Here is a 72,089-nt window from a genome sequence, read left to right on the forward strand (position 1 = left end):
TTGATCTTTTAAATAATATTACTTTGTTCCCAGCCTCTGTGTCATTTTTTCCTTGTCACGCAGTAGAAAATATGCATTAACATGAAAAATATCCAAATTATATCATAAAAGAGATTTAGATATTTAAGTTTCTTCATCTAACAAGTATGGCATTTGCTGATTTGATATTTGCCATATAAAAAAAGAAAAAGCTACAGTTTTGTTCTCTCAGAACAAACGCGAAATTGCTTTCTAGATAATGTACGTAAAATGTTATATAATTACTTTCTTATATATGCTGCAGGCTTACCATGTCCCATAACTGTATAATAGAAAATTGACTTGGCAAAAGGCATACATGTGATGGTTTCTGCATTAAGATTGAGGATATGAAGTGGTCCAAATAAGGTGGATTAATTACTCTCTTGTAAATCTGCTGCAGCTTGGTAGACACTTGTGCACTGTATGAGTCCATTTTCATGCTCCTGATAAAGACATACCCCAGACAGAGAGAAAAAGAGGTTTAATTGGACTTACAGTTCCACATGGCTGGAGAGGCCTCAGAAACATGGTGGGAGGCAAAAAGCACTTCTTACATAGCAGCAGCAAGAGAAAATGAGGAAGAAACAAAAGAAGAAACCCTGATTAACCCATCAGATCTGGTGAGACTTATTCACTATCATAAGAATAGCACGGGAAAGAAGTGCCCACATGATTCAATTTCCTCCCGCTTGGTCCATCCCACAACAAGTGAGAATTCTGGGAGATACAATTCAAGTTGAGATTTGGGTGGGGACATAGCCAATCCATATCATGCACTGTGTACATAATTAGATGTTTGACCAAATTTTTTTAAAAATGGCTATACAGAGAAAGACTTGTAGTAATTAATCTACCAATTATGAGCCCAGGTTTTAGGGTCAAGTTTCAATGTTTAAATCCTTGATCCACCATTTAACATTTGGGCAAATTGGGCAAGTTATATAACCTCTCTAACATCTACATTATCAAAGTACAATTAATTTACATAATATTTTATAGTCATTATTATTTCATAATGACCTTCCACATTTTCAGTAAAATTGTATAAATAAAATTAAACTCTATATTTACATAAAATAAATATTTTTAATATTATCTATTAGTTAAAAGTACTTAGATAAATATCCATTCGGTATCCATCTATTTTTACATAATTCTATTCATCCTTCTTTTCATCTCACACAGTTAAGTTTCTTTCTATTCTCAGTTACTTTTCTGGGTGAAGACTCTAAATGTTTTTAAACAGTCTCTCACTCTTGATTAGTCTCTATTCTAAAAGATAAAGTTTCGAGTCTTTCCCTGTCTGGCTTTTGGTTGAATAATTCAACTCTTATTATAAATGCAATGTTTCATATTCTGACTGATGTTTTTATCATATAGACATAGCTTATGGTTTGGTTCTATATAGTAGATTTTTGTTCTTTTTGATTTCTTTTCTTTTTGATAAAATAATTTTTAAAGACGAATTCTTATGTTTCATATCTGAAATTTGTAAAATGTGTCTTAAAAATGGCTGTACAGTTTTTCCTCCCATTCCAAAGAGTTAGACTCTGTTAAGATGTATAGAGTCTGCCAACTCAAATCAGACAACACATTCTACATCTATTATCAAGTGATGTTGGACTCTTGAGCGACCTGACTGTCCTATTCTGATTAATAGCATTATTCGTTTCTTTAGCCTTTGAACATAAAGCATAAGAAAGTCATTCATTTATATGAATAGCAGATGGAAGGAAGTAACATTTATGAAATATCTATTCAAACCAGGCAATATTCAGCACAGGAATATAAGATTGTGTGAAATGTCAGTCTTCCTTAAAAGACACAGTAAGCTATAGAGTAATATATAAATAACTATAATCTAATAAGAAACAGCAGTACATTGGTTAAGTGCAAGAGATTTCAAGCAGAAAAATCTAAGCACAAGTCCCAATTGTACAATTTATTAATTATGAGACTTGTGGAAGTTCTATAACTTCTGAAATTCTGACTTTTCTCATCTAATATATGAAAATAAGTAAGAAATGTCCCATTTTTCATAATTTTGGCTATTAATTTAACAGGCCACAAATGGGAAAATGTCATGGATGTTCTGTAAACATATTCATGAAATACAAGTGTAGAAATAAAATAAATAGAAATAAAGCTTGAGGAAAAATTGAAATAGTATGTTTCATATATTTTCCTCAAACTTCGGCAAGGTCTAAAAAATGCCAATAAATAAAGAAAAGTTTGATAACTACTGTAGACATTAAAGGTATTAATATTCACTAAATTTATATAGTAAATGTACATAGAGTTCTACAATAATTGTAAATTCCAAAATATCTTAATTGTGTTGTCTCTCTAGAGAGAGGAGGAATATTATTATGCATTATTTTTCAAAGGTGAATTGTAAATCAATGGATGTTTTTTCTATTATTCCGATTTCTTTGTTCATTATAAGAAATATTTTATATTTAATAACACTAAGTCATAATTTTAAAAATATTATTGTTATTGAAGGACTACTAACATCACAATGGCAACCAAAACTATTAGCCAAGCACATACATATAGCATAGAGCGATACATCCTGATAAGTTGAATGAGTTATGTACTAAAGTGTCTTAACCACTTTAATATTTATTAAAGTGTGCATTTGTGGGTATGTCAGAATATATAACATATATTCTGAGCAACGTCTAGGTGTAGAGGCAAATACCTTTCCACGGGGTAAATAAGACCAGAGTAACTCTCCTAAACTGGTACTGATTGCTTCACATTCTTTTCTTGCTGTCTTGGCATGTTCTGAATGAATGATTCTACACACCTTTTGCTAAGCTAAATAAACATTAATTAACACATGCATGGATCTGATCATCGAAATACAATCTATGAAAACTCCTACTATGCCTGAGTATGTATGTGTATTAGTCTATTCTCACATTGCTATAAGGAAATACCGAGACTGGGTAATTTATAAAGGAAACCGTTTTAATTAACTCCAGTTCCACATGGCTGGGAAGTCCTCAGAAAACTTACAATCATGGAGGAAGGCAAAGGGGAAGAAAGGTAACTTCTTCACAGGGTGACAGGAAGGAGAAGTAAAAGCAGGGAAATGCCAACCTTTATAGAATCATCAGATTTTGTGAGACTCACTCACTATCAGGAGAATAGCATAGGGGAAATGCCCCCATGATCCAATTACCTCCACCTGGTTCTGCCCTTGACACATGGGGATATGGGGATTACAATCCAAGATGAGATTTTGGGTGCAGAGACAGCCAAACCATGTCATTATAGTTCTCAATTAAAAAAAAAAAGTTTTGGAAACTGTCTAAAAATATAACAAAAATGATGAGATTTTCCATGCAATGGAATCAAATATCTTTAGTAATTGCTATGTTATGTAAAACTTAAAAAAAAAACCTAGAGAAATAAATGCTCATGTTCAGAGTGATAATTGATAAAAGCATATTAATAACCAATATAGGTTTAACACACTAAAAATACTAATAAACAAGACAAAAATTAACTTTACCAAAATGCTAATTGTAGCTATTTCTAGTTAGTGAGATTATATCCTTATTATTATTTTGTACAATTTCCAAAATAAGTTAATAAAAATAGTTAAGCATTATAATCTGAAAATTCATAAAATAAAACAGCTATTATATGTCTTTTAAAAAAATGTGATTTCTCGGGTCTAAAAAATGCAGATTGACTTATAGAGAAATTACACTTAAATTTAAAAGCGAGATGCCAACAGATTATTGACTGGAAAAAAGCCAGAAACACATTGAGTGGCTAGATTTTTAAAAATATTTCTCTTGAGAAACCAGAGAAATAGAAATTTGGAAATATATATAAGCTCCAAGGAGTATAGCTATCTCATTTTATGGAAAAGTAAGATAAATAGAGTAAATGAAGCAAACAAACGTTACTAGCATTTATATAACTCACATAACTTACTGGGCTTTCTGGAAGTTACATATGAGGAATAAAACCTCAAATATTAACCATTATTCTTCAAGAGGAACCAATGAAATGTTATCTATATTTACTAATTTGATCTGATGTAAAGGCTTTATGTCTGTAATTATAATATGCCATCTTAATCAAATAAAAAAATTGAAAATTTTCAGGAAAAAAATATGTACAAAATTCAATAAATTTATCAAATATTAAAAGGATACAGTATTGATATAATAGAAAACATAATAATGATATTTAATTAATACAGAATTTTAATAAAACTTACAATGCTAATAAAGCACATTACATGTACTAACATATTAAATCATTAGACCAATCATCCAATGTAAGTTTATTATTATCCTGATTTTGCAGATGAGGAAACTGAAGCATGAGGAAATTAACGAACTTTCTCAGTAGGCTTTTCAGAGACAATTTTGAACCAGAGCAACAAGAAAAGGACGCTGATTGCTTTCATGGAGAATCGCACCTGAACCAGAAAGCGCTGATGAACAAACAGGTGTCTGCTTTCCAGGGGAAGATCTTTATCCTTTACTACCTTTAGCATGAGAGCAACTTTTAAGAGTGAAAGAACACACTAACTTCTCACTACATTTTGGTGGTAAATGTTTATTACAGTAATTGTCTCAGAAAGCCAACTGCTCAGTATATGAAAACACAGGCCCTGTGACAAGTTATAGTGCCACTTTGAGGATTGAGAAGGATATCATCTTTCCTATAGGAATCTGTATTTATCATAACCCTCCCACTGAAGGAATGGAGAACTGTTAATTACAGCTAACTCACTGTATTGCAGTGCAAGATGAATGTAACGGTTATTATTATAATTATTTTTTACAATACTGTCTCAAATCACAAACCATTATGTCCTAAAAATTATCAAATCATTGTTACCCTTTGCTTACAAATATTTGTTCAACTTCTACTTTATTCAGTTTGTGCTGAATTAAATGGTGCATTATATAGACTGATGTCACAGAGTGTGGTGTAAAGTTTAACCTGAGGATTGACTCTCTTGTTGTACTGATGCATAAAATGGTCTTGTTCAAACACCACCTCATTCTGCGTGAAAATTGTTTGTCCCACAGAAACAAATATGTTCAGCCATACTAGAATACATTTTCTGTATGGATCAGATAATCTATTTGTATCTACTGTCGGAATTACTTTATGTTATAAACACTATTATCTTGCTTTTAATTTATAAAATTAACCTACAAGTAACACAAAAGAATAGGCACTACAAAAGACTTAAAAAAAACTTAAACATTGTGAAAATAAAAGAATATAGCTGAAAGAATTGGGAGAATGGAGGGAAAAAAGTTGGAAAAACCAAAGAAGTACTATTTTCCTCATCTAGAATGATCAAAATACTCTACAAATTGATTCATCAAAAAAATGCAGATTTGACTATAGTAAAATCTTGCTGGCAACCAGTTAAAGGATTTGTATGAGTTGCTTGGTAATGGGTAAAAGTTGAGATGCTGTGAGAAAAATGTTATCTTTCATAAGGAGATTAGGAGACTCTAAAAACTACAAATAAAAAAGAGGGATAAGCTTCAAATTTCTTATCATGGTGGTATCAGGAGTACCAAAACCAAAAATGGGTAAAAAAAATTCACTCTTGAGTTGAATTACAGACGGGATGAGGCCTTAGAGTTTTTCACTTAATTATAATGTTGTAACCCTTTTATACAGGTTGGTTCTTTAACATGCATGTTAAAAATCTAGTCATTTTATAATATAATGTTGTGCCAAGAAAATAAATATGCACTTTTTTAAGTAAAAGCCCCTGTAATAATTGTGCTAGAAAACAGAATCTTGTCCAGATTTGTTTCAGTTGTTTGCTGTGTTGATTCCATTCTTGAGAAAGTTTCTGTTATCACTAAATAAACATATTTAGGAAAGAAGGGAATATTTATGTATATTTATTTTTGAATTCAAAAGTCAACATTGTACATTCCATTAAATATAATGTAAATCTGTCAGTTGGATTTAATTTTGAACAAAGATTATGCATCCATAAAATGCAGGATGCTGGAAAAAATCATATTTTATTTGAAAATTTGTGATATCAGCATAAAAATATAGAGGTTGCTATAACCGCAAACAAAATATGCTTTCGTTGTGGAAAAGTAAGTTAAGTGCATCTTGGTTTAGAAAAGAAAACAATCATGCAAAATTAAGCTGATGTGCTTTTGAATAAGAGATGCTTCCTTTCATATTAGCAATAGATGCTTATATTCTGGAAACCAGATTATCTTATTTTGACTTTCTTTCATTTAATTTATTTGCTGTTGTCCTTTGACATCAGTTCACTAAACTACAAAATAACTATCATTTATGAAGCCCCCACAGTCAAGATAAAATGTAGCCATTTTGGTTTTCATTAGGAATTTCCATAAAACTGTTCTTCAATACCACGAGTTAACATGCTTTCTCAATGTGCTACTATCCAATTGGGATGAGAATTTGTTATTTGTAATATATTTTAATATTGTTTTTTAACAGCAGTGTCTATTTTCTAAATACACTATTTTTATGAGTTTTCACTAAAATTGTAATGATGACCCTACATAAAATACAGGTTTAAAATGTATGAAAGCCATCGTATAAAGAAAAGGCAGGATTTAATGATTTTGTAAGCTTGCTAATTTATTCACACTCTCTGGCTCCTCCCTTTCTCAAAGCCCTCCCAGATTGACCATTCGAAGAAGAAACTGATACTATGAACCAGCACTTCATCTCTACAAAATGGCATTTTAAAAAAATTCTTAATTATTCATTTGGCAAAGAAACACTATTATCCTTGCATTTTTTAAAACTGTTTCTTCATATTCAAGGTAATATAAGCATAGATAATTTACACATTATCTCAGTTCCTTGGGAACATTTTAATGAATATTTAGTAATTCTTCAGATTTTATAGTCATATTAGGAAAGAAACTAGATTGCTATTTAGTTAAAAATAAAAACATGGTATGGATCGAATATAGCATAAACAAATAAAACTCTTTACATAAAATTTCTTAACAAAAACTACTACAAAAGTAGGTAACAAACCTGCACATTGTGCACATGTACCCTAAAACTTAAAGTACTATAATAAAAAAAAAGTAAGTAATGTTCTCATCTTTGATAAATTCAAGGTTGTCTCTTCACACCTGACTTTTGCCCAATTTTTCTAACTTTGTATTTTCTATCTGTGACCAGTCCTAGTCTTGACTCTTTTTTTTTTTCCTTGCTTTACATTGTTCACACAATAAAGAGTAAACAGATAGGGATTTCTGTTCTCTATAACCCTACTCTCTAAAATCCTACACGTGCTAGCAAAGCATAAACACTTTCTCAAAACTACAGTTAGACTCCATTCTTTAATATATATAACTTGATCAACTGTTGCTTTGGAACATTACGTAAGTGTGTAAACTGATGCCAATAAAAACTTTGATCCCTAATCCCAGCTGTACGTTGGTCCCATCTACCACTTCTTTAATTTAGCTTTTATCATCTCATGATTTCAATGCATTTTATTAACCTCCTGATTAGGTTAATAAGGTTTCTTACTCATTGCCTGGAATTCTTGCTCCCAATTAATGGTGTTGCATCTTTGAATTTGTTTCATTTAGCAAACTAAAAGTACTAGAGTATTTTCTCCTTCAATACCCTGTCCACTCACTTTAAAGATGTATTTCTTTGTATTTTTACAGCCATCATTTTGCCCTTTCTGCAAGAATCCAGGATGAGTTTTATTTACACTGTCATCCTTCATTGTATCTTTCCTTTTTTCTTGTAGATTCCTACTGTATTAATTATGCCCTTTCTCTCGTGGATTTTCAAACCTATTAATTATTTACTGGCTCCTTTCCCAATGGCTATAAATAATTGCAAGTCTTTCTTAGACTAAAAAGGAAAAAGCAGCAAAGTTGAATACAAAACCGTACAAAATATTTTGATCTTGTTTTCCATTATCTCCTACCACATCCTCATTCAAATAGTCAATGTACAGATTTGTCCCTGCTTCCTCTTTTTAAAATATATCTTGCCTCCATCACACGATTGTACTTACCACTCAGTTAACTCACTGACAAAGCTAATGGTTCTTCTAAAAATCCAAACTTTTTCCTTCATTTGACTGTGTTATAAAGATTCTCTACTTTAAAACATTTTGTTCCTTTGGTTTCTTTGACAAGACAGAGAACCATTCTCTACCTGTCTTCCAATTCTCTGACTATCCTTTATTTACTTCACTACCTTCATCCATCCCTTAAATATCTGCTGATGTTGTGGATTAATGTTTCTTTCTCTTTACTCTTCAAATGTGAGGTAATCTCTCTTACTGATTTTTAAGGACTTTAGTGCCTTTAAAAAACATTGAAGGGACATTTCCCATTATGAATCTGCTAAATAAGATCTGAATCTAGATTCAGCTATTTCATATCATAAAGAAAGCATCAATGCTTTAGGGCCAAGGTACTCCTTCAAGCATGAAAAAGCTAATTATGGATTCTGAACTGGCCTTAAGATTATTTTCTCTTGGTATAAATACACCGTGTAATCCCACTGGGTTTGGATGGAACCTGTAGACATAAGACATCATGTCCATGGTTAAACATATGGCAAAATGAAGATTAACCTGACTGGACCTGATCTAGTCAAATGAACTCCTTGTAAGCAGAATTTTTTCTCTAGCTGCTACAGGAGAAGTCAGAGACATGCTTCTGGTGCCCTGGAATAATGCAATTTTGTGAACTGCCTATGGAACCATGGGGTGAGGAAATACAGATGGATTCTAGGAGCTGAGAATAGACCCTGGCTGATAGTTGGAAATAGAATGATGACTGCAAGGAACTTAACTGTACCAATCATCTGGATGAGCTTGAAAAATGATCCTAAATCCCAGGTGAGAATGCATATTGATCACCACTTTGACTGCATCCTGTGGGACCCTGAGGAGTGGACTCAGTTAAACCATACTCAGACATCTGACCCATATAAAGTGGGAGATAACAAATGTGTGTCGTTTTAAGCTCTTAAATTTATGATAATTTGTTATGCAGCAAATATGTGTGGTTTAAGCTCCTATATTTATTATAATCTGTTACACAGCAATTGTTAAATGACTACACTATTTTACTTTCTCTGCTATTCTATTCTATCAATCCAGTACATCATTTTCTCTAAGGAAGTTTATCCAATAAAATTTTCTGTGATAATGGAAAAATTTTATACATGAGGTATTCAGTGCAGTAGCCACTAGCCACAAATGGCTATTGAACATTTGAAATATAACTAGTGAGACTGAGAAACTGAATTTTTTTTTAATTTTATGTTATTTTAAGTTCCGGGATACTTGTACAGGATTTGCAGGTTTGTTACGTATGTAAACGTGTGCCATGGTGGTTTGCTGCACCCGTCAACCCATCACCTAAGTATTAAGCCCCGCATGCATTAGCTATTTATCATGATGCTCTCCCTCCCCCTCCTCCCACCCTCAACAGGCCATAGTGTGTGTTGTTCTCCTCACTGTGTCCATGTTTTGAGAAACTGAATTTTTAAGTTTATTTAATTTTGATAAATATGGCTAAAGGGCTACTGAGCATCTGTGGTGTGATTGTATTTATCCCTTCCTTTTCCCAAGTAGTGAAAATACAAATTTTTCTTCCATCACTATTAATATCAACAAAGGGACTCCATTCTTTGAAATGTGGTGTATGAAGGCACACACAGAGATATTTTAATAAGGAGGGAACAGTGGCATCTTCTACTCCATTTATTATGTAGCAGGTCAGCTGATCTGCCTCCTCTGCCATCAGAGCAGAGTGATTCAACAATGGAAGGGATATGATGATAGAATGGACAGGAGGAGCACCAGTAAAAGCACTTTCTCACATTATGGCCCATGAAGAAATTTGCTTTGGGCCAACTGGAAGATCACTGTAACTGAAGCATATTATTGGAACCTAAACAATAGCAGCACTTGCCAGTAACAATACACCAAGAGCACGAGGCTGTAGGATGCACCACCTGCAAATGCTTCACATGTCAGGAACAGCATAGTTTTGGTCTGTATTAGATGTCACATAGTGCAAACTGTTCTGTGATAGGGAATCTTAACAATTTTTTAAGGAGGCAGATGCTGGGGTGTGGTGGCTTCTTCCTGCAATCCCAGCATTTTGGGAGGCTGAGGCAGGAGAATCACTTGAGCCCAGGAGTTTGAGACCAGCGTGGGTAACATAGCAAGACCCTATCTCAAAAAATAGAAAGAAAGAAAAAACAAAAAGAAGGAAAAAACAGAAAGAAGAAAGAAAGAAAGAGAGGGAGAGAAAGAGAAAAAGAGAGAAATAGGGAGAAGAAAGAAAGATTAGCTGATATCAGCGGCACACATCTACAGTCCTAGCTACTTGGGAGGCTGAGGCAGGAAGATTGCTTAGGCTGCAGGCTGTAGTGAACTATGATCATGCCACTATTGTGCACTCCAGCCTGGATGACAGAGCAAGTCTGTGTCTCTTTAAAAAAAAAAAGGAAGAAGAAGAAGAAGAAAAGAAAATAAAAAGGAGGCAGAGAACACAAAGCAGGGCAAAAGTTGTAATCTATCACAGAGAAGCAGGAACTCATGCTAGTCTGGAGAGGGGGATGTTTGGCCATTTTTGTGGTATGGACGGTGTTATATCTGTCTGTGCTCAGTCATGATTATGGAGGGGGCTTGTTTTTAGCTCACTCCATCATTGTCACAGAATGACCTTGTCTGATATTGGTGTTCTGTGAAATGGTTTAGTTCGTCAGGAGAATGCCATGGCCTAGCTGTTAGTGCAAGGTCAGCTCTCAGCTGACAGCTGAGGGGTTGCTTTTCTTTCTCAAAGGAAATAATTGGATAAAAATAAAACCATTTTGGATTTGTACATCACTTATTTCAGATGGGTCAATAAACTGGTAATGTGCTGATTGTACACATTTTTCATTTCTGCCCAGGCCTCTCACCCAAACTTCTGACTCATGCACCCAGCTGTGTCCTTCAGATCTTGAGTTAGACGTCCCAATGCACTTCAAAATCAGCATGTCCAAAAGTATTCTCAGGACCCATGCCTCCAACCTGTTTCTTTTCCTGAATTATCTATTTCTGCTGTAGGTACCAATTTATGTTCAGCAAGAATCCCCTCTCACATCCTTCATGCACACATAAAAAAAATCCCTCAACCTGTACAAAAATAATTCACCAAGTTCAATCAATTTCAACTGTTCAAGTCTTTTCAACTTACCCCACCTTCAAAAAACTGTTCTTAAAATAGGTGCAGGAAAATGATATTTCAGTGTGCAAATACTTGCATTTGTAAAATGACAACAGTTTCTTAGCTTTTCAATGTTGAGAGTTTAACATTTGTTTTTCATCTAGGCTGCGGTAGCTATGAGAAGTGCTGACTTCACGGGTATGCCACCCTGTGCAGCCACACACAGCCACGTGCTTAGGAGGGCCCACACTCAGTTTAACACTCTGTTGTTGTCATATTGAAATATTTAAAAATTTTTAACAAAGGGTTTCACATTGTCGTTCTGCATTAGGCTCCACATATTATGTAGCTGGTTCTTGCTAAGAGAATGATTCTCACAGGCCTCCAAGTAGGGAATGTATAACTGAAGAAGGGCTCTAGTCACCATGCTCTAAAACCCATTGCCACATTCTCTTTGAGGCCATGCTTGCTGGGGGCTGCTCCCAGCAGGTATCAAAGCAGGGCAGAAATATTGAGCGAGTCTTGTTCTTGGGATAGAAGGGACACTTACAACTGCTGACTTTGGGCAAACTCCCTGCTGTCCTTGACAAAGCTTCATTAGACTCCACTGCCATTTAAGTCACTGCCACCCATCCTTCCTTCTCCTTTACTTCCCTCTGGATTAATCTTACATCATGATCTTTCTCATCCTCCTCTGGAACCCTCCCTATTTTCTCTTACACAAGCATTTTGCTTGTGGTAGGAGTGAAAAATCTTTGCAGATATGGCCCTTTCTTGGTGTCTGCTTTGCTAAGGGTCTGGACTAACATGGTGAATATTAATATAATCTTCATAGGTTTGCTCTTGGCATTATTATGATATAATATATTAACCTATTAACACAGTGCCTAACATATACTGAACATACATAAATGTAGCTATTAATAATAATTGCAGTAATATTAAGAGTCACTGTAACACTTTCATGGCTAAGATCTATATTTCTAGGGAATGCCAACAGACTCTACTGCTTCTGTCTTTTGTCTTACTTTCCTCAAGCCATCCTTCATGATAACTTCCAGAGTGATCTGTCTGAATAGCCGATTGACCTATGTCACTCATTGTTTTAAAATCCTTCAGCGATTTTCATAGTCTCTATGTTGCATGAAGTTGTGTCAGAAGTTTTGAATTTTACCTGACATTTTGCTTGAGGCATAAAAAAACAGGCTCTATCAGTTTATAGTCTACAGTTCCTGATCCTTAGTGTGTCATAAAAGACACCTCTCCCTGACCACATATCAGCCTGCTCTCATTTCCCACCATTCCCAGATCCCACTTGAGCAACCTCATATTGGCTGCTGTTCTCACTACGTTTTTCCAGACTCCATAACTTTCACAAGGTGTGCCCTCTTGTGGAATAAGTTCTACTAGTCCTCTCAAGCCATATCTCTATTAGTAAGCTTTTCTTGGCGGTCATAGATCAATTAAATGGCCCTCCTCTCAGATTAAACTGTATGAATAACATTTCCAGGTTGTATTTAGTAATGTATATTATGTTTTTATTTCTCTATATGTCCAATTCTTTGAAAAAGATGGAAGACCCTTGGGGTTACATATTTATTATATTCATCCATGAGCCTGCATCTTCCTTGCCTGCCACAGAGTCCAGCACAGATAGTTGGAGATAAATACCTCCTCTACAAATAAAAGAAAGATTTAATGAATAAATCAAAATTCAATGCTTTCTGGTATAATGAGTAGAAGTTTCAGAATGTCATCTCTTTTGCTTAAATGGCAATCCTATTATTATTATTATTATTATTATTATTATTGAGACGGAGTCTTGCTCTGTCACCCAGGCTGGAGTGCAGTGGCGTGATCTCAGCTCACTGCAAGCTCTACCTCCCGGGTTCATGCCATTCTCCTGCCTCAGCCTCCCGAGTAGCTGGGACTACAGGTGCCCGCCACCACACCCGGCTAATTTTTTTTATTTTTATTTTTAGTAGAGATGGGGTTTCACCATGTTAGCCAGGATGGTCTCCATCTCCTGACCTCGTGATCCCCCCACCTTGGCCTCCCAAAGTGCTGGGATTACAGGCGTGAGCCACCATGCTAGGCCAAATCGCAATCTTTTTTACATATAGGCTCATGTATTCTGCAAATGAGAAAATGTTATCTCATCCTTTCTGGTTTTTATGCCTTTCATTTATTTTTCTTGCCTAATTGCTCTTCCTAGGGCTTCTGTAGCACTATGCTGAATAGAAGAGGTGAAGGTAAGCATCCTCATCTTATTCCTTATCTTATAGGAAAAGCTTTCACATTTTCTCCATTGAGGATGATGTTTGTTGTGGGCTTGTCATACATGAACTTTATTATGTTGATGTACTTGCCTTCTAAACCTAGCTGTTGTGTGTTTTTATCATGAAAAGGTATTGAATGTTGTCAAATACTTTTTTTGTATTTATTTACATTATCTTGTTATTTTTATCCTTCATTCTGTTAATGTGGTATACTGCATTTGCTAATTTGTATATGACGTTGAACCACCCTAAAGGTTCCTCAAATAAAAACTTAGAACAAATAAACAAATTCCGTAAGGTTTCAGGATACCAAATCAACATACACAAATCCATTGCATTTCTATTCACTAAAAGTAAAGCATCTGAAAAGGAAATTAAGAAAACAATCCCATGTACAATGGCATCAGAAAGAATAAAATGCTTGATAATAAACTTGACCAAGAAAGTGAAATACTTGCTTCTTGATAACTATAAAACACTGATAAAAAAATTAAAGACACAAATAAATAAAAAAATTCCTCCATGTTCATGGATTGAATGACAATATTGATCAGGTATCCATACTAAACAAAGTAATCTACAGATTTAAATTTATTGCCATCATATTCCCAATGGCATTTTTTCAAAATATAAAAGCAATTTGAAATTCATATGGAACTACAAAAGATCCAAATCAGCCACAGAAATCTTGAGACAGAGGAACAAAGCTGAAGGTATCACACTTTCTGATTTCAAAATATATTATAGAGCTATAGTAATAAAACAGTATGGTACAGGCATAAAGACAAACATATAAACAAACAGAACAAAATGGAGAGCCCAAAAATAAACCCATATACATGGACAACTGACCTGTGACACAGATGCCAAGAATACACAGTGGGAATGGATATTCTCTTCAACAAATGGCATGAAGAAAATCAGGTATCATGGAGTTTTCAGCCTTTTTGCACTGGTTTTCCCTCATGTTCATGGATTTACCTGCCTTTGGTCTTTGATGCTGGTGACCTTCAGATGGGGTTTTTGTGTGGATGTCCTTTTTGTTGATGTTGATGCTATTCCTATCTGTTTGTTAGTTTTCAGGTTAAAGACTTAAACCTAAGACCAAAATCATAAAAGCCCTAGAAGAAAACCTAGGCAATACCATTCAGGACATAGGCATGGGCAAAGACTTCATGACTAAAACACCAAAAGCAATGGCAACAAAAGCCAAAATTGACAAATGGGATCTAATTAAACTAAAGAGCTTCTGCACAGCAAAAGAAACTATCATCAGAGTGAACAGGCAACCTACAGAATGGGGGAAAATTTTTGCAATCTATCCATCTGACAAAGGGCTAATATCCAGAATCTAAAAGGAACTTAAACAAATTTACAAGAAAAAAAATCAAAAAGTGGGTGAAGACTTTTTGATCTTCTATATAATGGAATATTTTTCAGCCTTAAAAATGATAACCTGCCAAATGTGACAACGTGAATGACTTGAGGGACATTATACTAAGTGAAATACACCAGTCACAGAAGGACAAATACTGCATTCCAGGTATATGTAAGTCTTATATAATAGTCAAACTCACAGAAGCTTGAATACAGAAGCAGAGAATACAACAGCGGTTGACAGTTGCTGTGCAGTGGGAGAAGTGGGAAGTTATTCAATGGTTATACATTGACAGTTATACGTGAAGAAAAGACACTTTTCAAAAGAAGACATTTACGCGGCCAAAAAACATGAAAAAAAAGCTCATTATCACTGGTTATTAGAGCAATGCAAATCAAAACCAAAATGAGATACCGTCTCATGCCAGTTTGAATGGCAATAATTAAAAGTCAGGAAATGACAGATGCTGGAGAGGCTGTGGAGAAATAGGAACACTTTTACACTGTTGGTGGGAGTGTAAATTAGTTCAACCATTGTGGAAGACAGTGCGGTGATTCCTTAACGATCTTGAACCAGAAATACCATTACACCCAGCAAAATCCCATTACTGAGCATATACCCAAAGGATTATAAATCCTCCTACTATAAATACAAATGGACACGTATGTTTATTGCAGCACTATTCACAATAGCAAAGACTTGGAACAAACCCAAATGCCCATCAATGATAGACTGGATAAAGAAAATGTGGCACATATACACCATGGAATACTATGCAGCCATAAAAAAATGATGAGTTCATGTCCTTTGCAGGGACTGGGATGAAGTTGGAAACCATCATTCTCAGCAAACTAACACAGAAACAGAAAACCAAACACTGCATGTTCTCACTCATAAGTGGGAGTTGAACAATAAGAACTCATGGACACAGGGAGGGGAACATCAGGCACCGGGGCCTGTCAGCAGGTGGGGGGCTGAAAAGGGATAGCATTACTAAAAATACCTAATGTACATGATGGGTTGATTTGTGCAGCAAACCACCATGGCACGTGTATATCTATGTAACAAACCTGCAGGTTCTGTACGTGTATCCCAGAACTTAAAGTATAATTAAAAAACGAGGTCTCCACATGCAAACAAATGAAATTGGACCCTTATTTTACACCATACACAAAACCAATTCAAAATAGATTAAAGCCTGGCCAACATGGTGAAACCCCATCTCTACTAAAAATACAAAAATTAGCCAGGTATGGTGGTGGGCACCTGTAATACCAGCTACTCAGGAGGCTGAGGTAGGAGAATCACTTAAACCTGGGAAGTGGAGGTTGCAGTGAGCAGAGATCACACCACTGGAATGCAGCCTGAGTGACAGAAGGAGACTCCGTCTCAAACAAACAAACAAATGCAACGAAAAAAACAAACACAAGGAACTTGAATAGATATTTCTGCAAAGTGCAAAGAAGGCATATAAATGGCCAGCAGGTACATAAAAAGAGACTCAACATCACTAATGATTCAGGAAGTGCAAATCAAACTACAAAAAAAAGTCACCTCACACTTGTCAGGTGAGCCATTAATTTATTTAAAAAAAGATAAGCGTTAGTGAGAATGTGGAGAAATTGGAACCCTGTACACTGTTAGTGACGATGTAAAATTGTGCAGCAACTATGGAAAACAGTGTGAAGACTCCTCAAATAACTAAAAATGTAACTTCTATATGATTCAGCAATCCCATTTTTAAATATATATCCAAAATAATTGGAATCAGTATCTTGAAGCCATATTTGCACTACCATGTTTACTGAAGTATTATTCACAATTGCCAAGATATGAAATCAACCTAAATGCCCATCAACAGATGAATGGATAAAGAAACGATGGTATACATATATAATGGAATATTTTTCAGCCTTAAAAATGATAACCTGCCAAATGTGACAACGTGAATGACTTGAGGGACATTATACTAAGTGAAATACACCAGTCACAGAAGGACAAATACTGCATTCCAGGTATATGTAAGTCTTATATAATAGTCAAACTCACAGAAGCTTGAATACAGAAGCAGAGAATACAACAGTGGTTGACAGTTGCTGTGCAGTGGGAGAAGTGGGAAGTTGTTCAATGGTTATACATTGACATTTATACATGAAGAAAAAGCTCTAGAGATCTATACTAAACATAGTGCCTATAGTTAGAAATGTGGTGTTTTGCACTTTAAAATTTGTCAAGAGAGTAGATCTCACGGTAAGTTTTCTTACTACAAAAAAAAAAAAAAAAACCCAACAGGGGACACAAAGAAACTTTGTGAGGTGTTGATAGGTCTATTATCTTTATTGTGATGATGGTATCATGGATGTTTACATATGTCCAAATGCATCAATTGTATATATTAAATGTGTGCTGTTCTTTGTATATCAATTAATCCAAATAAAATTGTTAAAAATTAATGTCACTCTAAGTAGAAAAGCAGCTAGTTTTGTATGTACCTAATTTCACATAAGTGCAAATTTTATATTAGTTTTAGTATATAAGTACATAGAATATAATAATACTTTGAAATAAAATCAATCAGAACATACCCACTTCTTTCAACAAAAATCCTACTTTTCTAATGAATAAGATTTCTAAGCAATCTAATGGCATAAAATATTTGGGAAATTTCAAATTTATCTTTTTATGGTTGATTGAACTGATTTTTTTCTATATGTACTTCTGTTTTCCAGTTTTTCTTTCCATTAACACAAATATGTAACATAATACCACCAGAATCATCCTCACTTTTGTTAGTATTTTTCTAATGGCATTTTCTATTTAAACTAAGGGTAATGTTTACAATGCTGCTGAGCGAAGTTCACAGGATAACATGAATCCATTTAAGAAACAGCTTCTCAAAGGGAAGATAAGATGGTTCACAGTAGGTTTTCTGATCTGAAAGGAAGTTACTGATCGTCAAATATAAACATTTTTAATTCACATAAATATTTATTTCATAGCTATCATTTTCATTAAAACATTCCTAAAAAGGGTTTCCAAATAACAAATACAACTAATCTTGAGTTCTTAGAAAATAAGATTATATATCTACAACCTGTGACCTTTAATTTTTTTCCAGACAATTTGAAGATGTTTTGGTCCCTAATTAATATTCTTTAGTAAAATAGGAACGAAGTAGAGGGAATATTATTCTATAAACTATAAATTTCAGGTCATAGATAACACCAGTAACAATGAATATGCTTTATTTTCTAAGTATATAGCATTACAAGGTTCTATCTTTGCTCTACCACGACTTGCTTTCCCATGAGTTGATGTATTTGCATCAATACATTGCTATACATACTGTCACCAGTTCATTTTCTGATTAAAAGCACTTAGTTTGGAAGATGATTGAAGGAAGACATTGTAAGTCTAGACCACATACTAGAGAAATATAATTCATCCCTAAGGATCAACATGTTATCCTGTGTATATTAACTCAATAGTAACTGAGTAAATTACCTATAACTATACTAAAATTGTTTTTTGAAACTAGCCTATTTTCAGGAGAAAAAGGTGTGTTTATTTGAATAAAATACAAATGATCTGAACTTATAATCATGTTTCAGTTCTTATCTTTGCCTGAATCAGAGAAGCAAAAATATTTTTGCTGAATGAATCTGTCTAATGCCCGCATTCCCTTAGCCCAAAATGACCTTGAATATTAAGACAGAATTTGCTCGCTCTGATGCTGACAACACTCCTATCACTTATAAAGATAGTTATTGTGTCAGTGTTTTGTTTTTTTGGAATATACATAATATTCTGTAAACAAAATGTTGCTGTTGCAAGATGATGACTTTTCTGAGTGATAAAGGAGGGTCCATTTTAGGGAATTTTTTTTCTTTTTCTTTTTCCTTTTTTTAAGATGGAGTCTCACTGTCACCCAGGCTGGAGTGCAGTGGCGTGACCTCGGTTCACTGCAACCTCCGCCTCCTGGGATCAAGCGATTCTTGTGTCTCAGCCTCCTGAGTAGGGGATTATAGGTGTGGGCCACCACACCCGGCTAAGTTTTGTATGTTTAGTAGAGACAAGGTTTCACCATGTTGGCCAGGCTGGTTTCCAACTCCTGACCTCAGGTGATCTGCCGGCCTCGGCCTCCCAAAGTGTTGGGATTACAGGCATGAGCCACTGCGCCCAGCCAAAAATCATTTTTATACACTATATTATCAAATGAATCTACACTGCAAACTTACAATAATAAGATTTATTAATGTTTTTATATATGTGTGTGTGTGTGTGTATATATATATATATATTTAAATCACCATCATATAGCCAAAAAGCTGAAAACACAACAAACAAAACAAACCTCCCATCTGGTCTCATAGACCAACAATAAAATAATAAAGAAAAACCACTTAGAATGTTATTACTCAATTTAAGGTGTTCAACAAAAACACATCAATTTTCATTTAAAATAATGCTAAAATACCACGGTTTTTCTTCTGTATTTTTAAATAAAATATATCCTATATATGTATTATTGTGTTCTGAGCCACAATATAAGGATTTTAAAAATTATATGTTAAATGAGAATTATTTGCTATAAAATAGAAGTAGCTCTTTACTGCATCTCAGAAATAATTTTAGTATTAACGTTTTAGGAAATATAATTTCACTGAATAATTCCTGGAAAAAAATGTGTTTTAGATATATGAATATTTATGAACATATAAATTCTACATGCTAGAGTTATTAGCAAAAGATGATTCTTGGCATGGTTTGGTCTGTCAGAAATCCCAAAGTATATCAACTCAAATTTCTACAAAAAGAATATATTGCAAATGCCTATAGTTATAAAATTATAACATCATACAGAATTTTCCCTTTCATCTCCTCAATATTGTTGTTGTCAACAAACTCTTTTAAAAAATGTTTCTAAACAATCTTGTTCAAATAAGAGGATCCTATTAGAGATATGATTTAATTGTTGATTGTCAATAAAGTTTTGAGAGTTTTTTTTAGAATTCTAAGGGTTTGTTCTAAGAATGCACATTTTTGTTTTTACTTTCAAAACTTGTTTGAGAAAACACCACTGTTATAGAGAGCTATTGATCACATATTTGGGTCTACAAAAATTGAATAAACATTATTTTCTATTGGATAATGTAAATATTCAAAACATTCTATTATTTTGCTAAATTATTAAAAAATGAAATTCTTGCCTTTCTTCCCAATAGGTGTTGTACACCAAATTTAATTTGTAGTGCAAAATGTCTATAACTGGAAATAAACTAAGAGAAAATACTGAAAAATAAGTAAGTAAATGCTAAATCAAGATGCACTCTAAGCTGCAAATAAACTTTGGACATAGTAATCAACCATTATTAACTCCAGGATTTCTAATTCAATGGGTTCCATTCATTTTAAATTTATTCCAGCTATCTCAAGACTCTGAAATGTGTAGAAAGAGTAGAGATTTCAAATAAGCAACTACGAGATTTTATAATTCTATCACAAATGCTTGGCATAACCTACCACTTAGGTAAATATCAAAAAGTAACCTTATGGACTTTCATTTAACCAATGATTAAAGATATCTCATAAGCATAAAAGCATAAAATAAGTGCATATGTAGGTATACATGAGGGTGAGAGAGACAGCATGTGTAAACTAGACCAGTTTTGCTCTGATGACAGACTAAGCAATTAAAATCATAATCTTTTTTATAATAACCAGAAAATCTGTAAAAATCTGCAAAAACATATCTCTTATGATCCAATATAGAAGTATGAGGAATGTCAGAGATGTCATATAAGATTTGTAATGCATTTCTCATAGGGTTCTCTGTCAATTCAAAAAGAGACAGCTGAAAGAGGAAGACTCAGAGAAAAGTTTCAAGAGATGAATAGCCTCGTCTGAGTAGGGAGATCCAAATTGTGGCTCATAGCCTGCCAAAATGTATGTTGATAGATTGGTAACCTTTCTACGCAGGCTTTTAGGTTGGGTAGCTACAAGTGATACTACAGCTTCAGGGTCAACCAAAATCAGACATGTCAATATAGAAAGTAAATCCAGCTTTGATTTATTTTAATCTCTACAGTTGGATTATGGTGATCCAGTTTATGAAAATGAAAATTTTCTATTGATGGAGATAACACAATTTGATGCCTCTATTTATTCATAAAAGTTGACATTTAGTAAAAAAAAAAAGAAGCATATACATATGAAAACAAGATAAGATTATGCAAACATAAGAGAAATAATGGAGAATAGAAATAGACCCACAGATAATCCAAATAATGAAGCCATTAAATATCGATTTTAAAATGTTATGTTTAATCGGGTCTGCTGCAGTGGCTCACCCCTGTAATCCCAGCACTTTGGGAGGCCCAGGTGGGCAGATCACTTGAGGCCAGGAGTTCTAGAGCAGCCTGGCCAACATGGTGAAACCCTGTCTCTACTAAAAATACAAAAATTAGCTGGTCATAGTGATGCACACCTGTAGTCCCAGCTACTCGGGAGGCTGAGGCACAGAATTGCTTGAACCCAGGAGGCGGAGGTTGCAGTGGGCCAAGATTGTGCCACTGCCTCCAGCCTGGGGGACAGAGAGAGACTCTGTCTCAAAAAAAAAAATAAAAAAGGTTACATTTAATCAGTTCAGAAATATGAAAAACAGAATTATAATCTTGGCCACAGAATGGAAACTAAATCAATTGGAAAGTGGAACTAAAAAATACAATAACTGAAATTAAGGGCTTAATGTATGGATTTACAGCTGAATGAAAGAATTAGGTGGTAAATAAGTGGAAGGACATAATGAGAATGAAGTACAAAGAGACAGACAAAAATGTGGTAAAAAAGTATGAAAACAACAGAAAGCCATTGAGGAGATGCACTGCAATCTTCCCAGAAACAATTATAGTACCAGACGGAGAGGAAAGAAAGTGAAACAAGGACTATTTGAAAAGATATCTTATACTTTTCCAGAACTGATATAAGAAATCAAGCAACATAAAATTTTTATGACTATTTTGAAGCTAAAAACTACTATCCTGAAATTTACAATCAATATCTGCCTTCTAGATACTTCGATTAGATCCTTTCATAATACAAATGTAAAGGGAAGACCCAACCATTGCTTATGAGGTGATATGTGTGGCTTTGGAATTGGACCACAAAGTAGGCAATATTTGCCATAGTCCTCCTCTATATATCTATTTGACATGTGAATTAATTTGTTCAATATTCTTCTTTGACAAAAGAATTTGTGGTCCTTCCTCTTAATTTTTACTTTCAAAATTATTAAAATCAGTCTTATAAATTAAGTAACTGATTACAGCTATACAACTGTCAAGCATAATGAGAAGTCTAATCAAATCCATAACACAAGGAACAGAGGAAATACTTGGTTCCCTCATTAGGTTGTTTTTTTAATTGCTAGAATAAACTTAGCATCTTACAACAATGCAAATTTATAATTTCAGGTTTCTGGGTCCCCAATATGCCACAGATTAACTGGGTCCTCTGTTCAGGGTCTCATTAGAATTAAATCAAACTATCAACCTGCTACAATCTCATCTAAGATTAGAGGAAAATCCACTTCCAAGCTAACTCATGTTATTGATAGAATTTTTCATAAAACCCAAGACTCTCCAAATTTAGTTGTCATTTTTCTGCAGCATGGTATGTTAGCTAAGCTTTCATCTGAGTTATTACACATCAGATCCAATAGACAATATACTGATATCGCTTGTCTTATTCTATCAAAGTAAACATTGCATTTGCACAGAATCTGAACATAAGAATATTTTACTACAGTGACTAACAAATCTCTGTTTTAATAGAATCAGAAGTGACACTTGGTATGTGTTGGTGGCAATCAATTACAGTACTTTTCAGAAATGTGTTTTTGTAGTTTGGAGAAAAAAAATTTTAATGACATGCAAGAAAAATATCCCACCAATTTTCTAATTACTTAAATTGCAATCTTTGAAGCTAGATTTCAAACAGCGTAATCATCAGATGTTTTATGCATGGCTATTGAATGTCATGAGATACACTGCTGTAGCTAATGATAAAAGTTAAACATATTTTATAGCAAAGTCAGTGCACATTAAGACATATAAAACCACACAGTATTTTATGTATGTGTGTTGTAAAACACCTCCATAAATTATCACAATAGATTTTGAGAAACTGAAAGACTCCTGCAGAGTCTATTGCTGAAAGTAGAAATATCTGAATTTTGTAAAACAAACCACCAAAAAGAAAAAAGAAGTAAAATAATGAGCAAAGAATAACTTAAGGTACAAAAAAGGTCAGAACTTACCTGCTTGCTAATACTTTTGTCACTGGTAGCCTTGACAAAGCCAAGAATTAGCTCAAGATTAAAAAAAAAAAGTCTCAGGTCAAGGCTGAAACAGAAATGTTAAGAGATATGATAACATACTCAAAAGGATACATTAATGTCAGGAGAATCTGAAAGATAAATGTGAAATATTCAGAAATTAATTATGTCAAAACTTCTAACTACCCAAAAATTTCCTCAAGAGAATAAGATAGAATCCAAGTTTTAAATAATGTCAAACCATTTGAGGAAACATAGTTTTGTGACTTTTGAAAATTAAGAGCCTTGGGGTGTTACACATTCCTAAATCTTAATTGTGTGTTGAATTTATATTAGGTTGATTACAAATAGAAATTTTATTTGTCATAATTACAAAAAAAAAAAAGACTGTTCTTTTAGCTCTATTTCCATTAAGGCCTTTAAAAATTGCCAGTACTTTTGAAATGGCAGTTACTAAATGGTCCTGTAATCTAATCAAGGTCAATATAAATTATTGTTTTAAATTGTTAACTTTAGAGAATCTTTTCTACTTCATACATAAGTTAGCATAGGGATAATATTACTTATTAATTGCCTCAATTATCTGAGGAAGAGACACTAAGCAATGCCAGAATGCTGTGTTAGAATAATAAGGTATTTATAAACACATGCAAGAGATTTTCTTGGTAAGTTTCAAAGAACATTCTGGCATGTACGATGTCCTAGCTAGAAGAACACAAATATTTTTTAAAGTCTCCACAGCATCCTGATTTTTGAGTGTATATTTGAAATGACAACAGCCTAAAAATACACTTCAGTAAAGGACCCTAGATTTTTAAATGTTTCTACTGATGATTCATGGTTAATTTAGACTATACGATGATTTAAAGTCGTTCATACAATGGTAAGAAATATCAACAACCTACATTGTATCCTTGATTATACACTTCCTGACTTTCTTGTTCATCTTTTTTTTTTTTTTTTTGAGATGCATTCTCGCTCGGTGGCCCAGGCTGGAATGCTGTGGTGCCATCTTGGCCCACTGCAACCTCTGCCTCCCGGGTTCAAGCCATTCTTCTGCCTCAACCTCCCAAGTAGCTGGGATTACAGGTGTGCACCACCATGCCCAACTAATTTTTGTATTTTTAGTAGAGACAGGGTTTCACCATGTTGGCCAGGCTGGTCTTGAACTCCTGACCTCAGGTGATCTGCATGCCTCGGCCTCCCAAAGTGCTGGGATTACAGGCATAAGCTACCATGCCTGGCCGTTCATCTTTCTTTATAAAATAAAAATTTTACTTACAATGCACTTCTACCTCAATTTGGATGAAGAGAAAAATTATCATCTTGTAATTACATTTACAGTAATGAGGTCTCAAAGGGTCTGGCGAATATTACATCACCACACTCACATCGTTGAACCACTCTTCAAAGTTAGGGCCCTATAATACAATATGTGCTCATATTTTCTTGAATTATCTTACAATGGAAATATGGAATTACCTATCACTCCTGTATTATAGTTTATGTAAAATTTTGATAAATTAGAATTTAGAGTGACTACCTGCAAATGATCATTGACAAAAAGTCATAAAAAGAAGTCTGCTTTAAAAAACAGCAATATGAATAATATATGAATGACTCTCACTTTACAGGTTTAAAGAGTCAAACATTGTGGCATAAAACCAGATTCCATTTTACATCTAGAATCAAGTGGTTTTATAATGTAATAATGTTTCACTCTGGACTTTCTTTTTTTAAAAAGGGTGGTTATTGAAAGAATGAATTATGTCCTACATCAGCAGTAACAGTGGATATGATAACAGTTAGGTCCCCATTGCAAACACAGTGTGGCAATATTCAAGCATCTAATTGCATTTAAGGATCTCATTGATGAAACACAGGCTCTTTACGCAGGAATGTTCAGACCATTTTTTATTAAGTATTTGCTGTATGTTGGGAATATGTCAGGCATTTTTTCTAAGCATTTGGAGTAAACAATACAAGATTTCTATCCTGTTGGAACTTACAGGACAGGGAGGGAGGCAAAAATAAATACTAGAAAAAAATTCGTATCTACTATCATATGGCAGTAAATGCTATGGAAGAAAAGACCAAGAACAAATACAAACAAACAGGAAATTCTGTTTTCAGCACATGCTTCACATAATTGATTTTTCTTAAAGAAGATGATGATTAGAAGTAATGTGAAGTAAGAAGAATGTATTGTATGTTAAAATGCTTTCATATCCCATCTTAATATTATGATTATCATTATTGAAAAGTAAGTGTTCAGTGACAGTTGGAAAAGTATGTGAGATTTTATTTGAAAGATAAATAGAAATTTTTAGGCAGAATGAGAAGAAAGGAGGACATTTTTGTTGAGCTAAAGCAAAAACTAACAGTGTAAATTATATTCAAGGAATTATGAGTAGATAGATTCTATATATATACAAAATGGGAGCTAAGACTGTAATGGTGTGCTAGATTAATAGATTAAGTGAATTTGGGAACAAAAGAACAAATACATAGAACAACTAAAATTCAGTAGGTGTAAATATAAAATTATTTACTGAAAACTTACAAATATAACCCATTTATTATTCACTAAACAAATATTCATTGAATGCCTAACATATGTCAAAATCTGGGTATATAATATGGACTAGGTATATATCCTCTCAGATTCACGGTACACACATAACTTAGACATATGTGACCCTATTTTACAAGGAAAAGTGTCTTATATATACACTGGACTTACTAGAAAAAAAATCTCAGGACTGTAAGTGGATAAGCATGGATTTGGATGTCAGCAGGTGAATGCCAGTCTCTACCTGCAACCAAAATTGTTATATATTGTCTCCAAGTGTGGCCTCTTTATCAAAAATTGATAACGTCCCTGTGTAAAAATGAGTATTTCCTCCTCTTTATTTATTTTTCTCCTCTGAGATCTTGTCATTTAGTGAACCCATCTGACTTGCATGCATCATTTTCATATTTTTCTAATTGTGGAAGCCTTTTGCTGTCTACAGTGGATCACAGATTGTTTTCTCTGCTTTCCTCAGTGATAATTTATTTTGATAAAAAACACATTTATCTGACTTCAATAATAAAAGACTCCTCCTTGCTGATGCCTCTCATTCTTGAATTCTTTAATATCCAACTATTTTCATTACACATTTCAGTCTGGACTGAATAGTAAGTATCTTGTTGTTTATGTTCTGTTGGAAATGTATCGTTCCACTTTAAACATTCCTTCCTTGGTGGTATCTTCTGGTCTAACACTTTAAAATGTCCCTCTGTTTGCTGAAGTCAGAATTAAAAATATTTTCCTTGTGGGTTCCTGCAGCTGATATCTTTATTTATGTGTTGGTCACGTACGTCTAAATATGGTAAGCAGAATGGTACTTTCATTCTGATCAATTTTCTTGAATGATGTTTCCAAATATTTACTCATCATTTGTAGCTAACTCAAACAAAACTAATATAAAACATCAGCACTGATTTTGGCATAATAAGTAATTATTCGCCATTGAGTAATAAAAACAAATGGTTTATAAACAGCAGAAGGACTTTATACATAACCTTTCTTTAAATAGTAAAATAGTATCAGCTGTCAAAATTCAAGTAATGCATACTGAAAATAGAAGTAACCAAAGGAGACGGGCGCAGTGGCTCACGCTTGTAATCCCAGCACTTTGGGAGGCCGAGGCGGGCGGATCACGAGGTCAGGAGATCAAGACCACGGCGAAACCCCGTCTCTACTAAAAATACAAAAAATTGGCCGGCCGGGCTCAGTGGCAGGCGCCTGTAGTCCCAGCTACTCGGAGAGGCTGAGGCAGGAGAATGGCGTGAACCCTGGAGGCGGAGCTTGCAGTGAGTCAAGATTGCGCCACTGCACTCCAGCCTGGGCGACAGAGCGCAGAGCGAGACTCCGTCTCAAAAAAAAAAAAAAAGAAGTAACCAAAGGAATCATAATTGTGTCTCAAGCTTATTATAATTTACTGGTTTAAATTGAATAGCAGATATTTAAAATTTAAGAAAATGTATTTTATTTATTCCCCCCAAAGTTAAACTTACTGCATAGGCCTGGAACAAAAATATCTTACCATTCAATAAGTTAGAATAGTATTTGATAATTTCAAAGTGTTGTTAAATTGAGGAGGTAGTATTATTTACTTTGAACATGAAGATTCTCTTCATTTAATATTAGCTTTACTTTAACTCCATTCTGGTACATGATAAGATAAAAATACATCTATAACTTGAAATCTCACATAATGAAAATATTACTTTCAGAAACAAGCGCTATTTAGATGTAAAACATGTTTAGTAGGGAGGAAAGGCCTCTTTGAAAGCTACTCTCAGTTTATATTATTGAGTTGAAGAATTTCCAGATGAAGGGCAAGAGCACAGCCTTAAAACTCCAAAAATGTCAATTTCCATAACAGCAAATAATTTGCCTTTTCAAGTCACAAGACTGCAATTAATCATGTTACACATCAAAAAAGAAAATTGAGGCTGTTTTTAATGATGCATCCTGGTGTGAAAAAAATGTAATAGCTCTGCATTACCTGAGTGATTAATTGAGGTACGAATTTAGATTGCATGTCATATGAGTGTACAGTTTCTTTGGGGAATGGTGGCATTCAGATAGGGGCTCTTATTTATAAGAATGCTGTAACTGTTCAAAAATCAGTGTTAGGACTGACACAAATATGCTATAAATTATGTTAAAACTGTAAAGTAAATCAATCTATTTCATAAAATTTATGTCAGTTTATATTGCTTTACCATGGTCTGTTACAAAGGGACACTGGTCTATCGAGTTGAAAGTTCACCCTCACAAAATCCATTAAATTCAGTCCAGGTGCTTGAGCCAAGGGCTTAATATTTTTTGTTGTTAGGTATTAATATACCATAAAGATAATATTGGACCCCTAAAGTTTAAGTACCATCAGATTTCCTAAATAAAGAGGAAATAAATCAGCATAGTAAAAATGTAAGATAAGAGTAAAATTTCAACCATCAGAAATTATCTTTAAAATGTTTGAAATCCTTCTAAGAACAGTTGTGGTATCATTTCCCCAATAAGATTTCTTATCAAATTAAGTTATGTGCTCCTTCTATGTGTTTGCATAATACATGTATTCCTACTATCCTAACATTTAATCATACCGTATTGTAACTATGTGTTTAGTATTTGCCTTTTCCATTATACTATAAAAATCTTGTGTGCTGTGCCATATTTTTTTAAGTCGAGATCACACTTAAGACCTCAACTTAAACTGTCCTTCTTCAGGGTCATGTGCCCTGACCTCCTTAATTAGGATACATTAACTTGTTACAATCACTCTAAGAACAGTCTATATGTTTTTGTTTGTTTGAGCACATATGCTAATTTCAATTGAGTATTAAATTTTTTGTTTGTTTTTTTACTGTCTGTTATCTCATGTTCCCTGAGATCAAAGATTATACCAAGCTTATGTTCTTCACTGCTGTATTCTCAGTATCTAGCCCAATGCCTGGCAGCCAGTGCTCAACAAATGTTTATGTCATCAGTCGTTATACACTCAATACATGCTTAGTAAATGCATCAAGGGCTTTCTAAAGTTTTTTGCATGAAAGCCTTTATTGCAGTAACATCATTTGTAGCACTATAAATTATATATAACATGCTTTTATATATAATTTATAAGCAATATAAATTTATAAACTGTATAATTCATATATTCATAAATTATATATATAAATATATATGCATATATGTTCAACAAATCACAAGCCAGTAAGAAAAAGGCAAAGCACCCAATTAAAAATGAGCAAAGTATCTAAAGAGACATTTCATCAAAAAGATACTAAAAAATGGCCAATAAGTATACGAAAACTTGCTCTCAAGAAAAGGTCAATTACCATCTGTAAGGAGAGAACAACTGACTAAAACAAAATAGAACTGTTAAAGATAAAATTATTTCCTATACTAAATATTTATGTAAGTGTAAAGAAATTGGAATGTTCATACATTACTACTAAGAGTGTAAAATTATGCTACAATTTTGAACAACTGTTTAGAAGTTTCTAATTAAACATACGCCTATTTTATGATCCAGTGATTCTTCATTTCCTGTATATATTCACAGTAAATGAGTGCATAAACCAATATAAATATCTGTAAGAGAATGTTCACGGAGGCATTATTTAGATAGTAAAAAACTGGAAACAAACTAAATACTTATTACCAGGAAAACTGATTAACAAACTGTCATATAATCACACAATGAACTATCACACAACAACTTGAAATAATTCCTGCTACACACAGAAATCAATAGATTTCGAAAATATTGTATCAAGTAAAATACTACAAACATGCAAACAAAACTATTAAATATATATAATCCTATTTATACAAAGTTCAAAAACAAGCAAAACAAATTCATGCTTTAGAAATTTAAATAATGGCTACCTCTGTGATGTGAAGGGGTTTTACAAACTTGGAATGTGTATAAGGAACATAAGTATCAAAGCTATTCTATCTCTTGCTCTAGATGATGGTTACCCTGATGTATATACATGTAAAACATATTTTATTCATACAGTTACATTAGCTTAACTAACACAAGTTAATACATATATCTTGTTCTTCCAAAACAAAAATTAAAAGGGAGAAAATTTGATGAAGGGTAAGACGTTAATATTTTTCCTTTCAGATAATAAAACTTGTGTTAATAGCTGAGTTATTGCTATAAGAAATAAGAAACAAATCAACGGAACACAAGACAGAGTAGAGAAGCAGCCCTCATACATAAATACTTTACATATGAAAGAGATGGTACTTTAGGTCAATGAATAAAAAATGGAATTTACATCCAATAGAACCTGCACCTGCACTATCGCTTCTCCATTTCAGAAAAGAAGGAAAGAAGAATGGAAGGAAGGAAGGAAGGAAGGAAGGAAGGAAGGAAGGAAGGAAGGAAGGAAGGAAGGAAGGAAGGAAGGAAGGGTCGGTCTCCACCTCAGATACTACACAGAAATTATTATCAATTGGATTATAAACTTAACGTGAAAAAACTTCAAAGCTTTAGAATAAAACATGGAGGATTATCTTCTTCATAATAAAATATATTATTTATATAGTGTTTACTCAATCAAGCATTGTGCACTACTTGGCACTTCCAAAGTTTATATTGATTTACTTTTTCGTTCTTCTTAATAATCTACTTTATGAGGAAGATACTAATACTATCCTCATTTTACAAGTGAAGAAGTAAGTCACAGTGGAGGTATTTACTTTCCATTGCCGAATAACCACCAATTTATCAGCTTAAAACAACACCAGTTTATTATCTGTTTCTGTGGGTCGGGAAGGCAGAACACTTTAGATGAGTTTTCTGTGTAGGGACTCACGAGGCTGAAAATCAATGTGTTGTCTGGCTGTGTCTTCATCTGGAGTATCAAATAGGAAAGAACTACCCCAGGACCCTTCAAGTTGTTGGAAGAATCAATTTCCTCACGCCTGTGGAACTGAAATCCCCATTGTCTTGCTAGCAATTGAACCACTTTCAGGGTTTCCCTCCCTGATCCCCTTCATAGGCCGTCTCCTACTTTAAATCATCTAACTTAAGGACCCCTCCATAGGCCTAAGCGTCCCCACACTTCCCTTCTCTATAATTTCAGGAAGGACTCAATCTATTTTAAGGACTCACCTGTTTAGATCAGCCCTATTCAAGTAATCTTTCTTTTGATGAACAGGATGAGTGAGGACTCAAGCCAGTTTGACTGGCTTAGAATTCTCAGTCACTGCATCATTATGTGCATAATGAATTATTATTTATGTAAAACACAAAACATGCAAACTAAAATGGAAAACAGTGATAAATTCCACTATTGTAAAATTTTATAAGACTGCTTCTCAAAAGATGTATTAGTATCAAAAGTATAATTACACTATTATTAGTGTCAAAAGTATAATTACAATATGGAAATTACATCTGCAACAAATTGGAAAGAGATTGGACTGATCGGAGAGAGAAAGTAGGGAGAAAATAAAAATATATTCATGTACATATATGTATGTCTAACCATATAAGTATATAATAAACTCATAAGAAAAAAACAGAAAAATTACAAAAATTGTGAACCAGTATTTCACAAAAGATAAATCAAATCAAGGCAAATAAACTTATGAAAAGATTCCTAATATAATGTATAAACAGAAAATGCAAAATAAAATTCTAAGAGAGAGAATTCTACATTTATCAGATTGAAAAAAAAGGAAAGTTCACTACTGCTAAAAAATATTTGTCAAATTTCTGGGACAATGGGAATATTCATTCACTGATGGTGAGGATATAACGGGAATGATTCTAAAGATTCGCCAGAAAGTATGGTGCCTGATTGAGGTGGATACTAGACTTTATCAGGGTTAGGGGATTCCTTTCAATGACTTTTTTTAAATTTTAAATTAATGTTGTTAAATTTTACTGATGAATTTTTTAGATCTATTAATATGTGTATATATTTCCTATGTGTCACAAATTCTATGAATTTGGTCCGTTAATTTAGGGCATCCATATATATTCTAATGTTTTATTCCATCCTGGTATCTATTTAGTCCTAAAGAGATTTTCCTACACTGTTTTTTTCATTATTATTCTGCTGAAATACCTTTAAGGTTTTTACATGTTTGTCGACAGATGAGATTGACCTATAGTTATCTCATTTTTCTAGTAAGACTTGTGCATAACAAAATTATCTTATCTTTTAAAATAAATTAGAGTGTTCCCATTTTGAATACAGTTGGAAGTAAACTGTGTTTTAAAATTTATGTTTTATTTTAACTAGGCCTGTGAAGAGTTTTGGACTACTCCTTTGCTAGGAGTCAATGGACAAACATGGGGATATTTATCATATAATTTGAATTGTTTAAACTATTGCTTTATCCACACATTCTGCTTCTTGCTATATGTTGATCAATGTTTGATTATTGTCACAGAATATCTCCCTGATAGTGTACAAGTGTTCTCTTTATATCCTCACCAATATGTGTTATCTTTAATTTTTTTTGATAATTGCTAATCTAACACGTACGAGATGACACTTCATTGTGATTTTAATCTGCATTTCTATTAGATTAGATATTAGAGATGTTAAATGTAATATATACCAAAATTACTTTTGCACCAACCTAATATCTGCTGGCCTTTGTATGTCTTCTTATAAGAAATGTCCAGTCAGGGACTTTGCCCATTTTTTAAGAGGGTTGTTTTCTTATTATTGAGTAGTCTGAGTTCCTTATATATTTTGAATGTTACTTATTTGATTTGTGATTTGCAATTTTTTTTCCAATCTGTGTGTTATATTTTACTTTGTTAATGGTTTCCTTTGCTTAGAGCAACTGTTTTGTTTGATTCAATCCCATTTGTCTATTTTTGTTCTTGTTGCCTGTGCTTTTGGGGTTATACCCAAGAAATCACTGCCCAGACATGTGTCAGGAGTTTTCTCTCATGTTTCTTCTAGTAGTTTTACATTATTAAGTCTTCCATCTAAGTTTTTAATCCATTTTGATTTGAATCTTAAGGGGTTCTCAGCACCATTTACTGAAAAGAAATGTCTTTCCCCCATTGTGTGTTCTTGGCACCTTTGTCAGAAGTCAATTGACTGTAGGTGTGCAGATTTATTTTGCAGCTCTCTATTCTAATCCATTGGTTGATGTGCCCTTTTTATGACAGTACCACACTGTTTGGGTTACTATAGCTTTGTAATGTATTTTAAAATCTGTGTAATGTATAATGCCTACAACTTTGTTCTTTTTGGTTAAGGTAACTTTAGCTATTTAGGGTCTTTATAGTTCTATACACATTTTGAGTTTTTTTTCTATTGCTGTTAACAAAGACTTGGGAATTTTGATAAACACTACATTGAATCTACAAATCACTTTGTATAGTATGGAAATTTTAACAATAGTAAGTCTTTCAATCCATGACTATAAGATGTCTTTCCATTTAGTTGTGTCTTCTTCAATTTCCTTCTCAATATTTTGTAGTTTTAAGTATACACATCTCTCACGTCCTTGGTTGAATTTATTCCTAAGTAATTTTTTGATACTAATGTAAATGGGATTATTTTCTTAATTTCTTTTTCAGATAGTTCACTGTTAACGTATAGAAACACTACTAATTTTGTCAGTTTATTTTGTCTCCTGAAACTTTACTGAAATTCTTTATCAATTTTAACAGTTTTTTTGTGGAGTCTTTAAGATTTTGTATATAATATGTCATCAACAAACAGAGACAGGTTCATTTTTTCTTTACTATTGGATGCTTTTATTTTTTTTTTTTCTTGACTATTTACTCTTGCTAGGAATTCCAGTACTATGTCAATAGAAGTGGTGAGAGTGGGCACCCTTGTCTTGCTCCCGATTTTAGAAAAAAAAAAAAAAAAAAGACTCATTTTCTCATTTTGTCACTGATGAGTATCATTTTAGCTATGGGCTTGTAACATCTGGCCTTGATGGTGTTGAGAAATATTCCTTCTGTACCTAATTTGCTGAGAGTGTTTATTATGGAAAGATGTTGAATTTTGTTGAAAGCTTTTTATTGCATCTATTGAGGAGATCATATGGTTTTATCCTTATTCTGTTAATATGATGAATCACATTTATTAATTTGCATATGTTTATCCAGCCTTGCATCCCAGAGATAAATCTCAATCAAGGTGAATAATCCTCTTAATCCCAAAATTAAGTTTAAAATTTACATCTTCACCTTTTCTTGTGGAAAAAAAAAATCTATTTTAAAATTATATTAAGGAACAAGTTATTTTAACTGATCAACTAATAATATAGCCAAAGAAAGGTAAACCATATTCTGACTGAGAATATATTTTTTCATTTAAAAAATATGTACTAAAGCCTGGTGTTACATCCAGGAATGGCAATGCATGATCATCATATGGTTCCTGAAATAATAGCAAAACTTCACTTACCACGACCACAATTACCACAGGACATAAATTCTTAAGTAATTGGGAATAAAATAATGCATATATCAATTTTAGATAACTAATTTTTAAATAAATAAATATTTACATATAAAACAAAATTTGGTCCATAATCATTATTATTCTTAATGGATTTACTCTCGTAAGGAAAATACAAGTTGCTCACCACTAAGTGAAGATGATCTTGAGTATTTTCTTTAACTTAGAAATGTAATTCAAAACTCCCTTTTTATGAATGGCTATCTCTGATGCATCATATGTCTCTGGTGAAGATTCTATCCTTTCTTTCTCAGCTCTAATATCTAGGAGTTTCTCATATAAAAAAACCACTTACCATTAAGTATGTATAAATTAGCTCAGTGCAATTTCTAACACTTCTGTGATCCTAATCTCCAAATAATATTCTACACACAAATTGAATATATATTGAATATATATATTCTACACATAGATTGAATTCTATATATATATATATATATATATATAGAATTGTCTCAGTAATGGCATTTGTGACATTTTCAATAAATAAATAAATTAATTAATTAATTTATAAAAAAATTTTTAAAAAAGTAAATAAATAAAAAATTACTTTTCTAATGACTCAAACATAGGTATTAAAATTGTCATAAATTATAATTTTGTTGACTTTGAAAATAAAAATATTTTCCAATTTATATGTGAGACCATAGAAGCAAGGAGAATAATAAATAAACCAATGTTGCTAGTAGATGTTACATTTTTAGGAATGATGACTATATCAACCAACAATGAAAACATCTCAAAAAATGTTTAGCGTGTACAAGGAACTAACAAAAGCCAGGCAATTGTTTAATATTTATTCAAGTTGTATGAAGATTATTCAATCTAACATATGAAAGAGGAATTTATGTTAAATGAATCCCTTCAAATTTGTCGTTACTCCACTATATATTTAACTATAGTAAGTAAAATAAGAAATATGAGTATAAGTTTAAAAAACTTCAAAATACTAAATTCCTTTTTATCTTAAAAATATAAAATAGTTCTCAACTTACTTATTCTGTGTTGGAAGATGAGGATGAGTTCTACTGCAAAGCCTAAAAGAATAAAATGTCATAGCAGAGTGAGATGTAGGACATAAATAAATGTAAAGTTGTGTCACAGAACTCACACGTGATATCCATTCAGAAGAAATAAAGCTAAATAGAAAGAAGAAAGAGGTAACAATAAAGTGAAATAAACAAAAGTTGTATTCTTGAATATCAGAGGCAATAAATGGAAACACATTCTCCTAGTAGCTATAAATGCAAACAGTAAAAAAGAGCGAATTTAAAAAAAAAAATAGCATAAACTTGTGACAGAAATCTCAATCCCCTTTTTAGAGCACATAGAAGAGAAAATTTGAAAACTAAATTGCATAATAGAACAGAGGGAGAATATAACGTATAGAACATACAAAACAGATAAAAAAACTTTAGTGACAATTTTTGTTTAATAAATATATGAGCAATATTTTTAAAAATAGGATATTATTAAGGGTACAAAATTATACCTGAGTAAAAAAAATTTACTTCCTTTATGCCAGGCCGGTGGCTCACGCCTACAATCCCAGCACTTTGGGAGGCCAAGGCGGGAGGATCACGAGGTCAGGAGATCGAGACTATCCTGGCTAACACAGTGAAACCCCGTCTCTACTAAAAATACAAAAAAATTAGCCGGGCATGGTGGCGGGCGCCTGTAGTCCCAGCTACTCGGGAGGCTGAGGCAGGAGAATGGCGTGAACCCAGGAGGCGGAGCTTGCAGTGAGCCGAGATCGCGCCACTGCACTCCAGCCTGGGCAACAGAGCGAGACTCCATCTCAAAAAAAAAAAAAAAGTACTTCATTTGGAAACACTTAGCAATGTTCATGCATTTCCAAAAGATACACACACCTGTTTCAGTTTAAGATCATCAACAATTATTTATATTTATTTAAAATATACATTAAAATACTTATTTATATTCACCTAGTCATATATACATTTTAATGCTATACTATGTGTATGTGTGTTTATGTGTGTATATACGTATTGTCTGTATATGTGTGTAGCATTCAACGACTGAGTATTAGTTCAACCTCCAGGTAAGAGCAATAAGAAAATTAATTATGGTTTTGTGTGCATATCTTCCACTTCATCTGGGGAAAATATTTTGCTTTAATTAGTATACTCGTTAACCTAGAACTAGAATCATATTTAAATTTCTCAGAAATATTGTATACGTTCCTGAATATGGTTTCTGGGGCCAGATTCTCTGAGTGGAAACCTAGCTCTACTCCTTACTGATTGCTTAATTGGTTGCATATGGCTTAAATACTATATGCTCTAATTTCCTCATTTATAAAACAAAGATTATGAATAGTACATTTCTTGATTTTCAATAGGAACTTGATGCAAAACTCATTTTTTTGATACTTGTATAATGCAAATAAATGTAACAAAATGTCAAAAATATACAAAAGCATATTTTGAGGAATATGTACATTATTCTTGTTACTTTGTGGAACTAGGTGATAATCAACCTATGCACTCTGCAATTTTAATGTGTCACAGTTAAGTGAGGTTAATAAAAGCAATCTGAAAGGAGATTAAGAAAAGAGAGCTAAGAGTGAATCAAATAAGAAAAAAATGCAACAAAAATACACATACTAAAGGCACAGGGAAGACCCTCGTGAAAAATATTTATTTATTTTTTGTAATAAAAGATGTAGAAACTGAGTAGATAGAGTCATCTTTATAATTTGAGAGGAGCTTGGAAATAAGTCAATTGTAAAAGGAAATAGGATAAGGGATATTTGACTGATGTCATCTGCATTTAAGGCAGCAAATGAGAAGAGACACTACGGGTTGTGCCATCAGACAGCCTGGGAGAAAATATTCTTTCTCTAAAGAAAACTTGGAAAATGGCTGAATCAGAAAAATTTACACGGTCAAATATGAGTAACAAAAAATGTAGTGACACAGCATAGTTAGAAGGATAGTATAAGAAAAATGAAGGAGAAATCAGAAAACTTTACTTATTTAAAGAACACTCACCAAAAAATAGTCAAAAAATAAGTGTGGTTGGCCGGGCGTGATGGTTCACTCCAGTAATCCTAGCACTTTGGGAGGCAAAGGCGGGCAGATCACAAGGTCAGGAGTTTGCCACCAGCCTGACCAACATGTTGAAACCCCGTCTCTACTAAAAATACAAAATTAGCTGGGCGTGGTGGCGCATGCCTGCAATCCCACCTACTCAGGAGGCTGAAGCAGGAGAATCGCTTGAACCCGGGAGGCGGAGGTTGCAATGAGCCAAGATCGCGCCATTGCACTCCAGCCTGGGAAACAAGAGCAAAACTCAGGCTCAAAAAAAAAAAAAAAAAGAAAAGAAGTGTGGTTAATAAGAATTGCGTGATAAACAAATATAATTTAACAAAGTAATTGTGTACTTAAACATAACAAAACAAAACTATTGGAACTCGGGCAAGAGATGGTAAGAAAACAAAAGCCAATAAAATATAATCTGAGAGAACTGAGGTAATAAATACAGTTAAAATAGTCACAGAGACATCAAATTGAAAAAAAAAGGAAAGATAATTGTCACTGTGGAAATCAGAGCAAAGCATATACAAATATAAATAGGAAAGGAGTGAAATAACAAAAAAAGAAGATAGAAACAAAGAGAATCACAGAATCAAAGAAAGAAAAAGAATAAATAGAAATTTAAAATAAAGAGCTAAAAAATATAGCAGGGAAACAACAGACAAAGGAAAAGCTCCATATGCAAGAAACAGAGATCCAAATTAAAAAATAAAGCTATAATTCAATACATTTACCTAAAATAAAAGATAACTGAACTCCACATAAAGAAAGGGAACACAATATAATAGGGAATTTTGAGCTTTAATAGTTAACAGGAAGATGCTCTATGAGAGGTTTTGTATTTTAAATATAAATTAAGAGTTTTTAGTATCCAAGCAGGAAAACAAAACCAATTCTACAGACAAAAAGCACTCTAGTCTTATATTTCTCCCTTTAACACTAGAACATAGGTGAAAAACACTTCTGTAGCCACAAGCAAAGTAAACTATAACCCAAGAAAACATATTTTAGGAATAAAGACAAAAGCCGAACACTATACTACGCACAAATGCAAAAATATTTGCATAATTCACCAAGAAATTAAAAGAGTAGAAATTTTAGACAACACAAGATAATGAAGAAACATATTACGTAAGCGCTAATAATATGCATTAAATATACGTATATATTTCCTTTTACTGTGCTTTGCTTCATTGCACTTCACAGATACTGTGATTTTTACATATTGAACGTTTGTGACAACCTTGAGACCACAGAGTTTATTTGGTACCTATTTTCCATGTGTTCACTTAGTCTCTGGGCCATAATTTTGGAAATTCCTGAAATATTTCAAATATTTTCATTTTCATTATAACTGTAATGGTGATCTATGGTCAGTGATTTTTGACGTTACAGTAATTGTTTTTGGAGTGCTACGAACAGCATCCATATAAGAGAGCAAACAATCAATAAACGCATGCGTTCTGATTTCTTCACAGGCCAGCACCCCCATATCTTGCCCTCTCTTTCAACCTCCCTATTCCCCAAGACATAACAACATTGGAATTAGGCCAGTTAATAATCCTGCAATGGCCTCTAAGCCCTCTATGCATTAAAGTGAAAGGAAAAGTCGCAAGTGTCTCAGTTCAAATTAAAAGCTACGCATAATTAAGCTTAGTGAGGAAGGCGAGTTGAAAGCCAAAACAGGTTGAGAGGTAGGCCTCTTGCACCAGTTATTCAAGTTGTCAATGTAAAGGGAAAATTCTTGAAGTAAATTGAAAGTGCTATTTCACTGAACAAATGAATGATAAGAAAGTGAAACAGGCTTGTTGCTGATACGGAGAAAGTTTTAGTGGTCTGTATAGAAGATCATACAATCCACAACATTCTTGTAAGCCAAAACTACATCCAGAATAAGCCTCTAACTGTCTTCAATTAATGATGGCTGATAGAGGTGAGGAAGCTGCAGAAGAAAAGCCTGAAGGTAGCAGAGGTTGATTAATAAAGTTTAAGAAAAGAAGGTGTATTCATAACATGAAAGTGCAATGTAAAGCTACCAGTGCTGATGTAGAAGCTGCAACAAGTTATCCATAAGCTCTAGCTAGGATAATTGATAGAGGTGGCTATGCTACACAACAGATTTTCAACATAGACAAAAAGCCTTGTTTTGGAATGAGATGTCATCTAGGACATTCACAGCTAGACAGGAGAGGTCAGTGCCTGACTTCAAAGCTTCCAAGACAGGCTCTCTTATTAGGAGTTAATGCAGCTGGGGATTTTATAATAAATTGAAGCCAATCCTTATTTACTATTCTGAAAATCCTAGAACCCTTAAGAATTAATGCTAAATCTATTCTGTCTGTGCTCTATACATAGAACAAGAAAGTCTGGATGACAGCACATCTGTTTACAGCATGGTTTACTGAACATCGTTAGCCCACTCTTGAGGCCTATGGCTCAGAAAAAAAAAAAAAATCCTTTCAAAATATTACTGCTCATTAACAATTTACCTGGTTACACAAGAGCTCTAACTGAGATGTACCGGGAGATGAATTGTGTTTTTATGCCTGCTAACACAACATCCATTCTGCAGCCCATGGATCAAGAACCTATGGATCATATCAACTTTCAAGTATTATTAGTTAAAAAATACATTTCATAAAACTATAATTGCCACAGATAGTGATTCTTCTAATGGATCTAGGCAAAGCAAATGGATAACCTTCTAGAAAACATTCACCATTCTAAATGCCATTAAGAACACTTGTGACTCATTGGCAGGTGGCCAAAATATCTACATTAATGGAAGTTTGATAGAAGTTGATTCAAACCCTCATGGATGAATTTGAGGGATTCAGGACTTCAGTGGAGGAAGTCACTGCAGATTTGGTGAAAACAGCAAGAGAATTACAGTTAAAAGTGAAGCCTGAAGAGGCGGCTGAATTGCTGCAATCTCATGATAAAACTTGAACAGATGAAAAGTTGCTTCTATAAATAAGCAAAGAAAATAGTTTGTTGACATGCAGTATACTTCTGGTGAAGATGTTGTGAACATCGTTGAAGTGACAACAAAGGATTTGAAATATTACATAAACTTAGCTGATAAAGCAGCAGCAGGTTTTGAGAGGATTTATTCCAGTTTTCAAAGTTCTACTGTGTGGACAATGTTATCAAACAGCATGAAATATTACAAGGAGATCTTTCATGAAAGGAAGTGTCAATTGATGCAGCAAAATTCATTGTTGTCTTATTTTAAGAAATGCCCACAGACATCTTAATTTTCCGCCATTACTGCCCTAGTCAGCAGCTATCAATATTGAGGCAGGTCTTCCACCTACAAAAAGATTATGACTTGCTGAAGGCTCAGATGATCATTAGCATTTTTTAGCAATAAAATACTTTTAATAAGGTATGTATATTGATTATTAGGCATAATAATTCTTTTTTCTTTTTTTTTTTTTTTTTTTTTTGAGATGGAGGCTCACTCTGTCACCCAGGCTGGAGTGCAGTGGTGCGATCTTGGCTCGCTGCAAGCTCCGCCTCCCAGGTTCACGCCATTCTCCTGTCTCCCAAGTAGCTGGGACTACAGGTGCCCGCCACCACGCCCAGCTAATTTTTTGTATTTTTAGTAGAGACAGAGTTTCACCATGTTAGCCAGGATGGTCCCGATCTCCTGAACTCATGATCCACTTGCCTTGGCCTCCCAAAGTGCTGGGATTACAGGTGTGAGCCAGGGCGCCCAGCCGATTTTTAGGCATAATTCTATTGCACACTTAATAGACTCCAGCATTGTGTAAACATAAATTTAATATGCATTGGGAAGCCAAAAAATTATCTGAATGGCTTTATTACATTATTTGCTTTATTATGGTGGTCTAGAACCAAACCCACAATAGCTGAAGTATACCTATATTTAATTCTAGAAACAAGACTAAAGCAAGCATGGAAGTTAGTGTTATCAAGAAAAAATATAAACAGTATATGTTTTAACCCTATAGAAATAGTACAACTAATAAAATTTGAGAGAATAAGATTGTAATAATAGTATAATGACTCTTTACCTACAACAATTTAGACTAAAGAAATGTTATTTAAAACTAACAAATCATTCAATGCATTATGAAAATATTCACAGTACAAATTAATATTTTGGAAAGTAAATTTAAAACTAGAAATAAAATATTATTGAAAACATAACATAAATTTTACAATTGCTCCTGTAGAGAGTAAATAGATAACTAGCTTAAGAGGTAGTGGACTAAATGAATTATTAGGAAAGACTTTTTGCAATGCCTAACAAACCCTTAAAAGATGACAAAACAAAATAACAAATACAGACATCAATATCTGTCATATGGACAAATGTAAGGGGCTTTATTCTTGTATTTACAAATGAGAGAAATATTAATATTTACTTTGAGTCACAAAGTTAAGTCCGCTCTGTATGCAAAAGAAAGTAGTCCCTCCTGAATCACAGTTTCACGTTCCAGTTTCAGTTACCTATGGTTAACTGCAGTCCAAAAACACTAAATGGAAAATACCAGAAATATACAACTCCTTTGTTAAATTGTGCACCGTTCTGAATAGGATGGTGAAATTTTGTGCTGTCTTCTCCATTCCTCCCAGGACATGAATTTTCCCTTTGTCCAGCAGATCCACACTGTCTACTACCTGCCCATTAGTCACTTAGTAGCTGTCTCAGTTTACAGAATGACTGTTATGGCATTGCAGTGCTTGTGTTCAAGTAACCCTTATTTTACTTAATTGTTCTAATTAATTATTAGTTATTTTTGTTAATCATCTCTTACTTTGCCTAATTTATAAATTAAATTTAATCACAAATATGTAGATATAGGAAAAAAAAAACATAGTATATATAGGGTTTGATACTATCCACGGTTTTAGACCTTGGCCAAGGATCTTGGAACATATCCCCCTGCAGTAAGGGAAGGACTACTGTGCTCCCCTAAGGAAGAATCCTGGAAGTAAGAAAGTTTGAATTAAAAAAACAAAATGAGCAAAGTAGTGGTAGGCCAATGTAAACACAAGGAAAATAGTTGTGGGTTGATATAAAATTGGTCATAAGCCTTCACCCTTTTCTAGAGACATGTATTTTGCAATGTGACTTTGAAGGTACTCCCATTAAACAGTGGAGTCTATATCCCTTTCCCTTCATTCTGAAATGGTCTTCAGACATGTTTGGGACAAGACAACGTGCAAAAGTAACGTAATGCTAGCTCCAATCTATTAGAACACTCATTATAAAGATGTATGAGTCTTTGAACACTTCTGCACATTGTCTGATGAAGAAGTGAGCTGGCCTACTGGACAACTCCCAATCCTAGAGAGGAGACACAAGACACCAGAACTCCACGTGAGGCCCTCCTACAGCAGCCAGTCTCAAGGCAATCTGGCACCTAAGGGCAGAAGCATGAGTGACACCATCTGAGACCAGCAAAAGCCCTTCCCTGGTTGAAACCAGCTAAAACTGCCTGTGCACAGAATCTTACAATAAATAAAGGTTGATATGGTTTCTTGCGTGGAATTGAAAACTGATAAAGCAGGGGCAATTACTTTATAATAGAATAGGTGTAATTTTCTGGTGCAGTGGCTCACGCCTGTTATCCCAGCACTTTGGGAGGCCGGGGCGGACAGATCACTTGAGGTCAAGAGGTCAAGACTAGCCTGACCAACATGGAGAAACCCTGTCTATACTAAAAATACAAATTAATCTGGGCATGGTGGCGCATGCCTGTAATCCCAGCTACTTGGGAGGCTGAGGCAGGAGAATCGCTTGAACCCGGAAGGCGGAGGTTGCGGTGAGCCAAGATGGTGCCTTTGCACTCCAGCCAGGGCAACAAGAGTGAAACTCCGTCTCAAAAAAAAAGACACAAATTAGCTGGGCATGGTGGCTCATGCCTGTAGTCCCAGCTACTTGGGAGGCTGAGGCAGGCAGAGGTTGCAGTGAGCCAAGATCCTACCACTGCACTCCAGCCCGGGCGACAGAGTGGGACTCCATCTCAAAAATAGGTGTAATCTTTGTAAGCATATATGATAGTATGTAATGTCACTGGTATTCAAAAAGAAAATATAACTAAAAAGTAATTTTTTGTCTCATTCATGAAGGAGAAAAAGACAAAAAATTCATTGGTAAAAGTTAAAGACTTTTAGCTCATGAGTGATGAATACAACAAAAACAAGATGTGGAAGTGGTAATAAATATAATTAACTGGATATATCTGATTGATTAATATCAAAATTTAGAACCTGAAAAAAGTTTATCTTTCTAGATTTTCATTCAATAGTTATGAAAATTGACTTTACAGCATGAAGTATATACAATAATTCCAAAAAATTAGAAGTAGTACAAACCTTTTCTGAACACTATTTAATGAAATGAGAAATTGAAGACAATATTAGAAAGAAAAATCCTCCTTCCATTTGGAAATTTGGAAACCAAAAAATTTCCATTGTTGGTATAATTTTTAAAAGAAAGAAATAAAAAAGAAATAAAAATGAAAACACCAAAAATAAAGAGATACATCTTATAAATCTCATATACAGAGATAGAAAAATCTAAACACATATTTCCAAAGGAGCATAAACTATTCTTAAGGAGTCATTCCCTCAAAAAGTCCTAGGCTCAAGGCGTAGATGCAGATAGGAAATGGGTAAATGGGAGACAAACGTGGGAGATTGTTTTCTCTGTATATCTTTTTATACTTTTAACATTTTCTACTATTACAATGCATTAACCATTACATATCCATATATATAGACTAAAATAAAATGAAAATAAGAGCAAAATTAATTACTTGCATCATTATGTTATGGTGTGATTACCGTAAAAAATGCATTTACACTTGTTCCTGGCATATAAGAAGTTAATAAATATGATCTACATTTTATGTATGCTTGAATGTATTTAAAATAAGTTTTTGTTGGGGTAGGCTCACCCAGGCCATTTAACAACCAATATAACTAGTTTCAATTACACATTAATTTCAATTTGACAGTTTAAGTTCATTGAGTCACAAATCAGAGTCAATGGTCTCCTGAGGCCAGGTCCCTACTTATCAAAAGTTAAGGATCCTACAAAACTAGGACACCTGAGTATCAGGTTGCAAATGATTATTAAAAAAAACAGTTATACATTTGTGTATTCTAGCAAAGTATGCATTGTTAAATAATGATAGATTGAACACTAAAAATGCACTGCTAAATCGGTTATAGATAGATCAATTAATAATGCCTTATTTCTCTTGGAATTCATCCAAAGAACTAATATCAGTTGAAAATATGCAATGTGCAGTATACTGAAGAAGCCAAGCAGTGGTTGATTTATTTTGAAAATTAGCCAAGGGAATCCAAACTATAAAGTAGCATTATGGAATATAGATAAAAATCTTTGGGTACCTTAACTGATAAATATTTTCCTAGTAAGAATTATCTAGAGTGTTTATTTATTTGCTTTTTCAAACCCAGTTTTTAAAAGCTGTCTTTAAACTTTTCTGTTTACAGATTTTTAAAGTTATTTTTGATATCATCTTCAACTTTGAAAATATGAGGTTACTACTTTTACCATTGCAAAATAAACTACTAAGTATTTATGTGAAAGCAATTTCAGCTGCAGTTTAATCACAGAGAATTTCATATCTCTCCGGAAAAAAAAAAAAATGCAAGTCAGCGGATAACTTTGGTATTGTTGGTCCTTGATCTATATCAATAGCAAAGTTACCAATTAAATTTAGAAAAGCATTTGTTATGAGTAGTCTCTCTGCAATGATAATGATTGTCTACAGACAAAAATTTTTCTCTAGGGAGTCTCTAGACGCAGCCATTCTATGAACAGGTCCAGTGATGTTACAATAGTTAATAAAGTATAAAAATGTATGAGTTTTCTAGATTCTAGTTATTTTAAAATATCAATAGTTTAAGAAGCCACATTGTTTTATTACCTACTTTCTAAATATAGTAATTGCAGCCAATTTCAGGTAATAAAATACACTTAGAAAAATAAAGTTAAAATATACCAAGTTATTGAAGTAAAAAGGAGGGGTATTATATTCTTCCAGTAATAATCATGTCACATTAGGTAGGTAAAGATATATTTATCTAAAAGAGCATTTTTATTTTCTTAAGAGTTCTAGCAGTTTTCTAAGAAGGAATCAATGAAACTGAATATACATCAGAATTTCAAGTATGGTAGAGCCAAATTATTTTGAACCATTGGTAATATATTGTTTACTTATTTCATATGCCTTACTAGTGAGTTTCTAAATAAACTCATTTCTAAAGTATATTTTGCTACTTTAGTTTACTTTTTCCTACTTTCACTACCCTCCGTCATAATAGAGATACAGAATTTTTTTAACTAAATTATAAATGTTGTTTATAAATTCCAGGGAAAGGAAAGGGAACATTTTAGTGTATTTCCTAGATCTAGGCATATAAATTGATTTGAAAGCATGGAGTGGTTTTGCTATGGTAATTAAGCTTAGCTCCTCTTAAAATTCTTGTATCAACTTTTGGTTATAATTTAAATTTCCAGGTGTAAAGTATACTATTTATCAGGAATTTGAGCAATGATAAGCAATTACAATGGGAATCTTTGTGAGGTAACATGAATTAAAATCATTTATTCTTATAAACTCAAAACTCAGATAGAAAACAAAGTTGGTCATTATTAACTATTATGTTGCCAAACACCAATAAGATTATTAGATATGTGTGTAGGTTACACATGCTTGGCAAACTGCCATAAATAAGAATAGTCAGATGACACTCTCTAAAGACCTCCAATGATCTGCTCTTACATATAACAGAGATCAGAGAGGCTGTTTTAATTTGTTCAGTTGTCACATTTAATAGGAGAAATCCTTCCAAAATTAGTTTTAGTTTTGTGTTAATGAACAACATGATTTCTTATTAAAAATCATCTGGGAATTGTTTTGAAGTACGGATGTGAAGGACCCCGATGTCATGGGTCTGGAGTAGAGTTAAGACATGGATATTTTTAAAAGTTCTCCAAGTGATCCCCTTGTGGAGCCACACTCAAACAAAAATATCACTTGTTTTTTAGTTCTCAGGCTTATCCAGCTGTTTCCATTTAAGCTTCCCTCCTTGGCTTTGATTTCATGCCTCATTATCTAGAACCTATGTATCTCACTATGAATCTCATAACAAAATCACCTAGAATTCTCATTATCTATTAAGTATTTATACTTCCTAAATGGAACTCAGAGATTCAAATTCTTAATGTCTGATGTGGCTCCTAGGAATCTGTATGTTTAATGAGCTCCTCAGTTGCTTTTGATGAAAATAATGCATGGACATATTAAAACAGGCTTTGGAATTATAAACTTTGAAGTCAGTCCGCATGAGGATTAGCACGCTTGTTTCAATGTTATTGTAATTATAACTGTGGGAAAGTTGATATGCCTCTTTCAAGTGAAAATAGAACCACTTCCAGATTATATTGTGGTGATTACATTAATTGAATATAAAGCATTTGACACAGTTACTGCCATATATATATAAGTATTTTATCAATGTTTTCTTGCAACATTATTTACTTGTTGGCACCTGTTCAATTACTCTTATCTATCTACCTAGATTCCTCATGCAATTCAGTTAGGATATCAGAATCTGAGTTTCTTATAAGGCCTCTTAGCCTCAGATGTTTTTAATTATTCCAAGGATTTCTGATTGTGACTTCAGTTTTAATAACAATGATAAACTTATAATTTTTAATATAAACACTCACAATTATTAAGTCAAATTTTGACTTCAGGTAAAACACATTGTTGTAGGCTAGAAACAATTCTACACAAGTGAGAAAGCTACTGTGAGATGGATAGATAATCCAAAGTTTATCAAACAAAAAAATAATAATACCTCTAGGAATTCTGGCTTAAAAGAATAAAGCAACACAAAGGTAGTATAGAAAGTAGCTTTCTCACTCACCCAGACTCCTTGGGTTTGAGATGTTCTGAAATTTATTGTTTGCATCCTAGAGAGAAAAAATATAAAGTTAATGTGCAAAGGAGTATTCTTTTTTTTTTGAGACGGAGTCTTGCTCTATTGCCCAGGATGGAGTGCAATGGCATGATCTTGGCTCACTTCAACCTCTGCCTCCCAGGTTCAAGTGATTCTCCTGCCTCAGGCTCCTGGGTAGCTCGAATTACAGGTGCGCACCACCATGCCTGGCTAATTTTTGTATTATAGTAGAGATGGGGATTCACCATCTTGGTCAGGCTGGTCTCGAAGTCCTGACCTCGTGATTCACCTGCCTTGGCCTCCCAAAGTGCTGGGATTACAGGAGTGAGCCACTGCGCCCAGCCAGGAGTATTCTTAAATTGCAGACTCTCTTTCTGCACTTACAATTTATAGTTGCATCACTCACTGTGGGCTAACACATATGGAAGTATGCGCTTCAGAGATTTGACATGGTTGGTATCTTTCTTTTGGCTAGCTGATATGTAATTACCTTGACAGCTTCAGAAATAATTGCCCCAGTCATCTGTGGATAGGGTAACAGGATTGGTTTCATCTTCAAAAAAAAGAGTACAAGATGGGACAATCTGAACTTTTATCTTTTGGGTTAGAAGCAATTTGGGCTGTTTCCACAGTATCATGGAGGAGCCGTAAGCAGACAAAAAAGGAGCTATAATTTGTTATACAATGAAAAGATCATAGACATAGTAGAATGTTTAAAGATTGACTGATTCAACAAATGTTTGCTTTTAAAATTAAAGCGTTTGACTTCACCAAACAGTCTCTAAACACTGATCTGCAAACACATGTATAAACTAAAAATAATTCTATTTATTTCCTACTGGCGATACCTTAATTTGCCAATATTAATCTTTTTTAAGAGGTTTGTCTTTTGCTTGAAGAAGAGAGTAAAAAAAATCCATGATATTTACATCTGGGTATAGACTATTGAAGTTTTCTAGAGAGGGAGAAAAGATAGAGATTCTTAATAGTTTTATCTCTGGGAAAAAATATTAAAATTTTAGAAGCATCTTAGTTTTTGATAGGTCTCAGAAGTAATTAATGATAGAGAGGAGATGAGGCATTCCAAAAGCTTAATCCTACTTTAATGTTAATACTATTCTTAAATAGGTGTTTTCATTTATTTAGGGCAAAAGTAAATGATTTGAATGTACATTGTTCATATTTTAAACTAGAAAATTATTTAAAGTGGACAGTTGGGAGTTGTAAAATAACATGCAAATTAAAAAACATACTGAATCAGCCTGTAGAAAGAAAAATGGCCATAAACATTCCAAACATCAAGATAAATGTTGATTCATTTGATCCGAAAATAATATTTTTTAGAAGATATAAAAAAGGTAATTTTAAAACCAGTAATGTGACAAAATAAAGACTAAAAATACTCTGGGTGTATCACACCTAAAAATACCCAGCCCTTGAGGTCAAAACTATTTTTATAATGACACTGTAAGTATTCTTTCTGTTGTGATAACCTTGTTTTTTATTTATAGTATTATTGATTTGTGTTCTCTTCCTTTATTGCTGGTCAGTGTTTAGAGGAATGTGTAAATTTTGTTGATCTTTTTAAAGAACACATTTTTGTGTTTGTTAAATTTCTCTATTGTTCATCTGCTTTTTAAAAATTGATTTCTGTTGTTGTCATTACTATTTCCTTCCTCTTACTTATTTGGGCTCATTTTGCTTTTCTTTTACTAGCTTCTTAATATAGATCCTTAAGTCACTGGCTTTAAAAGTATTCAAGATGGTATTTAAACTTTCCCTTCGTTAATTGCTTTCTTTGCCTGTATTTGATGAATTTTGAAGTGCGAGTTTTTTTGATATTCACTTAAAAAAATTGCCAATATCACTTTTTATTCCATCTTTGACTTGTGAATTGTTTAAATATGCATCATCTAGTTTCTCAATATTTGGATTTTCCTAGATGTTTTATTGCTGATTTCTAATTGAATTTTGTTTTTGGTTAGAAAACATAGTCACAGGTTTTCAATCCTTTTAGATTTATGAAGATCTATTTTATGACCAAATATGAGTCTATCTTAGTGAATATGTAATTCTATTCTCTCAGACAAATCAGCTATGATAGTTCATCACAATTAGATCTGTCTTACAAGCAATGATAAAGAAGTTCTCCAAGTTGAAACAAAAGGATACTAACAATGCATATCAAAGTATGAAACTCACTAAAATGATAAAACTGTATTCAAATTCAGAATATTCAAATGCTCTAATGATGGTGCATGAAAAACTTTTAACTCTAGTATTAAAAAGACAAATGTATTCAAAAGAACTAGCTATAATAATTTGGCAATGGAAAATATGTAAAAGGTAAATTGTGCCATCAATAACATAAAAGTTGGTGGAGGGGGAGTTAAAATGTAGGGTTTTGTATGCAGTAAAAGTTAGATTGTTATCAACTTAAAACAGAATATCGTAACTAAAAGATACTTTATGTAAGCCTCATAGTAACCACAACATACAAAGGCAAAAGCCTGTACCACATACAAAAAAGATAAAGGAATTAAAGCATACCATTACAAAAAATTAATCACATTAAAAAGAAGACAAGAGAGAAAGAATAAAACAAAGATTAAACTACAAAACAGTCAGAAAACAACAAAATGGCAGTAGTAAGTCCTTACCTATTAATAATTACTTTAAACATAAATTGATTACATTTTTCTATCATAAAATAAATGTAGACAAAACATTTGACAATGACAAAGTTCAACATATATGCATGATAAAAATTCTAAACAAAATTGGTTATCAAAGGAACTTACTTCAATACAATAAAGACCATTCATAAAAAGCTTATAGGTAACCTCATAATCCATCAGGAAAAACTGAAAACTTTGCCTCTATAATCTGATACAAGGCAAGTGCCTACTCTTGCCACTTTTGTGTAACATTGTACTGAAATTCCTAGCCAGAGAAATTAGACATGAGAAATTAATAGAAAGAAAAAAGTAAAATTATCTTTATTTTTTGCAGATGACATGATTCTATTTGTAGAAAACCTATAAGACCCCATTAAAAACTGCTAACTAATAAGCAAATTTAGTAAAGCTGTAGGATACAGAATTAATATTCAAAAATCAGTTGTGATTTTTACATCAACAAAATTTCCAAAGAAAATGAAGAAAATAATCCTATTTACAATAGCACCAAAATCAATAAAATATTTAGGAATAAAGCTAACCAAGAAGGTGAAAGATTTGTATGATATAATACAGTGATGAAAAAAATTGGAAAAGATACAAATCAAGAAAATTATATCCCATATTTATGAATTGGAAGAATTAATATTGAAAAAAGGCCATACTACCAAAAGTGAATTATACATTCAATAAAATCCCTATCAAAATTTCAAAGGCATCTTTTACCAAATTAGGAAAAAAACCTCTAAAATGTGTATGAAATGACACACACACACACACACACACACACACACACTCATAAAAACGCAGACAGCCAAAGCAATCTTAAGAAAAATGAAAAAAGTTAAAGGAATTGATTTCCTGATTTCAAATTATATTACAAAGCTATTGTATTCAAAATATTATGGTGCTGGCTTAAAAACAGTCACACAGACCAATGGAACAAAACGAAGAGCCAACAAATAAACTCACACATAAAAAGTCCACTAATTTTTGAGTAGGGCACAAAGAATACACAATGTGGTTATTAGTCTCTATAACAAATGGTGTTGGAAAAACTGGATATTCACATGAAAAACAATGAGTGGGATCTTTATTTTATACCATACACAGAAAACAACTTAGAGAATTAAATTTAAGACCTGAGACCATTAAACTCCTAGGAGAAAACATAGGAAATATTTCCTTGCCCTTGGTCCTGGTACTAATTTTTTATATGGCACCAAAAGCACAGAAAACGAAAGCAAAAATACATAAGTGGGATTACATTAAACTAAAAAGCTTCTACGAAGGAAACAAAAAAAATAAAAAATAGAAAAGAAAGAAAAGACAATCTATAGATTAAGAGAAACTGTTTGAAAACTATACATCTGCTATGAATTTAATATACAAAAATATCCAAAATACATAAGGAATTTGCTATGGTTTGAACATGTTTCCCCAAAATTTAGTTGTTGGAAACTTGGTTGCCATTGTGGTAGTGTTAAGAGGCAGGGCCTTAAGAGGTAATTAGGCCATGAAGTTTCCTTCCTCATTAAGGGATTAATGCCATTACCTCAGGAGTGGGTTAGGTATGCCAGGAATGGATTCCTAATAGAAAGGAGGAGTTCAGCTCATTTCCTTCTGTGCCTTGTGTGCTTGTGTGGCCTTCTGCCTGTTCTCCATGGGCTAACTAACCCAGCAAGAAGGTCTTCACCAGACGTCAGCACCATGCTCTTGGATTTTCCAGAACTATGAGAAATACATTTCTTTTCTTTATAAATTACACAGTCTGTAATATTCTATTGTAGTAACAGAAAATGGACTTAGCACTCATACAATTCAGTAGCAAAACACACACATAACCAAATTTTAAAATGGGCACAGGAGCTGTCTTAGTCTCCTTGTATTGCTACAATAAAATATCACCCTGGGTAATTTATAAACAGTAAAAATCTATTTCCTCATGGTTCTGGAGGCTGAGAAGCCTAAGATGAAAACACTGGCTAGTGAGGGCCATGTTTCTCTGTTTCCGCTACCTTTGGAGAGGAAGAATGTTGTACCCTCATGTAGAACAAAAAAACAGAAGGGCAATAAGGGCCTGAGTTATTCCTTGTATCCCTTTTACAAGACACTAATTTATTGATGAGACTGGAGCCCTCATGACATAAACACTTCCCAAAAGGCACCACCTCCCCATACTGCCACAATGGGGATTAGGCTTCGATAACATGAATTTGAGAGGGAGCATATTCAAACCACAACATTCTGCCCCCCAAATATATGTCCTTCTCATATGCAATATAAATTCATTTCATCCAAATAGCCTCAAAAATCTTAATCCAGCATCAACTCCGAAGTTTAAAGTCCAGAGTTTCACCTAAATATCTTCTCCACCAGATACAGGTGAGACTGAAGGTATGATTCATCCTGAAGCAAATTCCCCTTTAGCTGTGAGCATTTGAAATTAAACAATTATGTGCTACCAAAATACAAAGGTGGGACAGACATAGAATAGACATTCCTATTCCCAAAGGAAGAAATGCGCAAGAAGACAGGGGTAATATGTCCCAAATGAATCCAAAGCCAAACACAGCAAACAACATTAAATCTTAATTATTGAGAATAATCTTTGATTCCATGTCCTGCTTTCACACACTGCCATGGTGGTTAGACCTCCAGGGCTCCCGGGGATCCTGCCTTCATAGCTTTGTGGGGCAAAGCCCACACCAGAGCTCTCCAGGGTTGAAGTCTAGTGTCTGTCACTCTCCCAGGCTGGAGTTCCATGTTGGTTGCTGTACAGCTCTGAGGTCTTAGTGGTGAAGCTGTCCTCATGGCTTCACTGGGCATTGCCCTAGTGGGGACTCTGCAGCAGCCATGTTCCTGTGGCAGTTCTGTGCCTGGGTCCCAAGACTCTCTGACACATCATCTGAAATCTAGGTGGAGGTAGTCATGCCTCCACAGCTCTTGCACTCTGCTAATATGCAAGGTTATCACCACACGGACACTGCCAAGGTTTACTACTTGTACTGCCTTTGAGAAGGGCAGCCCAAGCCATGCCTGGGCTAACTTGAGCCACAGCTGGGGTGGCAAAGAAGTGCTGCAACACAATTTAGGGAACAGAGACTTGAGGTGGCCCTGAGTAGTCATCCCTGCAGTTCCAGGTGTGCCTTAGTCCCCTTCCTTGAAACTGTTTTGCCCTCAAAGCCATGGCATTCTGAGCCGATGGAAGTGGCAGCCTCAATGATTTCAAAAATGCCCTTGAGGTCATTCTTTCATTGTCTTGATGGATAGCATCTGGCTTCCTTCTGTCCATACTAATTTCCTTATTAAACTTTATTTGGCCACACCTTTTGTATTCTCTTCCAAATATGACTTGATTCCTCACATGACTAAACTGAGAATTTTGTAATTCTTTAAGTTGTGCTTCCTTTTTAGTTACACATTCCATCTTCATTTCATTTCTCTCTTTTTGCAGTTTACTCTAAAGCTTATTTGTAGGTTTAAACCATTTCTATTTTTAAAATTTCTTTTTATGAAAATGGTGTTGCTTTCATAGAAAAAAAGATAATTCCTCCATTTCATCATCTCATCCTGGGAAACAAAAATGGCAAGTGCCATTTTGATTCCAAAAATTGTAAATGTTTATATATGATATATTCAATTTAAGAGCATGAGCATCAATAAACTATAAAATAAATGAAGATAAAATTTATCTGAATAAGAAGAGAAGTCAATGTATGGTGTTATAGCATTAAACTAAAATCAATTACTTGTCAATTTACCTAACACAAGGGATATAACAGATAAATAAAGGCAGAATTAATCAGAAAATTGCTTCAAACTTACAGGATGATCTTCAGAGGATTACTAAAATAGAATCACATCCTGTACTTATTGATGCCATGATTCTCTCCCCATCTTCATCCTGGGAATGAACATGAATAATTCAATCAATACTAAGTATAACTGCTGTGTGTTTTAAAATATTTTGCTGGTTCAAAATGTTTTAACAACAGGTTCCATGTTCAGGATGCCAGACCTACTGCCATTAGCAAGAAGATAAAACCATTTTTTAATGAAATCTAAACATTAGCATGTATGTGGCTATGGCAGTTACCACCTAAAAATTAGAAAATTAATAGATAATTGTATGCTCTTTGCCTTCTCTTAGTAATAAATTACTAAGCATAAGAGTGCATGTAATTTGGGTAAAATTATTTTCTAGTTAAAGAAGTAAGTTGGATGAGAGTGCCTGATAGAGCTGTTGCAACAAGAAGATTTAATATTTTAAATGTTTAACAGAAATCTTTTTTATTGTTCAAATATAGCAGCTTACTTAGACAGATGTGTTTCTTCAATTTTGAGAACAGATAGCAGCTGCTCAAAATCAAAAATAATAGATATGGGTAGTTTTAAATAGCAAACATGAAAGTTGATTTCCCAACCTTACTTTCTGCCAAACAGCTGGGCAGCCATAAGGCATACCAACCTAATTGGTGGCAATTAACAGCCATGTGTATTCAAGTTAGTACTGAATCCAGTACAGGTTCAGAAGCTTATACCATCCACTGACTGATCATGTGCAACTTAAAGATTGCTACAAACACATTATCTTTCAAAATGTAGGTGATAATAGCTTCAATGTCTCACTATAGAAAGGAAATATGTAATTTTCAAAACTGTATGACATATGGGAATACCAATTCTGCCTATGATGATGTAAGCTTCTAAGATCCACCCCGCTTACTGATTATAATTCAAAAATTGGGATAAATTACAAAGAAAACAAAACAAAAAACCACTTGAGAACCCTGAAAAGTAAACAAAGGCTCATGGGTCATGGAGATAGCCATCTTCACAACCTGGAGAAGCAATCCAGTCACAGGGGCATTTTCTGTTTTTCTTTTTGTTTCTTCTTGTCACTTAGCTTTGCCACATGGGAGGGGGCCAGGTAAGTGCTGGGTAGAGAAGGGTGGGTCCCTGGCTAGGGGTCCACTCCTTGGCCTGTGCCCTCGGACCTAGGTGAGGACAGGCATTTCTGTTCTCGTGCCCAAATCTTCCGTTTTCCAAGACCACTCTGGCCCTCCACGCCCCCATCCTGTGCCTATAAATCCCCGACGCCCTAGTGGGTAGAAACACGAGTGGGTGGACATTGAGAGACACACACCAGAGGAACACACAAGCGGCTGGACGTCGAGAGGAATACACCGGTGGAAGGGCACACCGACCGGCACCGGCAGACGCCAGCAGGTCATCCACCAGCTGAATGATGCGGAGTTTGGCTGGGGCCGGTCAGAGGAGAAACCAGCCGTGGGGCAGCCCACTCCAAGGGAAAACTACCTTCCCACTCCATCCCCCTTCTTGCCTCCCCGTCCACCTCACCGAGAGCTACCAACACTCAATAAAATACCTTGCACACATTCTCCAAGCCCATGTATGATCCGATTTTTCCGGTACACTAAGGCAAGGATCCAGGATACAGAAAGCCCTCTGTCCTTGTGATCAGGCAGAGGGTGTAACTGAGCTGATAACACAAGCCGCCTTGCAGATGGCAACACTGAAAGAGCACACTGTAACACACGCCCACTGGCCTCAGGAGCTGTAAACAGTCACCCCTAGAGGCTGCAGTGGGGTCAGAGCCCACCCTCCCCATGACCTGCCCATCTGCCTGCTCCCTCTAGGGGTTTTGAGCAGCAGGGCACCTAAGAAGCCAGCCACGCCCCCCCGCATTGCGTGCCCTGCGAGGCGGACAAGGGAACATTTCCTGTTTCATTTGCACTCCAGGTGAATACCAGGCACACAGTGGCTCAATATTTGCAGCTAAAACTTTGACATATAGTTTGAATCTGTGCAAAAGAAAAATGGAGAATTGTTCATATCCTTCGCCCACTTTTTGATGGGGTTGTTTTTTTCTGTTAAATTTGTCGGAGTTCCTTGTAGATTCTGGATATTAGCCCTTTGTCAGATGAGTAGGTTGCAAAAATTTTCTCCCATTCTGTAGGTTGCCTGTTCACTCTGATGGCAGTTTCTTTTGCTGTGCAGAAGCTCTTCAGTTGAATTAGATCCCATTTGTCAATTTTGGCTTTTGTTGCCATCGCTTTTGGACAGCCAAAAGACACATGCAAAAATGCTCATCATCACTGGCCATAAGAGAAATGCAAATCAAAACCACAATGAGATACCATCTCACACCAGTTACAATGGCCATCATTAAAAAGTCAGGAAACGAGATGTTGGAGAGGATGTGGAGAAATAGGAACACTTTTACACTGTTGGTGGGACTGTAAACTCGTTCAACCATTGTGGAAGACAGTGTGGGGATTCCTCAGGGATCTAGAACTAGAAATACCATTTGACCCAGCCACCCCATTACTGGGTATATACCCAAAGGAGTATAAATCATGCTGCTATAAAGACACATGCACACATATGTTTATTGCGGCACTATTCACAATAGCAAAGATTTGGAACCAAGCCAAATGTCCAACAATGATAGACCGGATTAAGAAAATGTGGCACATATACACCATGGAATACTATGCAGCCATAAAAAATGATGAGTTCATGTCCTTTGTAGGGACATGGATGAAGCTGGAAACCATCATTCTCAGCAAACTATTGCAAGGACAAAAAACCAAACATCGCATGTTCTCACTCATAGGTGGGAATTGAACAATGAGAACACATGGACACAGGAAGGGGAACATCACACACCAGGGCCTGTTGTGGGGTGGGGGGAGAGGGGAAGGATAGCATTTGGAGATATACCTAATGCTAAATGACGAGTTACTGGGTGCAGCACACCGACATAGCACATGTATACATATGTAACTAACCTGCACGTTGTGCACATGTACCCTAAAACTTAAAGTATAATTAAAAAAAAAAAAGAAAAATGGAAAAAAGACAGGATAGGCCAGAGCACTGTGTGTGAAAGAAATCCTACAGTAGGGAGACACTGAAAAGACAAATTCAGCATTTCTGTGTAGAATGTCATAAAATTCCCAGCCTAGTGTGTAAATCACAAATTATTTGCACAAACTCAAGTCCATATAGCATAAGCTTTGAGAGCTGAACTGACATTTGAGCAAGCTACAAAATCTCATCCTAATCCCTGAACCTCACATATGAGACAGGCCCAAATCAAATGGCCAAGTCTTTGGAGACTGAATTCAGATTTGAGCCAACAACACACAGAGGTTAATCTGTTCACAAATTGGGAAATATGTGAGCTAAAGATTCATTTATTAATAATTTATTTGTTGTTTTGAATATTTAGGTAATTTCCAAGAGTATAACAGCCCACTTCTATTTGTCTGTTTCTATTTAATTCGTACTTGTTTGAGAAAAAAAGTATAGTTGAAAACGTAATAAAAATACAATTTATATAAGAAAGAATAGTTCATTAACAAAGAAATCAGAATTTCACAGGGGAATTCATCAGTATGTAAAATTTCATTTTATTTTTATGTTTATTTTCTAGTTCTCAAAGCTTATTATGTTTAGAATTCTTAATTGCACATTTTACATATAGTGTACATTTATGCACAATATGGAACAAAATTGCTCCAGTAACCTACAGGTGCATTAAATTCACTTTTTGCTTTACTTTTTCGTTAAAATTTTGAGAGATGAGATAGGTCAACTCTCAAAAGACAGGATAAGCTAGAGCACTGTGTGTGAAAGAAATCCTACTAGAGGGAGAGACTGAAAAGATAAATCCAGCATTTCTGTGTAGAAACCCATAACATTGTGTATATGTGTGTGTGTGTGTGTGTGTGTGTGTGTATGTGTGTGTGCATACTTTTTCTCCTGACATGAACCTTGTGGTTATGTTGGGTACATGTCAGAAAGAACATTCAAAGATGAATAGATAAATATCCAGAAAAATAGGGAGAATATGAAGATGTTCAAGTGATTAATATCTTTCCACCCTCAAAAAATATAATCAATGTAGCATAGTTACAAAATTTTAATAGTCAATGAATAACTTATTTTAAAATCCTAAAAATCATTAAAATATATTTTTTTACAAATGAATGAGAATTTTAAAACACACAAAATACAATTAACCTAGGTGTCAATTCCACTGAGGGAGACAATTTTGTCTTCAAATTGTGTTATCACCAATACTAATGACAGTTCTTGGCTCAGAATTGGTCCATGCAATATTGAAAGGTGAAATCTTTAAGAAGTGATAGGATCAGATAGGATTTGCCCTCATGAATTGACTAATCCATTCATGGATTAAGGGATTAATGAGTTAATAGATTAATGGGCAATCATGAGAGAGAGACTGAAGAAAATTTTAGTTGCACCCCCCAAAACAAAACTCTCCTTTAAGGCTGCTAGTGAATACGGCTGAGTCAATCTAATCTGTTAAAGGAGCTGAATCTAGACTTCCTTTTGCTTACGGTGATTTAGTTTATCACTGGCTCCAAATGCATTCAGAGATAATGCATTAGAGCCTTCAGCAAGGTTCAATAACTGAGTGTCTGAGGAGGCGTTCTCAGCTTTCCTGCTGTGTCCTCAGACTGCAGCAGGCCCAGAGAACCTACACGTCAAGTGTGTATTTAGGAGTCTCCATCTATCTTCCTTACCGCCCCCTCCTCCGCCCGCCACCACAGAAGGCCACATTCTTGTACTCAGACCTAGAGAGCCTGAAGGACCTTTCTCCATTCTCCAGTCCCATTTCAGCCATGGGCACTCCTGCATGCCTGCACCTCAGGTTATATCTCTCTCAGCCCCTCTGCTCCTTGTCTAGCCACCAGCAGTCGCTCTTACTACACAGTGGAATCTCAGACTACCTAAAGGATTGTTCTCATTTCTCTGTCTGCCCTCAGGATTCAGCAGAAACCCTTGTGCCTCTAACTGAGGAATTTTTCTCAGCACTCCTGCCCCAGCCCAGCTGTAGTAGCTTCTGCCATGTACCCTTTTGGTGTGCAGTGTGCCTCAGAAGATTTTTCTCTCAACAGCCCTGCCCTCAGCTCGCCAAGCATGGCTGCATCTCAACGCAGGTCACTGTGAGTTCTCCTGCTCTTATGCCAGTCTAGGTAGCTGCTGCCATGAGGGCTGGACTACCCAGGCAAGGAGAGCTTCTTGCCCTGACCCCAGAATTCCACCTGGGCATTGATGGCCCCTGGGAAAGAGCTGGTGGTTGGGTACAGACTCTATGGCTAGTACCCCCTAGAAATTCTAAATCGTCTTTTTCTTACCCTCATCAATGGAGGCTTTTTTCCTCCTCCCTGTGCTCTACCACTGTTAAAAGCAGCTTTGGGTCTCTTAACTCCTAGAAAGGCTTCTCACTTACTGGGTTTTGCTTATTTATGCTTTTTCATGGCCTCAGCTCTTGGAGGATTTTTAAGAATCTATAATTTTGTAAGTTATCTTACTTCCCTGATTGACAGTGAGAATGATGTTCTCTTATATTCTCTTCTTCCTTAGCAGAAGTGGAAGCTTTCAAAGTGTAAAAAAATTAAAAACACAAAAAATTTTTAAGATATTTTAACCAAACATAGCAGGCCTGTTGAAGGAAAGCATTTCTTTACCAACAAAATCAAGCAGTCTCTGCTGCATAATTTTTTTAATGTGAATTTGTTGACTTTTAATTATCAGAGAGATCTAAGCTCCCATATGCTGAAATAAGCCTTTATGGCTATCAGTTTCCAGATTCTGTCCATTACCATGAAACCATATTTGTAAAGCCTCTGAGCTAAAGATACTTTTATATTACCTTTTAATTAACACTATAAGCATGGAAATATTTCACAAACTTCTTGAGAAATTCCAAGAAACACTTAACAACAATTCTGGGATACATGTATCACAGCTTATCGAAAATATTTGTGACTTTTTATTTTTATAAGCTGCTTCAAAAATCACAGCTAAAAGCATGCAGAAGGAGAATTTTAATTAGAAGAATGATGCATAGGCCTGGTGATTATACATACAAAATTGTAATCTTAAACATTTCTAGGGTTAGAAATGAGAAAGATAACATTTAAATATATTAGATTTTGACATTAATATTTCAGAAATTTGCATTATTTAATGTTTTCTAAGGATTCTTTCTGCTGGCCACTGGTTGAAGATAATAAAGTCAAGCCCCAGACAAGAGATTCAATACGCCAGGCATGATTCGAATCACTTTACTTAGCTTAGAATAATTTCTAATTTTAGCCCGCAAAATAATTCAGTGAGGTAGGTACTATTACCATTGTACATATGGGGAAATTGAAGAACAAAAATTTAATCAATGGCCAGGTTCACATAACTAGTAAAAAACGGACTCATTTGCTTTAGCTACAGTCTGTGTTTTCCATTGTTCTTGATTGTCTCAAGCATAGATAGCAAAATTACAGAGCAAAACTCAATCTTTAAGTTATTAATTAAAGCAACGTAATTTTATAAGATTTTGATTATGTTTAAAACTGTAGTTTTACTGCTATACATTTAAATATATATGAAACCATAATTACTGATTTTCTTTAAATTTATCATATATATAATATTCACTAGTATTTCTATCATAAAAAGATTTTTCTATCTCTTTTGTTCTGTTTTAAAATTACTAAATTTACTTGAAAGAATTTTAATTTTCTTATCCACAGGGTTTTATTTAGGGTCCACTTAAACACATAACTGTGAATGTAAAGCCAAATATGTATTTAAAGTAACATATTTTTATTATCATTTTTGAAGTAGAATTGGAAATTTTCTTATAGTCCTACTCAGATGTGTAAGGAAGTAGTAGTTCATTTTTGTAAGTGACCTAATTATCCCAGTGTATACATTTATTATTTAATCATATCTCAGCTTCTCCCAGCTTTAACATATATTCTCATTTAAAGATATATAAAAAGAATGTGAAATGATCGGAATCAGATTCCACTGTCCCTCTACCCTTTTGTACAATTTCCGTCTCCGGGGGGCAATTTGTTGGACTCTGCTGTGGCTGTTCTGTTTTCGAGGAGAGGGCCAGCTGGTGTTCCCTGAAGTGTGGTTAGCATACTTCTATCTCTGGGAATTGTATAGGTTTCTGCTCCTAAAGTGTGTAGCTGAAAAACTCGGTCTGCTTTGGTTAGTCTGCTTTGGTCTCAGCATTTCTAGTACGCTCTGAGGTTTGATTGTGACTTTCTATGCTAGACAATCTGCCTTGAGGAATTTGATTGCAAGGCCATTGTGTGCCCTCTTTGGCAACACTGTGAAAGTTCTTTAGCCAGATTCTCAGTAACATTCAATATAATCTCTCCTTTGCAGCTTCACATTAAATTAGCAGAAACTTTTTAGTCTCTTCAATGTCATGGGGAAGTGATTAAGTTTCATCTGGATGATCATCTCCCACCACTGCAGATGTATTCAGTACCTCCACACACTGTGTTTTGCTAAATTACTCCTTGTACAATCATCTTCTCCCAGGGTTCAAAGGAGCAAGCGGGTGGGGCGTGGTGGCTCACACCTGTAATCCTAGCATTTTGGGGGGCCAAGGTGGGCAGATAGCTTGAGGTAAGGGGTTCGAAACCAGGCTGACCAACATGGTGAAACCCCGTCTCTACTAAAATACAAAAGAAATTAGCCGGGTGTGGTGGCAGGCACCTGTAATCCCAGCTACTTGGGAGGCTGAGGCAGGAGAATCACTTGAACCCAGGAGGCAGAGGTTGCAGTGAGCCAAGATCTTGCCACTGCACTTCAGGCTGGGCGACAGAGTGAGATTCTGTCAAAAAACAAAAAAAACAAAAAAAAACAAAAAAAAAAAACAAAGAGCAAGTGAGATGAAACCCTTCTGCATCTGGTTTTCCCTTCAATGTGTCTAACAGTTCCAGCCATGGAGGATCCTACTAGAGAAAGATAGACAATTATTGACAAGCGTTACCTCCTGCTTACCCTATCTCCAATTCCTTCCTTCTTCCCATAGTCTACAGTATCTAAGAGTTATTCAGGTATTCCTCCTCATTTTCTGGAAGAGATTTCCCATCCACTATATCTGGATTCCTAATCATAATCTTTTTCGAGATTATAATGAAATTAAATGTCCCCTAGGTCATGGCTTTATATTTTTTAGGGGTTAAAAAAAATGTGAATAGTTTCACCAAAGTCAAACTTTCCAGAGTTTGTCTATGCAGATTCCAAGTTCCTGAAAACTAAATTTTGCAATTTCAAACTATCCAATAACCATCCAGTAATTCCTTAGAGACACGTGTGCCTTTGAAAGTAAAGAAGTTATAGGTCCCCTATGATAAAAGGCAAAACAATAATTTTTAAAAACTTCAATAAATTTTCAAAATATTATTTCTTCCACTCTTTTATAAAACGTACAAGATCTTTGCTGAAAAAGTAACTTTTCTACATTGTAGTCCCAGTATTTTCTAAGATTCCAAAGTAACAGAAATGTATGAGCAACTTCAATGGTAATTTCTCTAGTGAGCCTTATTCAACAGTGAAATAAGCCATAGCTGCCATCATCATTATAGATCAAGAGAAATACTATTTTTGTCAATATTACAGGAGAATAAGATTTTTTACCAAAAATATATTCTAATAAAACAAATTAATTTTGCTTCAATTAGTAAGAAGGTTGAAATAAATATCACATGAGGTTAGTCACTTATCACCAGAAGCATTCTTTTTGATAGTTTTACATTGGTTTTAAAGAGAGTAATATAATGCTTTGGTTATAAGAAACATTCATCAATCTATTCTCCATCTATTTGTCCATCAATTCATTAATTCATATACTATATAGTTAAAGGCACTACCATGGTTCAGGCACTGTACTATGTGGAAAGCTCTGGGTGCCTAATTAGTTAATAGGTGAGGCATCTCACAGAGAGTGTTTGATCTGAAAATAAATATCTTGACACAAAAGAAGGGGCAGTTTAAGTCCTTCAGAAATTTATTATGAGATATTTATTAGCAATCTATCATGGGCCAAGAATTCTTCAGTATGCTTACAATATAGTTGTGAATAAATAGTTGGGCCTTGAAGAAATCCCTGACAATAATCAATATACACTAAAATAACTTCACCTTGATCTAGAAAATGTACCGAACTTCTATGTATATTGAAGTAAAGATATAATTTTTAAGTGGGTTTCCCTTCCATCCTCATCCATTGGAGGAGGTTTAGTCTCTTCATGGATGGTCTCAAAAGTTATAGGACTTGCCTGTGTTTGTTAGCTAAGTCTTTACGGGATTGGTGAGATTGTCAGGTTACGAGGTTTTCGAAAAGGAGGTAAAACTATTTAACAATGTAATAGGTGAAACAAATTGTTTGAGAGAGGGATATTGAGGAAGTACTAGAAAGATGGCAAGGGGTTGTGTACAATATGGTATCTGTCATGACAAATGTGTAAGTTACTAAACGCAAATAATATTTTTGGGTGAATTTACTATAAAAACTAACATGAAAGTTTAGAGGGAAAAAAACACAAAATTTCTCATGCTCTTTTCTGAAAATCCACCTCTCTAATCAGAAGTATTCATTATCCAAAAACAAACAAACAAACAACGACAACAACAAGAAAAAAAACAAAAAAAAAAACAAATGAACGAACAAAAGGCTTACACCTGTAATCCCAGCACTTTGGGAGGCAGGATGATCGCTTAAGCCCAGGAGTTGAAGACCAGCATGGGCAACAAAGTGAAACCCTATCTCAACAAAAAATTTTAAAAAGTGAGCTTGGCATGATGAGGCATGCCTATAGTCCCAGCTACTCAGGAGGCTAAGGTGGGAGGACTGCTTGAGCCTGGGTGGTCAAGGCTCCGGTGAGCTGTGATTATGCTGCTGCACTCCATCCTGGGAAACAGTAAGACCCTGTCTCAAAATAAAATAAAATAAAAATAAAATAAAATAAAATATAAAATAAATAAAATAAGAATGTTTTCAAACATTTATACATATACACACGGCTTTGTATTTTTGTTGAATATTGCTTTTTTAAATAAAAAGATGATGTTTTATTGTTCTACAAATTGTTAACATAATAATATATTCTCTATATTCATCTTAAAACTTAGAAATTTAATACATTATTGTTAATACTGCATCATATGCCATAGAATAATTATACCATAGTTTATTTAAATATTCCTGTATCAGGGAGTATTTACATTTATATCAAGTGTGGATCATTTAGACATTATAAAATCTTTCCTAGACCATTTAATCAGAAAGGGAAGTAACTCATTTCATGGAATTATATACTTAGAATTTGAGTGGTGGTATGACAGAGAAATAGACTTTGAACTAACTGCCCAAAATTTTGGTTCCATGGCCATAGTATAGAGGGTCTATCAATGTTGACAAAGTCAAATTAGGGATAGAGAGTCAGATATATTCTAACGGATTTTAATATGAAAAAACTCTCATAGCTGATATTAAACCTTAGATTACTTCCTCTAATGCAGTCTAAATATAATTCAGAATATACGTAAGATTTGGACATATGAAAGGATAATCATTTTAGCACCTATTTAAGCCATGTATAAAAAGCTCATAAAGGGGTCACCTTCAGACTTTCAAAATGTTTCAAGATTATTCTTCTAATTAGGGTTAAAATAAGATGCCACTCTATTTGTTCTGTATTAAATTCTTTGTAGTTTTAATGAAAGTTCTCATTTTCTGAAGAAGTTTTAAACACATCAGACAAATTCTGAAAGAATGTTATTCTTATCATACTTCAATTAAAAGTAAACCTAGAAAAATACATCTAATGCAAGTTAAACTATTACTTACACTATCTTAAATTCTTACTAATAATACCGAACTGTTCTTACTGTATAGTTGAGTAATATAATGTATCAGTTACCCACTTCTATTATTTCAAGGAAATGTAATTAAATTGGGTATCAACTCTTCCTGCTACCACTGACTCATTTCTAATAAACACACTTGTACCCAAAAGAATCAAAGAAACACTGTGGCTGAGGTCATCTTCTTATTAAGAGGATTATTTGCTTCAAACTGAGTTAAGACATGTGTTCTTTAATCTCCAAAGGGGAACAAAATATATGCTATCAAAATGATTTAATATGAAGCATCCAAATTGCAATTTAAAAATGAATACATGGGACCACTCATGAACCAAATAGAAAAGTATTACAATGAACTGTCGGGACAGGAAGATTGATGAGGATTCTTACTCATATTTTCTATTAAAAATTGGTAGCAAATAGTGGCATAATATACTTCCTTTTCTTGATATGGGTTAAAACCAAAAGAGATCTCTAAAATGCTTGTGATAACCTGTGGAGAAAAATTATTAACATTTGATATATTATAAATAAGACACACAATGCATTCTGAAAATTAATCAATTTAACTGAAATTAAAAGATTTAAGGGATAAAAACATAGTTTCTGAAGTTATCAGTCTACAATACAATTAATAATATATGAGTAACTAAGTGAACTTTATATTCCAACTTCAAGATGATGTGGAAAATTTTTTTTATAAATATAATGAAAGAAATTAAGTTGTTACTCACATATGGAGACCCACATTAAATATATATGTGTGTCTGGGTATATGCACAATTCATATATCAAAATTTATCAATGGCAAGCTTATTTTCAGACTCCGAGTGTTTTAATGTTAGACCACGTTTGAATTCTCTGGTCACCAAGAACTTAACCATATCAAACAAGACTAGTTAAATCTAAATGTCTTCCTATTCCTCTATGAGTATTTCCACCTTTCATATTAGGTAGAAAAAAATGATTTCATTTTAGTAATTGAAGGCAGCTTTGAGGAGTGGACATATTTAGAGTAAATTTCAACTCTATTACCTAACAGTTGTATATGCTTGCTTCCATTACCTAATGTATCTGAACTTCAGTCTTTTCATCTACAAAAAGGACAAATAACACCCTACTTCACTATAGTTCATGATAAAAGAAACTAAAAAATTACTGAGTGCCAACTATGTGTATAGCACTGTGCCTTGCAGGCATTCAATAGAAGCATCAAAATTATTCTTTAAAAGCATCATTAGCCCCACTTTACCAATGAAACCTGCCCAAAGTCACACAGTGAAGAAACAGCAGAGGAAAGAAAATCCCATTCTCTAAACCACTAGCAAAGTAAGAAAAGCATGAAATTTTCTTAATGTACTAGAAGTGTTTGACTAATATTAGTTACTATTATACTTCTTTTTTTTACCTTAAAAAATTGTACTGGTGTTCCTTCTCCTTTTTATTTCTTTAGACAGAGCCTTGCTGTGTTGCCCAGGCTGGAGTGCAGTGGTGCGATCTCAGCTCACTGCAACCTCCGCCTCCCAGGTTTCAGTGATTCTCATGCCTCAGCCGCCCAAGTAGTTGTTGGGACTTGTCGTCCCAAGCTGGGACAACAAGTGCCTGCCACCATACCCAGCTAATTTTTGTACTTTTAGTAGAGACAGCATTTCACCATGTTGGCCAGGCTGGTCTCGAACTCCTCGCCTCAAGTGATCCACCCACCTTGGCCTCCCAAAGTGCTAGGATTACAGACATGAGATACCACACCCAGCCTCTTATTCCTTCTTCTAAAAGCAATGGCAAGTCATTGTAGCAAAGGATCTTGTGGTAGGAAAAAAAAAATTATTCTACTAAACTTGTAAAGGTCTAAAGCTGCCTCACTCTAAAGGAGTGACTATGTTTGATTATTGATTACGTGACTTTCCAATTAGCCTTACCATTTTCTGTCATCAACCTTACAGAACTTATTTTTAAATTAGAAAAACTCAGTTTCTTTAACCTGTGTTGTTACAAAATATAATCTCATACAAATTATGCTATATCAAAATATATATTTTGAAGGGCTATTATCCATTTTCAAAGTGGTGTAACATATTTCTAAATGTTTTATGCTGTTTTGTTTTTCAAATATTATTGTATAGATCACAAAACAATTGGAAAACAATATTTAAAATGCAAGTTGTGAGAAATCCAATTGTAAAAGCAATTATTTTATGTTTATTCTATCACTAGGATTTAGCAATATCACATGCATATGGCTTAATATGGTAGAAATTATCATTATGGAATATTGGGGGGTAAAAAGTATCTCTTTAGGCAAATGTTTAGGCACAACGTGCTTATAATGGCCATGAGAGTTGGACAAATCCAAGATTCAGAGGAAGTTGTGATTAGAGAGAGAAACACTCCGGACAGCATGACTGAAAAATTAGAAGCAATCCAATAAGCTAAAGTTCAGTTATATATGCAGGTATATATATAAAATCATGTTTATTCCATTAGAGATTTTTGTCTTTTTCCCATTGTTACAGTACAAGTATCTATACAATATATATAACATACTCAATAAATATTTATTATTAATGAAGTAAATGAATTAATTAAACAAAATAATATATTAAGAAATACCTATTGAGTACCTACTATAGGAAATGATTACAGATATGAATGAAACACAACAGGTATCTAATTAGGAGTAGTACCGAAATAGGATTCTGCAATATATGGAGAAGGTGTCATTATGCACAGCTGGTTGAAATCACAGTTAACAAATTGAGTACAGCTTGTTTTCTTAGAATTTGCAATCTTCTCTGACTTCAAGAGTCTAGAATTTCATGCTCCTGGAAAAAAATTATAATGGAATCAAGGAAGTAAGACATAGACTAAGACCCCTCTGTGACAAAAGAGAAATCCCACACATGCCTCCCAACCCACACCTGTCTCCTTAAAGCACAGAAATTTTGAAATGTGTCTTGGCAGTGGTTAATAATCAAAGGTTCCATTCCACAGAACAAATCACAAGAATAGTTTCTGGTTATTTGACACTGATTCTGGTCCCAGAGAGAGGGAGAAATCTGAGGGACCATAAATCCAACAGAGGTATCCAAGAGACGATTGTGATAACTAATAGAAAGTTAAGAAGTGAGATAAAAGAAGGATATTTAGATGCAATAAATACTTATGCTGTGATGTTTTTAAAGCCATGGAAAATATGCAGAGTACAGGCCAAATATGGAAGCGTGGGGAATAACAATAAGCAAAAGAAAAGTTGCTCTCCAGCATTTGTCATTACAGTAATACAAACTAAAACAATTACCAGATGCCGCTAAACACCAAATCAAATGCTAAAATGAAAAGGCTTTTAAAGGAAATAGAGAAAATATGGAATAACTCCCACACTGTTGTTCGTGTGGTAGTAAAATGATACAATCTTTCTGGAAAACTCTGTGGTAATATCTTTTCAATTTAAATATAAAACTAGTTCGGGTGCAAGTTGACTAGAAGCAGCTAGTGTATACTGCCCTCATGGAGAGGAATCCAAATAGTGAGTAAATATTAAGACTTCAGGTAGATCATCTCTGAGAGGACATTGGAATTCAAGAGAGAAGTGACAGGAATCACAGAAAGCAGAGGAGAGCAGAGCTGGGCAGCCTGCTGGGCTGGGAGCAGCGAGGATCCAAGAGAGGATCCCTCACATGGGGAAGGGATGACTAGGTGAGAGACTCCTGGGGTTTCACACTTCTGCCGAAGACCTTTACAATTCTAGTCATGAGAGACCTCCCTAAGTGCCCCTGGACCTCTAGGCTAACAGAGGGAGTTGCCTGGAGACTCTGCAGAGGCACTGCTTGAGTGCATGTGGAGTCCCACCGGATTTTGATCCCTGAGCAGCTACAGCCCAGAGCCAGCTGCCACCACCACTGCCATTACCAAGAAAGGAATGGGGAGAGGAAGCACTTTCACACACTCCAAAGATGGATAATGCTGCTGCTGCAAGAAGAGGAGCAGGCAGACAGTACACTTCCATGGCTCTGCTGCCTCTGCTCCTCCCACTAGACAGAGTCCACCTTCCCTGGCATCAAGTCCACAGCACAGCCGGCCCCCACCCTGCCCCCATCTGAGCATTTGGCTGCAGCTCAGCATTCTTCTGAGAGTCCAGGCCCCAGGGGCCTACAGTCTATCCTGGAGCTCCCACTGCAGTCAGTGCTCCTGCCGCCGTTGCTACCACTGGGCCATGGAGGAACCAAAAAGACTGAGCACCTTCATGTACTCCAATAGCAGAATACACTACTGCTTCTGCAGGAGGGAAGCACAAGTATGCCAAGGGACTCACAGCTCCAGCCTCCACAGATCCTACTGAGGGGGCCTGCCCTCCCCAGAATTAGTCCTGGAGCATAGCTACCTTGCCCACACCTGAATATTTTGGCTATAGCCCAGTGCCCTTCTGAGAACCCAAGCCCTAGAGGCCTGTATTCTCTCCTTAGGCTACTTCTGCCATTGCTGCTGCCACCACCGCATTGCTGCTGGGCCAGGGGAGTAGTGGGAGACAGGGCACCTTCACACACCTCCATGAAGGATATCCCCACTGCTCCTGTGGGATGGAGGTGCAGGTAAGACACGCACCCAACAGCTGCTTGTCTCCACTGCTCCCACTGAGGGGATCTGCCTTCCCCACTGACAGGCCCACAGTACAGTTGCCCTGCTCCTGCATGATCATTTAAAGTGAGGCTGGGAGTCCTTCTGAAAGCCCAGCTCCCATGAGCCCATGATCTGCCCTGGGGCTCCCACTGCCTGAGCATTCTGCTGCTGCCTGAGCATTCTGATTACACCTACCTGAAAGCATGGTTGGTGACCTTGGGACCAGCACACCCCTCCCTACCACAACCAGCACCTGAACCCTGGGGACCTGAGGGCAACTCCCAGTGGAGTTGGGAACAGCCTGTTACTGGTCCATTCCCTCCTGGACTGGGACACCATTGTCCAATGGACCATATAGGGACCTGGGGATTGGGGGTTTGTCTGGCCCAGTCCACTACTGCTAGCATCTGAGCACTCTCTCAGGGGTCCACTATCAGGCCAACCCAACCAGCCAACACCACACAGCTGACACCCACCTGCAGGGGTTGAAAGGTGGAGCTCCTCCTCATCTCTACATGCAGCAGCAGTGATCCCACATCAGAGAACAAGCGAGACACAAAGATGTCTGTACCGGGCTGAGTGAAGAGGCTCCATGCCAAAGACACCTCACAGAGAGCCAGAAGGCAGGTGTTTTCTGTGGCTCTCACCTACACTGGAGATGGATGATGGTGTGTGTCTGAACTGGAAGTCATGAACCCTGGGTCAAGGGTGTGATAGGGAAACAGATTGTATTCCTGCCTCTCTAGGACAGGGGTTGGTGCAGCCACCTCCCCATCTGTAGAGAGCTTGGTGCATTTCACTAGGAGCTCCCCCAGCCACCCTCTTAGGGCTGATGCCTGCACTGGTCATTGAGGTAGTTGTGGAAGAGCTTAGTTGTCCAGCTGTGATCAACTCTGTGTGCCCGCACCAAATAGCTGAACAGGGAACTCAGGGAACTGGGCATTCCACAGACCAGTCTGTTGCCCAAAATGACAGTGAGCACATCCCAGTAAAAAGGATCAAGTACATACTCATCTGCTTTTGCCACAGCTAGCTCTTACCAGTAAGTGCCACCTACTGGCCTGGAGCTTGAAGAGCTCGACCCAATATAAAACCTGCTGTCAGAAGATTACCTGGCTATAAGAGCAAAGCCAAAACACTCTAAGCAACATGTACTACAGTCACACCCTCAAAGGGTAAAAAATACCACTGAAATGAAAATAAATTCAAAAATAAGAAGTGTCAATTTCTCTAGATGAGAAGGAACCAGTGTAAGAACTCTGGTACCGTGAAGAAACGGTGTTTTGTTACACCACCCACCAAAGGACCAGACTAGCTCTCTGGCAATGGATTCTAACCACAATGAAAATTCTAAAATGACAGATAAAGAATTCAAAATATAGACTGTAAGAAGGCTTAATGAGATCCGAAATAAGGTTGCAAACCAATACAAACAAATCAGAAAAAAAAAAACCTGAAACATGAAAAAAAAGATAGTTTTTAAGACAATAACAAACAGAACTTCTGACAATAAAATTCACTGAGGGACTTTTGAAATACAGCTGAAAGATTTAATAATACTGCAGACTAAATGGAAGAAAAAAATTACAGAACTTGAAGACCACTGTTTGGTATTAACCCAGACAAAAATAAAGAAAAAAATGAAATTTAAAAATGAACAAAGCCTTTGAGAAATATGGAATTATGTAAAGTGACTTAACCTACAGATTATAGGTATTCCTGAGGAAGAAGAAGAGAAAGTAAAAAGTTTGAGAAATATATTTGAAGGAATAATTCAGAAAAATTTACCTAATCTTGCTGCAGATGTAGAAATGCAGATACAAAAAGTTCAGAGAACACCTGGAAGATACTTTACAAGAAGAATATTACCAAATCATATAGTCATCAGACTTTCCAAGGTCAATGTGAAAGAAAAAAATGTTAAAAGCAGCTAGAGAGAAGCATCAAATTATCTATAAAGGAAATCCCATTAAACAGTGGACTTATCAGCAGAAACCTTATAAATTAGAAAAGATTGGGGATCAATTTAAAGCCTTCTTGAAACAAAATTCCAGCCAAGAATTTGATATCCTGTCAAATTAAGCTTCATAAATGAAAGCAAAATAAATTATTTCCAAAAAAATGCTAAGAGAGTTTATCACTATTGGAATGAACATACAAGAAATGCTCAAATGAGTTCCTGAGATGGAAAGGAAGACACAATACTCACCATCCTAAAAAAGCACACATAAGTACACGTAAGTACAAAGCTCACAAATTCCACAAAGTAATTACATAGTTGAGACTAGAATTCAACTAGCTAACAACATTATGACAGGTACAAAAGTCTATATATTAATATTAACCTTGAATATGAATGGCCTAAATGTTTTAATTTAATACATATAGATTGGCAAACAACATTAAAAGACATGATGTAGTCATCTGCTGTCTAAAAGAAACATACCTAATGGGTCTCAAGGCTCAGAGTAAAGAGGTGGTAAAACATATAGCTTGAAAGCAGAAAACAAAAATGAGTATGAGTAGCTATACATATATCAGATAAAAAAGATCTGAAATCAACAACAGTGAAAAAAAGACAAAGAAGGAAATTATGTAATTACAAGGGGCTCAATTAAACAAGAAGATATCACTATCCTAAAGATATATATGCACCAAACACCAGAGCATTGAGATTCATTAAACAAATACTACTAGACCTAAGAAGAGATAGAGAGCAATACAATAATTGAGGTAGGGAACTTCAGTACCCCAATGACTGTGCTAGACAGATCATCCAAGC

The 72,089-nt window shown here is 34.8% G+C and overlaps 1 long non-coding RNA gene across 1 annotated transcript; it reads right to left on the bottom strand.

Annotated features, from left to right (window-relative positions):
- Window positions 1–14,399: 14,399 nt before the first annotated feature.
- LOC131381824 (uncharacterized) lies at window positions 14,400–47,273 on the bottom strand. The gene is made up of 3 exons (XR_009210782.1): window positions 47,247–47,273; window positions 23,335–23,351; window positions 14,400–14,572 (listed from the first exon to the last, which is right to left on the bottom strand). It is a non-coding gene; the product is annotated as an uncharacterized LOC131381824 (long non-coding RNA).
- Window positions 47,274–72,089: the final 24,816 nt, after the last annotated feature.

This window comes from Hylobates moloch, unplaced genomic scaffold (assembly GCF_009828535.3).
Source record: "Hylobates moloch isolate HMO894 unplaced genomic scaffold, HMol_V3 SCAFFOLD_18, whole genome shotgun sequence".
Lineage (NCBI taxonomy): Eukaryota > Metazoa > Chordata > Mammalia > Primates > Hylobatidae > Hylobates > Hylobates moloch.